Genomic DNA, 72,089 nt, shown 5'->3' with positions numbered 1-72,089 from the left:
TTTATGTACCTTCTCAGATGGTGAGAGAACTTGGTAGGATTGTGCCCTTAGGTGTTGTGATATCTCTTCTTAAGTTTCGTTGCAATCCAGATTCGTTTGGATGCCGAAAAGGCGTGATGAGCTAGAGCAGTGAGATTGGACGCATACAGTTTGTCTGACTAGGAAGTGGTTGATTTGCTTTTGCGGTAGAATGAATAGCCCTCTGAGTTCACTTTGGTGAGATCGACACTCTTATTAAGTCTCCATGCGCCATCCCGAGTCGCTTCCTTGTATATTGACATTATGTTAGTACAAAAGAGCTATGTTGCAGATGTCCGTCGTGATGACCCGCTAACAAGGATCTACAAAAATCCAAGCCTTTTTTTTCTCATGAACTTGTATTAGATCCTGAGAGCCACCATCCCTTTTCATTTCTTGAAATCTTAACATTTTGGTTGCATAAATTGAGTGCTGGCCGTCAATGATCCAAAACTTGTATTTAATAAGTCTTTCTTCTTCTACCTCACTACGTGTGTTGCAACTCTAGACTTTTGGATAGAATTCTTCACGGGTCTCAGAGAAGCACATGATGAAGGCCGACTTGCACTTGCTCCAAAGAAGAGCATAAATTTTTGTACTTGATCAAGCTTTACTTGATGACAATTATATCGATCAGGAGCAAGAAAACAATAGTGATGGAAATCTTGTTCTCTGCCTTATACTTGAAAGGAAAATATGCAAAATATTTTTCCATGCCTCTTGTTGCATGCTTCTTGATTTTTGGGCCTCGTTCTCTAAGTCTTCAGGCTCCTCAAACCTTAATAAGAGTTGACTGCTTGTGTCCTCTGAGCTCAAAATGGCCTTATTTTCATCTATGACACCAATTGCAACACCCCTTGCCTTTTTGGTTGTGGTCTTCTTGGTCGATTTCTTGTCCTTCACTTGCTTGCCTTTTGAAGTAATAATAATTGCATCTTGTAGCCTATATGCAGTGATTTTGGATGAATCTTTATTAACATCCCAACCTTGTGAAAACATTGTCTCTTCCTTGTCTTTGACCATTTTTTCAACAACATAGGAATTTGCCAATAGTTTGTACTCGGAATCGCCAACAGGTATCCCAATGTTAAAGCAATCAATGTGTGGATGTCGTTCAACTATTGGAAACACTTGCATGGAATACTTGTCCTAGATCATCAAATCTATTTTTGTCTTCATCACTAGGAACAAACACATGCACTTTATGAAATTGTGCACCTTGCACTCCATAAACATCTAAGTACCATTTTCTCTTATCATGGGTCCATCAAAGATCCACCACTTGGTCAATCCAACCAAGCCTTGGAAAGTGGATGCAATGGTTGGTCTTTCCTTGGTCCACCACTACCTTGCAATTTCAAATAAAGTGTATGGGATAGGTAGACCCTAGATCCATGGACCACCACTTGGCCATTCTAACCAAGTCTTGAAGTTGGGCGCATCCAATACTTGCAATTCGAAACAAAGTGTGGGATAGGTAGACTCTAGATCCACCATTTGGCCATTCTAACAAAGCCCTGAAAGGTGGGTGCATCAAAGATCCTGCAATTGGCCATTCTAGGCAAGTCTTGAGAGGTGGATGCAATTGTTGGTGTGTGCTAGATCCATCACATTGCATTTTTAAATAAAGTGTGTAGGATAGGTAGACCTTAGATCCACCACTGGGACCATTCTAACCAAGTCTTGGAAGCTGGGTGCATCCAAAATTCAACACTTGACCATTCTAACCAACTTTTGGGAGGTGGATGAAATGGTTGGTATCTCATAAGTCCACCAACTTCCAATTTTAAACAAAGTGTGTGCAATAGGTAGACCTTATATCCACCACTTGGCCATTCTAACCAAGTCTTGAAGGTGTGAAGATCCACCACTTGGCCATTCTAACCAAGCCTTGCAAGGTGGATGCAATGGTTGGTTTCTTCTACGTCCACTACCTATCAAATTTAACAAAGTTTGTGAAAAAGATAGACCCTAGATCCACCACTTGGCCATTCTAACCATGTCTTAAATTGGGTGCATTCAACACTTGGCCATCCTAACACTTGTAAGTTTAAATAAAGTTTGTGGGATGAGTAGACCCTAGATCCACCACTTGGACATTTTGACTAAGCTTTGGAAGGTGGATGCATCAGAGATCCACCACTCAAGACATTCTAACCAAAGCTTGAAATGTGGATGTAATCATTGGTGTCTCCTAGATCCACCACCTTGAAATTTCAAATAAAGTGTAAGAAATAGGTAGATCTTATATCCACCAATGGCCATTCTAACCAAGATTTGAAAGGTGGACGCAATGGTTGGTGTCTCCTTAATCCTCTAGCTTCCAATTTTAAACAAAGTGTGTAGGATAGGTAGACCTTAGATCCACCAGCTAGCCATTATAATCAAGTCTTAAAGGTGATTGCATCTAAGATCCAACACTTTGCCATTCTAACCAAGTCTCGCAAGGTGGATGCAATGGTTTGTTTCTCCTACATCCAACACCTTTCAATTTTAAACAAAGTGCGTAGGATAGGTAGACGATATGTCCACCACTTGGCCATTATAACCAAGTCTTGAAAGGTGGATGTACTACTTGATGTATCCTAGATCCATCACCTTGAAATTTAAACAAAGTGTGTGGAATAGGTAAACCCAAGATCCACCACTTGGCCATTCTAACCAAGTCTTGAAAGTGGGTGCATCCAACATCCACCACTTACCCATTGTAGCCACGTCTTGTGAGGTGGGTGCATCCATGATCCTTCACTTGTCCATTCTAACCAAGTATTGGTAGGTGGGTGCATCCAAGATCCACCAGTTGACCATTCTAACCACTCCTAGAGATACAATCACTGCTGCAACTAAGCAATAGATCTTTTTCAAGTTGGAATCTTATTCACATTTGAATTTTGAAATATTTATTTTCTCTTTATGAACAAAAGAGAAAGATGTCTAACATCCCAAAGAAGGTAGTCATACTAAATTTCCTTGGGTTTTCAAACAAGAGATCCCCTACTTTGAGGCACTCTTAGGCTATTCATGTCGTCTCATGAATTAGTTGCTTGATAGCTAGGCCATGGCTACTTGCTACCATAGAAAGCATTATCTATATTGGTTGCACCTTGTGCATAGAGCCAATGATATAAAGTGCCCGCCATTGTAGACATATACAATTGCCACAAGCCAATCTACCAGCCTCAATTCTTCTTGAATAGAATATTTGATGGTATAGCAAAAGCAAAACAATGGTTTAGTGAAAAGAATCCCACCATATTGGCATGCCATGCATGAATGTCAGAAAAATAGAGTGATAAGCCCTTGGCTTCAATGACAGTCTCAACAGTTTTGACCCGTGTCATACGTATCGTGCTTGATTTGTAAAGGCATGGATACATCACAGTTTGTTGTTGTCAAATGTACCGGTGAGGTTAAATCTTGCTATTGCCAATTTGCAAAACCTGTGTGCCATTATCCTTGATCCTAAGGCAATGGATAGTACTTTGGCACAAAATAGAAGCCTTGCTTCTCACTAAAATTGTCAAAACATTTGCTTTGCACAATAGGAGAATCATGTCCAATGTATAGGTTAAACACAAAAAACAAGAAGTTGAAGTTGGCTATGCCCCCCTCCATGGCTAGTGATCTTGAAATTCAGAAGTAGATGCTCGTTTGAGAGTGAACTTCAATCTGTGTTTTTTATCCTTGTGCTTGAAGCTGGCTCATAGCCATCTATGTTGATGAATCTATCTCAAAGCCATGTAGACTAAGAGATTTAGAGTTTTCGGTTATACCCTATATGGCCCTTGTGGCATGGTCTATACCGACCTCCAAGAAAAACATGTTGCTAAGTTTACCCAAGTTTGTATGCTAATAACATATTCCACACTTTGGAAACTTCTATGCAAGGTACTCAGAAGTGAAGCCTTGCTTCGATAAGTTCATCAAAAAAATGAGAGAGAATGGATCCCGAGTGCTCATAGCTAACATGTGCTCTTGCTGACAAAAGAGAATTGACCTTATTGAGCTTGCATAGAGAATTGGCCTTGCTAAATCATGCAGCTTATTGAGAATCATGAGATTACCCAATATTAAAAGAGATACCTCCTAAAGTGTAGCTATCAAGTGTCATTTAATTTCCAAACTCTACTTTACCAAAGCAACATTTTCTTCTCAATTTGGCATTGTAGAAAATTCTACAAAAGTAAAGAACTTCAAAATTTGAAGCTTAAATTGTAACTCATTGTCTGAATTATTGCCCTTGGCATTAAAAGACATAGCGCCCTATAGGATGGTTGCCAATATTGGATTTAGCTCATAGCTATGAATTTTCCCTACCCTATGCAAGCTATATATGCTTTGGAGTGACCACGCACCCGATACATATATATAGATAGGGAGTCGTGCTCTTGGAAACCTTGCTTTTTCCCTCCTCTTGATAGCACAAAGCGGACATATCAAAGAGATACTAGCCAACTTAATATACAAGTCGGTTCTTGAGAATCCTTCTACGCAACCTTGCTCCCTAGGTAAACTGATGTATCATGGTGCATCTTATGGCATTGTCATACTAGACAAAGTTAAAAGAAAATAAACCCCACCAATTGTTGACCTTGTCTAGTAGAATACCGTACTGGAAGCACAAAAAATAACTACAATAATTGCACAGACAAAGCATACCCGAGTTTCCCAATACCACTTGCATGCACCCATTGCCTTGTACTCTTGAAAACCGGTTGGTCCACTTTTCGACAATGGGGTGCTCATGATTGCATTGGGTTTGACAAATTTTCCTAGGAGCCATGTCCTAGAAAATCCAAAACTTTGAACTCTGGAAAAAGATGTCTATCGACTTCTTGGAATCGTAATTAATGATTGGCCCTATCGAATGCCTTTGCTGTACAAGTAATAGGCCGTGCTTGACTTGGCTTTACTGTTAAGCAACCTTGCCTACATGAATCAACTATGGATTGTGATCAAGTGATAAAAAATAAAACAAAGTTACCTTATTCTTGTTCGCTTGGATCCCATCAAGGCCAGCAATAGACCTTGCCTTTGCATCATCGGAGCATTATCATGCTTCCACCTTGGAGAATGCTTGCCTTGTCTAGTGTGATTTCTATAGAACATAATTCCTTAAAATTTTTAAACTCCAAAGTCTTGTCGTTGTGAAATTGATGACAAAATCCACCCTCCTTGACAGCTGTACTGATAGAAATAAGCCCTCACTGCTCCTTTAACTTGCAATAGAATATGGAGACAAGGCTCGAGTATCAACCAAAACCCAACCAAGCACTGGCCTTTGGCTTCTAAATTGTTTGTTTGTTGTTACTCAAAATTTGAAAAAATTTTGCATGTTGAAGCTGGCATGTCAAGGTTGTGAAGATTCAAGGGCCGCATGCTGAGTTGACCATATCCTGTCCAACTTGACGGTCTTTGTTGTGGGACAAGCCACTTAGAGTGGGATTGGGGAGGGGGGGGGGGTGTGTGTGTGTGTGTGTGTGTGTGTGTGCGCAAAATAGGATGTCCTCATGTAAAAAGGTTAAATTTAAAAAAAACACCGAAGTTTCCATGGCGTGGCAATGATAGCGCCGAGTGGAAGAGGTGGGGGCTCAATGGTCATTTTCATGCAGATCTAATTTTTCCCCTCCTCCCACTAAGCGATCTGGCCCACGATAGAGAGATTTTCCCCTCCTCCAACCAAGGGATCTTACCCATGGCAGAGAGTTTCACCCCTCCTCCAACGAGGGGATCTTGCCCATGGCTTTTCTTTGCCAAACTTCAAAAGCTCCATTTTGGTCCAAGCCCACCATGAAGAAGAGAGAGAGAGAGAGAGAGAGGGGGGGAGGGCAAGCGTCCATGATCCTCCCCGTCCTTGATAGCTTTGCGTTCCTCTGAGCTCTAATACCAATATTAGGAGATTGGGAGCTGATGCATGTAACTCTCCACCCAATCATGCTATATATAGTCCCTTGAACTACATGAGCATCTAGGCCTACTAAATATAGCCCCTTGAATTGCATGAGCATCTTGGCCCTTGGCCTACTACCCATACCTACCTTAGCCCTCGCATTTGTGTTGTATTGATTGATTGTGCTCTTTTGAGAGAAGTTTTATATGTGTTTTTTATGCTAGTTTTGATTGAGACTTTGCTCAATTTTCAGAGGAAAATATGTGTGATTTTTTTGCATTTTCTTGCCATATTTTGATGCATGGAGATGTTGAAGGAGGAGATAAGTATAGAGCATACATGTACGTAGGGCCAATGCTTACAAAGAGCATTGGGCATGATGGATCAACTACCACTTGTGCCAACATAATTATAGATCATTCAAAAGACAAAACACCATGCAAAATTGATGAAGAGTTTAGAAGCAACACTACCAAATTAGGTGACAAGAGGGTCAAGTTCACAAGCATCTACAAGGAAAGATGGAGATTTCTCAGCCAGAGAGGCTAAAGAAGAAGGTTAAAAATAAGAAGCTTCATTGAAATATACGGAATGTGAACCACACATACCAAATTCTAAACTAGTTAAGAGTGAAAATTAGAAAAAAAAAATCAAAATATCTTAATTACTCTAGCTTAGGCCACGTATTGTAGAAAGGCAGGAACTACCTCTAGCAAGATTAGTGAGCGAATGAAGCTTCCAGAAGCGGTAACCAACGAGTTACCATTGTAAATGATAGTGCACAATCAATCAATCTGACAGCCTATAAATAGGACCCTTTACTCATTTTGTAGAACTTTTCTCCCTAGAACCCTTAGTTGTTTACATCCTGTGCTATTTGGGCTCCTTGTCTTACTTTGTAATCATTCATTGTGCTCCTTGTATTACTTTGTAATCATTCATTGTGCTCTCTCTTCTTCTGTAATTCCAAAGCCAGCTACTGGGATACTTGATGCTCACCAGTTTTAATTTGAATATCCGAAATGAATTTCCAGTTCCAGTTTTAGTTACATTGTCTTATCTTTTAGTTACAGTAACTTGTCTTTCCAGTTCCAGTTCTGTCTTTCAGCACTCTCTAACTGTTCTAAATTTGACATCTCTAGTTCTAAGTACCAACTTGGAATAGCTGTTTGAACATATCCAGCTCATCCCATTCTGGCGATTATGGTGTTTTGAGCTAAGTTTCTCTAAGATAGGCGGACTACCTCTTAGCTAGTATTAGAGATATTGTATGTACACAATGCCACCCATAATGAGTACAAGAGATCGACGACCTGCAACTCGCTTTATGGAAAACCCAGAGAGTGTTAGTCCAATTCCAGAAGAGACTGAAGTAGGATATGAAACCGATTTGCATCCTGCGAATGAGACTGAAGTCGTTCCACAAGGGGGCACTGCTGACAAATCAAAGGATTTGTAGCATTCCAGTCATACCAGATGTTGGAGGGCTGAAAGGGCTACTAGAAGGAATAGGTCTTAGGGATCCAAAATACAAAAGCAATTTGATGAGAGTGAGAAGAGCCAAAAAAACTCATCACTCATCACATAAGGAAACCAAGAAGACAGTAGAGAGTCAAATCACAGAGATAGAGATAGAGAATTCTGAGGCTGACAGTGATCACTATGACAAGAAAAAGTCATGGGATAAAAAGCCAGTACATAGAACGAGAATTAATTAACAAAACCAAGGAACATTCCATTGATCTGAAAATTTTCTTTCCAATATTCAAACGAGGAAAGAAGGATGACCCTGATGTGCACATACAAGCCTTTGAGTAGTATGCTAAGCTGAAAGATACTGATGAAGATGAATGGGAGGAGTATATTCCTCAATAATTGAAGGACGCAACTAAGAAATGGTACTACTATTACGTCGCCTGCTGGCTCAGATCATATCACAAGCTCATTAAAGCCTTCAATTTGAAATACTCAGGGATGAAGATATTCTTTGAGCTTGATAAGATCAAGCATCACCCATATACTAATATATAGGCATTCCCATAAAAGACAACACACATACCCTTGCCCAATCTTTGGCATGCACCCCTCCCTCTCACACACTTATACCCGACAAACAACTAGACTCAAGAGAAAGAGGAAAGATTGACATAAGTCGAGGGTATAAATCTTTCAAATATGGATGTACAGTGACAAAGGCCATGGGAAAAACATGACCCTCCTTTGGCATAGGATCCGGCGAATCCTTGGCGGATAAGCACAAGCAAGATACTGTGGTTGGCTATCTCGCACTTCGAACCTTGGATTAGAATTTTGATATGCTGCCTTCGACCAAATGTGCTCTTTATGTTGACTCGTGGTTGCCCACAATAATCATTTTGATCACGGCCACCCTCGTCTGCATATGGCCACCCGTTATGTTTGCTACACAAATCGGCCTCGCTGCTTGCTCACTGCCTCAAGCCAACCATTGCAGCATTTTTCTTGCTCGTGGATCCATCCTTGACCCTGCTCATGGCTAGCTTCTTGCACCCCTACACTGCATAGAGTGCTCCTTGCAGTTCTCTTTCCTCCTTTTTAATGAGGCATGGTTGGCCCTCAACACCTGCTTTCCTCTCACATGTCTTGCACAAAGCCACCCCTCTGGCGGCCTTCAGCTCCTGATGGCCGTGCTTTGTAGCCCCGACCTGCAAGTAAATGTCACCCAACCCTGCAACTGGTGGCCCTGGCTTATGCAAACTGCCGTGCCTCTGGTCCTCCAAACTGTGTCCCTCGTCACCTCCTCATGGCCAGCCCTCAACTCTGTAGACCATGGGTTCCTCCCACCTTCACATGGATAGCTCTCCTCTATCTTGGTCAGGGCCGGCCCTTCCCTTGCAGTGCTTCATGCCTTCGCTCAGAACCAGCCCCGCAGTCCGTTTCAACCCTTCAAGCTCTGGTAGGGGTTGCCCTTACAACTGGCCCTGCTTGAGACCACAACCCCGCCAACTCATATTGCTCTCCCTTCAACTCCCCAAGGCCTCCTATTGTGATGATCACAACCTGAGAGCAGCTCTCAAGCTCCTGCCGCAAGGAAGCTCGCCTCCCAATTACCTGCAGCATTGGGTCACTCTCCTCCTGCTCGACTTCTCCTTTGACTCACCTGGTTGTTTCTCCTTACAGAAGGTTGGCGGCCCTTAGCACTACTCATCCCTTTGGTTGTGGCTCCTTCTAGCCGCTCTAGGCTTTGTATCCCAGCCCTCTCTCAGGCTCGTGCTTTCTCCTACTCCTACTCCTCTGGCCTGCACATGATCCTTGATCCCCTTCAGCTCTTGGCCACCCCTAATTTGATCTGCCAGCCTCTCATAGCTGGCATTGGCTAGATTTTGGGGTGGTTGCCATCGTGGCATGCACGCCCTAGCTAGCCGGGGTCTCTAGTGAGTCTCCAGTCACACCTAGCGGGCTATTGCCCATTGACCAAAAGATTGGTCAACACGGTGCTCACACGTATTGAAGCTACTGCATGAGATCTAGGATTCTGGAGCTCTACCGCCTCACCTACACGCACGCTCGTGTCCATGAGGGGGGAGCAGAAAATCATAACCTTGAGCAAAGTGAAACACCCCCAGACTCCATCGTCACCGGCTGTGCCGGTCACCTCCACCTACACGGGGGCAAGCACCCCAAAACATAACCATTGCCCTCACAGCTGACGATGCCCTTGTCATGTAGCCCTTCGCTCCACCGGATGGTGCCCTTTCCCCATGCATACTGTAGAGCCACCTTCAATGATGGCCTATGCACTCCACTTCACTACACGTAGTAGCACCACCCGTTTCCAATGCAAATTTCAGCCATATTTGTTTTTTTTTCAAGTTAAGCTTTAACTTTAAAACATGTCGAGTCTGGCCTCCTTTCACGTGCCACAACTGTCGATCCAAAAAAAGCTTCATAAAAATCCTCTTTAGTGTGGATAATCCCATGGTGGCACAAACGGGTCACAATCAATCTCACCCACCACTCCGAGAAGAGTACGGCCGCTACAAGTGTCGGCAACTGTCAAACTTCAACCATCTACCACAATATTTGATTGGAGCTCTGTACACTAGCTGACGTTGATATCCAACCAAACTTTGACACTTCTAGGTATCCCGATCAGGTGAGCTCGAAAACCACCTTTGGTTTGCTAAAATCCACATTTGATATACACTTCTTGGCAATGCTGGCCACACCTTGCATCAAGCAGTTGCACAAGTACTGTAATGCCCACCTACTAAGCTTCATGTACCTGCCTCAGACTTTCTCCTGGCTCTACAGTGTTTGACTGCACCATCATTTCCCACCCCCTAGTTCAACATTCATGCTCAACCACATTATTAATAGGTAAAACAGGATTGCATGAGGAAAATGATATATAGTGACTATGTAAGTGGTATAGAGATAGAGAGAGGAAGAAGTTAGCGGTTGTCCACTCCTCCGAGATCAAATGGAAAACCTTGAGCTTTCCCAAGCATAGTGTGGAGTCCACCTGGATCAGATAGATGGTATTTTCCATAGCCATCCACCTGTAAAATATGAATACTCAATGCCTCCTTTGCACATGCAAGCCACTCAAGCAGCTTTGCATAGCATGTTCTTCATCAACTTGTATCCATAAACCTTTGTCATACATAGAAAAACACATGTACACCAACTTTTGAAGCATCTACATCGTGTGAAATCATCCAACCATTGGCTAGACAACTCTCCATATTATAATTCATACCCACAATACCTTGCAATCGGTGTAAAGCTGCTTGTACATCTACCTTCAATAGCATACCCATCAACAATGTCATGACACATACCTTGGTATTTTGGCATCCAATGCCGCTTCTTGCACATCTAAGCCTGCCCGTTTTCCACGAATATCATTGGTTGTAGGCTCAATGCTCCCCGTACTTGACTCACCATGCATGTCTTTGACTACCCTAGCCCTTGATGTTGTATCTTCACCCGCTTCATGTGAGAACCAGCTGTGTTGCTCGTCTTACCCAGAGATTAACAACATTTGATGCATCTCTTTTCGCTTGAGATATTCTTGGCTTCTCTATGCAGGACCTCGAGGTATAATCTGTATGATTGAGGAGTCCCAGCTCCAACCTTCTCTTGAATTTCTTGCTCTTCATTTTTGAGAGCACCACCGCATCGGCATAGCACTTTAGATCTTCATACTCTACCTTCTCTCAAATCTTTGGATGCAGACATGTCATGAACTTATCCATGTTGAAAGCATCTCCATTCTTTAATTGAGTAGCATCCACTAGTTGTCGCCAAATATCTTCAAACACACCAAATTATTCATTTACATCTTGCTTCAATACCTTGAGCTTTGTATCCAAATCTATGGGTGAAATTTGCTTCTTGAAGTCTTGGATAAAGAGAGCCCGAACCATCTGCCATGACTGTCGATCGGCCACTTCCAACCCTTCAAACCAAGCTTTGGCTTTCCCTCGCATCACCATCAACACAACCCTCAGCTTAGCTTCATTGGATACTATCTGCATTGACATCATGCATAGCTCCACATCTGACATCCAATCTTCAGCATCTTGCTCACCTGAGAACACTAACTCACAATCTGACACCATGTTATTGAACCATGCCATCACTTGAGCGATCATTGTGATTCTTAGTGGAGGCACCACAAGATGGAGAGGGGGAAATGAGAAAATACCCAGAACACAAAAATGTTACCTCTCTATAGCCCAGAGTTTTCACAACACCCCTATCCCATAGCAAACATGCTTAGACACCCCATTTGCAAACCGACTGCTGCCCCAAGCCCGCACCCAGTCAACCCTAACAACACACAATCGACTCCCAAGCATGTCAACATAGCTTCACCGTTAGACCCTTGACATCACCCATATACTCATATATAGGCATTCCCATAATAGATATCACACATACCCTTGCCCAATCTTTGGCATGCACCCCTCCCTCTCACACACTTATACCCGACAAACAACTAGATTCAAGAGAAAGAGGAAAGATTGACATAAGTCACGGGTATAAATCTTTCAAATATGGATGTACAGTGACAAAGGCCATGGGAAAAAAATGACCCTCCTTTGGCATAGAATCCGACAAATCCTTGACTGATAAGCACAAGCAAGATACTGTGGTTGGCTATCTCCCACTTTGGACCTTGGATCAGAATTTTGATATGCCGCTTTCCACCAAATGCGCTCTTTATGTTGACTCATGGTTGCCCACAATAATCAGTTTGCTCACAAACACCGTCATCTGCATATGGCCGCCACCCCTTCTGTTTGCTGCACAAAGCGGCCTCGTTGCTTGCTCACTGCCTCATGCCCACGATTGCGGCGTTTTTCTTGCTCATGGATGCATCCTTGACCCTACTCATGACTAGCTTCTTGCACCCCTACACCGCACAGAGTGCTCCTTGAATTTCTCTTTCCTCCTCCTTAATGACTGGCCCCCGACACCTGCCTTCCTCTCACATGTCCTGCAGAAAGCCACCCCTTTGCTGGTGGCCTTCACCTCCTCATGGCCATGCTCTGTAGTCCCGACCTGTAAGCAAATGTCACCCAACCCTGCAACTGGTGGCCCTGGCTTATGCAAACTGTCGTGCCCCTGGTCCTCCAAACTGTCTCCCTCGTCACCTCCTCGTGGCCAGCCCTCAGCTCTGTAGACCCTGGGGTCCTCCCCCCTTCACATGAATAGCTCTCCTCTATCTTGCTCAGGGACGCCCCTCCCTTGCAACACTCCATGCCTTCGCTCAGGACCATCCCCGCAGTCCGTTTCAGCCCTTCAAGCTCTGGCAGGAGTTGTCGCTACAACTGGCCCTACTTGAGACCAACCCCACCAACTCACGATGCTCTCCCTTCAACTCCCCAAGGCCTCCTATTGCCGATGATCACGAGCTGAGAGAAGCTCTCAACATCCTGTTGCAAAAAAGCTCGCCTCCCAATTCCCTGCAGCACTAGGTCACCCTCCTCCTGCTCGGCTCCTCCTTCGACTCACTTGGTTGCTTCTTCTTCCAGAAGGTTGGCGGCCCTTAGCATTGCTGTCCCCTTTGGTTGTGGCTCCTTCTAGAAACTCTAGGCTCTGTATCCCAGCCCTCTATCAGGATCGTGCTTTCTCCTACTCCTCCTCTGTCCTGCACATGATCCTAGCCCTCCTTTAGCTCTCAGCCATCCCTAATTTCCTCTACCAGCCTCTCATAGATGACAACACCCTTGTCATGCAGCCGTTCGCTCCACCAGATGGCGCCCTTTCCCTATGCATATTGTAGAGCCGCCTTCAACAATGGCCTATGCACTCACTTCACTACATGTAGCAGTGCCACCCGTCTCCAATGCAAACTGCAAACATATTCGTTTTTTTTTCAAGTTAAGCTTTAGCTTTAAAAAATGTCGAGTTTTGCCTCCTTTCACGTGCCACAAACTGTGTCCAAAAAAAAGCTTCATAAAAATCCTCTTTAGTGTGGATAATCTCATGGCAGCACAAACGGGTCACAATCAATCTTGCCCACCACTTCGAGAAGAGCACGGCCGTTACAAGTGTACTCGGCAACTCTCAAGCTTCAACCGTCTATCACAATATTTGATTGGAGCTCTATACACTAGCTGACAATGACATCCAAGCAACCTTTGACACTTCTAGATATCCCCATCAGTTGAGCTAGAAAACCACCTTTGGTCTGCTAAAATCCACATTTGATATATAGTTCCTGGCAATGCCGGCCACACCTTGCATCAAGCAGCTACACAAGTAGCTGCACAAGTACTATACGCTTTCTCCTTAGGTTGAAAGTGTTTGGATGCACCAATGTCCCTTAGTCGTGCCAGGGGAGACGACATCGGTGGGAGGCCAAACCTTCTTGTGCAATGTTGCAAGTCCACAAAAAAGTGAGGACACTATAGCATATTAAACACATTACTTGAATAAGAAAAACATTACTTATAGTTGTATGCTTCATATTCGTCTTTGGAAAATTTGTCATCCGCATAGTCAAAAAACCATGGACAGTCTCCCTATGTTTCCTTACCATGGAGCTTCTTTATTCAATCGTTATGATAGAGACCGCTCTCCTCTCTCTCAGACTCCACCCATGCATCACTGGGATGCTCGAGGTAAGGCCTATTTTAAGGGCGCCCAACCACCATCTACAAAAAGCAAGAGGAATAACTCCCCCTTCATAATACACAATTTTAATATTGTATAGTTCAATACATGTATAGCATCCACTAGACAGTACAAGAAAAATGTGGATGTTCCTCTACGTTGTGGGTAGCTCGTATGGTTTGCTTCCATCGCACAAAAGCCTTGCCAAAGTGCTTTTGTTGAAAATCCTGCAGTGCATCGCTACGAGACATGCCACAATCACGTGCGGCATGTGCATGTAGCTTCTTTAACGTGGAGTTCTCAGCCTCCATCTTTTTGGCCACACTCAATACACCCCTCCACATTAAGTATTAAGAATGTGGCAATACTAGATAAGAGCCCAAACTCTAGTGATAGTACACTCACCTTTCAACCTGCCACTAATATGCATTCTCAGTTATTGTGAGAAGGGCTTCTCTTGTGTCCGAATAGATGCTTCCACTAACGACACATCGTCCTTGGCCAATATATCGATCATGCGATATTTTTTGCAATGTGTCATTGGATAATATTCTTAATAAATTAAGGAGACCAAAAAGTGCTTTCAAAAGCAAATAACATTTACTCCCGAAGGACTAATCCGTGCCCGTGCAACCTTAGAGACTCTGAAGGGGGTCATTTTGCAACCCTTCTCTCCCTAGCCCACAAAAGAGATGCATTTTTAGAAAAAAATTGTTCCACTTTTGGGATTGGCTATGACTGCTATCTCTAGTCCCTTTTGCAAAAAACAATTCTCGGTCTCTTTCATTGCCAAATCATAGCTTGCCTTTTAATCATCTTCGTGCTGCATGTGGTACTCTCTACTCCCTTCAATGGTAAACTTTATGTTTTCAACCGATACATTGCATCAAACTCTTTGTCTGCAATACAAATTGCCGAATGAAACTCATTTCCAAAAAAACATCCTATGTGCTTACCTAATGCATGTGTAGTATAAATTTACAAAACCTTCCACAGTAGTTGCGCTAGCAAAGACATAGGTAGTCTAAGCCATTTTGAATGGTTCATTGCCCTCCCATGAAGTGCCCTATAAGCTTTTGTCTTATCTTCTTCATTGCATTTTTCTATAAGGACTGTGGGTCCGCAAGCTAATTTTTGCATCATAAATATGTCGTGCGTAGTGGTGTAAGGCACATGGACTTGCGTCACACTAATTTTAAATGAAACATTATATCAACAATTGATAATATCAAGTGTACCAATAGATGTGTGAAGAAACTTGTTTTCGTGTTAAAATTTGCATCTTGTTTGTTAATTAGGGTGTTTATAGTTTGTTAATTAGGGTGCTTATAGTTTTTTGTTTGTTAATTAGGGTGCTTATAGTTTTCAAAGAACTAATGAAAGGTGAAAGTAATATGAGAGTTTTGAAGGTGTGGGAATAAAGTTTAAGTGAAATGAAATAGAGGAGAGTGGGAGTAGAAGGTTTGAAGAGGCATAAAGGAATGCAAGAAAATAAATTGCTTTTCTAAAAGATAGATATCACCAACACTTAAGGAAGAGTAGAACTATGAGAAAAAATAAAGAGTCCAAAAGTAAGCTTTTATAGGCATTTGGAAGGAGGGGGGGTGGGTGGGTTGAAAGGGGTGGCGTTTTGGTAGGCATAGGGGGTTGCTCACAAGGGGGGAGGTGGCCGGCGGGGCGAGCGTAAGGGAGGGGATAGAGGGGACGCGGGGGCAGTTGAGCGCGAGGGGGACGCGGGGGAGGGGCGTAGGGCGAAAGGGGGCAGGGGGACGCGGGGGCAGCTGGGACACAAAGCGGGAGGGGGTGGGGGGGCACGAGGGAAGGGGCGACACGGACGGTAGGGTGGGTGTAGGAGGGAATGTAGGGTGCAAGGGGACAACGGCAACTGGGCACAAGGGGGGAAGGCAACGGGGCGGATGCAAGAGTGAGAGGTAGTGAGCGCGAGGGGAGCAAGGGTAGTGGGTGCGAGGGACAATGGGGACGTGGGCAGTTGGATGCGAGGGACACTAGGACAATGGAGGTAGGGGATGCGGGGGGGGGGGGGGGGGGGGGTTCAATTGGGTGCGAAGGGGGCAGGGGGTGGGGACACAGGCCACCCACAGTCCACGTGGACAGTAGCAAGAGCCAGCCCCTAAACCCCCGTCGTCCCTATCACCCGCTGCCACCACGTCACTACGCGCTATCGCCTCCTTGTTCCCTTGCAATTTTTTCCTTGCGCACTCCGTCCCCAGCCACCTCGTTGTCTCCTCGCCGTCGCCTTCAGCATCGCCCTTGTTGCCCTTTCCTCCTCCCTTGCATTTTGCCCCCTACGACCCCTATTGCAGTAGCCTCCCTGCCGTCACCATTGCTTCGTTGCCTCCCCCTGTTGCCCCGTCCCCATTAGGCCCCCCTCCCCTCGCCGCCCGGCTGCCGAGAGAGAGAGAGAGAGAGAGAGAGAGAGAGAGAGAGAGAGAGAGAGAGAGAGAGAGAGAGAGAGAGAGAGAGAGAGAGAGAGAGAGAGAGAGAGAGAGAGAGAGAGAGGGGATGGGGGCGATTCATGTAGGAGAGAGGGAGAGGGCGAGAGTGAGAGGGAGGGAGGTTGAGAGAGAGAGAGAGAGAGAGAGAGAGAGAGAGAGAGAGAGAGAGAGAGAGAGAGAGAGAGAGAGAGAGAGAGAGAGAGAGAGAGAGGGGGGGGGAAGGGAGGAGATAGAGAAGAGAGAGAAGCGAGATGCACTCCCTCCTTAGGGATTCTGTCTGTACAACAGAGCACACGCTACCCAGTAGAACAGAGGTCAACCTCTACCATCTCTTATTGCCATTGGGGGGGTTGTTCAACAGCTTTACACAGGTGACGACCATCACCTTTGCAGCCGTCTCTTGCAAGCCTGAACAGGTCCACCTTTGATTCTCTTGAACATGGCTCTCCCCACCTCATTTTGTTTGAACCCTAGAGAGGCCTCCATGGCCCCTGAGGTTGAAGAGTGTGAAATTCTATCTGCAACTGAATTGTCTAATTATTTAAATGAGGTGCTCACCAATGATCCACAAGATAAAGGTCTGCACAAAGTCACCATTTCTGCTCAAACAGTCACAACACAGGTTTCTGTATTTAAATCTCGGGTCATTGTGGTGTATTTTATGGGTAATCTCCCTGCATTAAATGAAATAGTCGGATTCCTTGATCAGGACTTCAAATGTGCCATAGTGGACAAAGTTTTCTATAACAGTTCAGATCTGTATGAGGTCCTTTTTTTCTTTGTTGATGACCATAGAGCATTCAAATCGTCCTCCACCATTATCTTATTTAGACAGGTGGTGCATGTATTCCCCTGGCAGCCAGTAAAGCAAATTACAGAGGAGCTGCTCTCTAAGTGCCCCGTCTGGGTAAACTTTGTTGACTTACCAGCCTTCTTGTGGCCTTGCATCAGAGAATTGGCTGCCTCCCTTGGAAAAGTCCTATTTGCCCCCACTATTAATTGTCCAAATAGAAATAGAGCTTGTGTTATGTGGAATACTGACAAACCAATGCCAGATACTATGGAAATTGAACTGGAATCAATTGGTAGAATCATGCTTTATCTCAAATGGGGAATACTAGCTGGCTCTTGTTATCACTATGGTCACCTAGGGCATTTTTCAAAAAACTGCCCGACCTTGGGCCAAGGAAATGTGGAGCTCATTCCCTTCTACCCATGCAGTAAGCATCTAGTACCAAAAGAACAAATCTTTGGGAAAGACCCTGGCACTCAACTAGTAAAAAGCCCATCTTCATCTGCAAAAACAACCTCTCCTGAATAAGCCGCCCCCCCGACAGATACAAAGCAGCTCTACAAGTAAATATGCCCAAGAATCCCCTCCTCTAAACACTCTAGGCAAGGTGATAAAGGTAAAAGGGTGGTTGACTCAAAAGGGTATCAATTATCCAAAATAACATTTAGGGCCAGACTTGGATTACAGGGTATACCTCCCCTAATGTCTTTGATGTTCTACAAGATGTCCCATCATCAGATACACTTGCGGCTATAGATTTCATGATTTTGAAACACTCAGTAGCCAAAAGTAATATTGTTGAGCCCTCAACTGGGGCGCATGTTAACATAGAAGTACACATGACCGATACACCCAGTGATCACGACACACAATAGGTTCTAAATACCCCTCAGTCATAATGCAGATTTCATCTTTCAATGTAAAGGGATTAAGCCACCCTTCAAGGCTTCTTGCATTTCAAAACTGGCTCCTGAGCTCTAACTTGGATGTGTGTTTAGTTCAAGAACATAAGCTGCATGCCAAAACTGGGTCTGTTATGCATTATAAAGGTTACACTCTATTTTTTGGTGGTAAAACAGGTCAGTACTCTGGCACTCTCACCTATCTCAGAACATCTCTAAATCCACAATGGATTTTAGATCATCCTTCAGGGAGATGCTCTATTCTTCACATTGACTCCCAATGGGGCTTATTGCAAATTGCTAATGTGTATGCATCTAATGATGCTGCTGTGCGAAATGATTTATGGAGCTGGCTGTCTCAACTCAACTGGAAGCAAGGGGTGATGGGAGGTGACTTCAACATGGTTCAGTCTGTTGATCATACTACCTCCTTGTCCACTGTCATGTTTGTGCTAGAGAGCAATGCATGGGACCGGTTGCAGGGGGAATCTAAGTTATATGATACATGGTCTGCTACCACAAGACCCTGTCTAGTCTTCACTTTTCACTCATTATCTCATCAAGGATCATGGTCAAGGTTAGATAGGCTCTACTTTATTGGAACTGATTGGCTACCCAACTCTGAAAACATGCAGGTTGATGTGTCTTCTGCTTTGTCTGACCATTTTCCAGTAACTCTGCAGTTGAAAGATGCTATTCTAGATAGTCAGCTCTCATTTGGTCATTCTAAACCCTTGCTGATTAATAAATCTATTTTGAATCATAAGTGCTTTAGACAACAGGTTGAGCAGGTCATTCAAAGTGCATCTGATCTATATACAAATCCTCTATCTATTTGGTTGCATGTAGTCTTTGGGATGCAACACTGTATTAGGTCAGCTGGTAAACAAATTAAGCAGCAAAGTAACTCAAAACTGAAAAATGCAATTCAGTTGGCTGGGAAACTGGTCAACAAAGCAGGTTGCACTATACTGTCACAAGAATTTCCAGGACTTGGCTAATGCAAGAGCAACCATATTAGAATGGGAACTGGCACACACTACTAAGCAGAGGTTCCTATGCAGACAATGGGTGCTGGCTGATAGTAATGATGTATCAAAAAGATTTTATAAGAAACTGAAGTGCAAGAGTAAGAGGCAAAATTTGTTGGTTCTCCATCAAGATGATGGGCCTCCTCTCACCAAAGGATCTGCCATTCTGGACATGGCCACTACATATTATAATGCTTTGTTGAATGTACAACCTGAGGCTTCACTTGAGAGGAACAATGCTATGCAAACTCTCTTGGGGGCAGTTGATCCATGCATTGATGCAGTAACAGCTGGCAGGTTGGAATAGCCACTTGAGGAGGCTGAGATACTACATGCTTTGAAAAACCTACCAAATGACAAATGTCCTGGCATATGTGGGTTGTCCAAAGAATTTGTGCTATCATTTTGGATGGAGCTCAAACCTATTATTTGTCCTTTGTTGAATGCAGTTTGGCTGTCTCAATGCATGGACCCTGCCCTCAAGTAGGGGATTATCAAACTGATTCCTAAGACCACCTTTCCTAAGACCTTGGCAGATTGGAGGCCCATCACCATGATGGGGATTCTGTACAAGATTTTGGCAAAAACTATTGCAATAAGGATCAAATCTGAGCTTAGAAAGCATATCCACCCGACTTAGACAGGGTTTATTAGTGGCAGGTCTACCTACAATAATATTCTTACAGTGCAATTAGGGAAAGAGCATGCAATAAACTCTCACCAAGATATGGTGATGTTTCAGAAAGACTTTGCAAAAGCCTTTGACATAGTGCAGTGGGACTTTGTTTCCAACATATTGCAGAAAATGGGATTTGGGGCTAGAATAAGTGGGTTCATCAACCTGCTGGGGAACAATGCATTTTCTCAAATTATTGTGAATGGTAGACTGTTAGCTCCAATGCACATAGCTAGATCTGTCAGGCAAGGGTGCCCCATTAGTCCTTTGTTTTCTGTTGTGGCTACTCATCCACTGTATTCGTATTTGGACTCTTTGGCTGCCCCTGGTCATTTGCAAACATTGCAATTAGGGTCAAAACAAGTTGTTGGCAAGGGTTTTGCTGATGACACTTTTTGGTTTTTGAAAGCCCATAATGTGAATATTTTGAGATGCGTTAAAGTGTTGGATCTGTATGCTATGGCAGTTGGACTGAACTTGAACCTTTCCAAATCTGCATTAATAGATCTCAAGCAGATATTTTGATGCACTCATTTGGTCTAGGAAGAGGTACCCTAAAGGGCATGTCTTTAGACACTTAGGATATCCAATTGGTGTAGGAGCATCTCAACAGCAACTCCAACAATGGGTGGTTGACAGGGTTCATACCAAAATTTCAGCATGGTTTTGTGATGGGTGGCCATTGCATATGAGGTTGAGGATTGTACAGTCAATATTCATTCCATATTTATTGTTCTATCTGCCTTTACTGGATTGGTCTAAAAAGTGCTACAGAAATGTACCATGCCTATGGCTAAGTTTTTGTGGAATCTCAAATCTGCATCTGTTGCTCTTGTATCATGGGATAAAGTATGCTTTCTATATGCATTGTGGGGGGCGGGGCTTCATATTTTGAATTTGATTTCTCATGCACATGCTAGGAGGGCTTGTCTGTTGAAGCATATGCTAGCCTTAGATATTGACTAGTCACTTTGCATGTGGAGACTTGTAGATACAACTGTTGTATATTTCCATGGGGTGTGGCAAATGTCTTCTTGGGATAAACTCTTTACTGCTGCTCCTCTAAAAACAGGGTTTGATGTTTCAACTATGCTCTTAAGGTCATGGAAAAACACATGCTCAATGCTAATTTGGAATAGTAGAAACAGACACACAGGGAATTCATTAGGAACTGAAAACTTGTTTTGTAGTTTTCTTTTCAAAGTTCCACCTACTAAACTAATGGGGAAACCTGCCCTCTCCCTTTTTAAAAAGGAAATTGTAGATAGATATATATATATATATATATATATATATATATATAGAGAGAGAGAGAGAGAGAGAGAGAGAGAGAGAGAGAGAGGCAATAGGGAGGGGGGAATTTGGGTCTGTGTGATTCACATGGTGGGGAGATGGAGGGAGAGAGGGGGGGTACGGGGCTTCACTCACATGGGGGGGGGGGGGGGGGGGGGGGGGGGGGGGGAGAGAGAGAGAGAGAGAGAGAGAAAGAGACATAGAGTGAACATGGGAGGGCAATGCAATTTTAACAAAAATAATTTAGTATGGATTTTAAAAATTATCAAGTATTATTAATAACTACTAAGATCAGTACAAATTGTTCTTAAATCCTCTAAACACAACTAAACACTTTCACTCTCATCTTGTTAATCTCCGGCAAGAGATTTCTACTCGACTATCATATCATGCACTATAGTCTTCCCTTCTTTCAAAAGGGTCTTTTCTTTTAACAATGGGAAGATTATCTTTGGGGTTAAATATCTACAAGATCATGTTTTTTCATTTCTGTTTTGCATGCAATTGTCATGGTTGGGAGTGAAGAGTTGATAGTGCCAATAGAGAGAACAAGCAATCACTTGGGAGAGGAGTTTTATGTTGTGGACGAATCTCTTTCCTACAAAGTTCGTGGTGCTAGTTGAAGATGACACGGTCTCAAATTCTAGTGGCATGGCTGCTAATTGGTGGATGTTCCCTACAAAGACCTTACTAGTCCAAGAAAGGAACAACTCTTTGAGAGCAACGAAGCCCAACACTTTGACAAAGCTTCTTTCAAAGATAGTGAAAATCAAACAAGTGTCAAAAATACCAATGGTGTACAATGTTAACATGGTGTTTGAGTTTCCACCGACCTTAGGAAAGGTTCATCCAATGGATGCTATGGAACATAAGTATGATCCACACCATTGGACCAAACCGCAAACCTCAAATATTGCATTTCCTGGAGTGTGTTGCAAAAGTCAGTGTGCATGTGCTCTAGAATGTCTCAATGAAAGTTGTCCCAAATTGGTTAATGTTGGGAAGTCAAACACAACGCATTTCAATGGAAGCATGCTAAAATTACCTTGCACGGGCAAGTTTTTCAATGGACATAGTGGCAAGCTTTCTTGCCACTATTGCGGTCAATCACCCATTTGTTTGTGTACGTGTGATTGCTTTGTTTATTATGTCATGCTAAGGGGTGAGAGCATGAGCAGATTAATGGTACATCAAGGAACTCACCAACATGACATGCGGGATGGGTCGTCAAAAGGGCTCACCGATAAAACCAAAGAAATGGTTGCAAGCATTCTCAGTGTGGATAGACATGCAGATGCAAGAAAGGTACAAATGCGTATGGCAAAGGAAATTGTGACAACAACTTTGGTGAAAGAGGGGGACTCTAGCCATGTACTCGGTAAAGAGCAAGAATTTCTAAATGTTGCTGAGGCAATGGGTCCCTTGGTGGAGGACAATTGGTGAGGATGCTTTCATGTTTCTCTTGTTTGGACATAATATTTCAAAGTAATTAAACTTAGAAGTACAGGTTTCGAATGTCTGTGGCTGCAACTAGGAATGGGCCAACAAAGGAAATCTTTGGTGTGGACTTCTTGATGCGGCTAAAAAGAGATTGCACATATGATTTTTTCCACAAAAGTAGGTTTTTCTCCTAGGCAAGGAGAAAAAGGAAGTGTTGTTTTGTGTTCAGGATATCTACAGCTGGTCCTCCATCTGGATTGGATTTGGTTAATCGAATGCGACGAAGTGGACCTGGAGATCTTCGGCGCGCTTGGGTACAGTTTGATCACACTCACCGAGTGGTGGATTGGGTGACCATGGCATGCCATGTTTATGATCCAGGGTTTGTTGTCTTAGGAGCATATTTCAAAAGCTGGGCATATCAATAGAAACAACCAACAACGTGTTTATTAATGTGCTTGTCCTACGTTGCAGCATGCATGATCTCTTCACTACAACATGTGAGATGAAAGAGGAAGACATGGAAGCACAAATTCTTTCTTGACAGTACATAAATGAAGTTATGGAGGGTCATGGATGTGAGAGAGCAGATTCATGGCGGACAAAGCTCACGCCAACTGGATGTAGTTCGCATAATGTTCAATGGTGGCAAAGACAATGTTCTACAACATCGAGAGCGATCTTTCCTTTTTCATTGGAAACAAAGCATGGTAGCACACACCACAAAGTACATTGTCTCTTCATCTAACAAACTCACAAAGACATGTGGGAAAAGTGGCGTCTAGCCCCCTCTAAAGAGGCAGTTGCAGTGGAGTCTCGTCTACTTCGACAATGGTGGTGAAATGAAAATTATATGGATAAAAACATACCTGCAATGGACTCTTGGTTGAGTTGGAGGGAGGTGCGTATTACACATTGGGGGAGAATCATGTCAGCAATAGAGAGAAGTGCTGATGAAGCTGTCTTGCAGGTGAAGGGTTCAAAAGAAAAATCTCATTCTATGATGCATGTACTTCAGATATGGAAAATGCAATACTACAAAGCACGAAGTCAGTTTATTACTCTCAGGGTAAACATATTGGAAAGGGCCCTTCACTAGAGAGGTTCAAGGAAAGAGTTTCCTCTATTCCATCACAAGTGATTAGAGTAGTAAATGAGGCTACATCTGGAACACTCATGTAAAAGGCTCGTACCCCGCTTGAAGGAGACAAAGAAACCGTTCGGCAAAAGAGAGGGCCATCGATTGAGGATGAGTAGACACATAGGCCACATTACAATGCAAAAACACGAGATTGTACAACACACATCAACTGTTGTGATTGATGTTGAGGATGAGTAGACACATAGGCCACATTACAATGCAAAAACACGAGATTGTACAACACACAAAAGGCCAATAAAGATCATTTTCACGGAATATTTAGGGGTAGTAGATGGGAGTGAGAATTCCAAAGAGAAGTTGGAACGAAAGGTCAATGAAGCTATGTGGGCAATCAAAAGAACCCCGGTTTGTCGGTAGTCGCGTGACATGCAGCGACACCCCCAACGGTGGAAAAGGTGTGGACAAAATATTGTAGCATGTAGTGAAGGAACTCCTGCACCATCCTTTGAGGGGTATAGAAAACATCCAAATGGGCTACTTAGACAATGGTTTTGGTTTTGTACCAGACATGTTATTCATTGCTATGTGGTGGATCATAATATAGAACCAAGTCCAGCTCCTCCTCCAACAACTTGGCCGTTTGATCTAGGAACGAATCTCCTTGAAGGAGGATTTCAATTGGAGACAATTAGAAGAGACCAAGAGAGTGCAACAACCATGTGAACTCCGCCTAGGAGTGGAGGTGATTCCTCTTCTGCTTTAACAAAAGCAAGTAGCACTGGTTCAATACTAAGAAATGACATAAGAGTCAAATTTTAGACTTCCATTTTAGAGGAGGCATCTAAGAAAATTGGGCTTGCACTTTGTTTAAAGGCTAAGGTGATTGAAGAGAAATGCATCGTAGACAACGCACATGAAGTCTTCAAGATTGAGCATCACGCAGTAGATGGACATGTGGGGGTGTATGAAGTGCACATCAAGGATGACCCTATTGCACATGCCCTGATTTCACGGATAGGGAGGCCAAGAAAAAATCTTATTGGATTGCAAGCACTTGTACATTTTCTTGAGAGGTCTTGGATTGAGCCAAAATGAAAACATATGCATACATCAACAAGTGCTAAGCAAAGTACATGTCTACAATGCTCTTAGCCGTGAAGGCACATATTCAAACTTAGAGTGAAGCCCAAGACTATACAATTTTGTGATATAGATTGGGTAGGAATTGGACCTTTGGCAAAAATGTTTTGGATTATCTTGGGTTATACAACTTTTAATACCTCTTTTTGTTAGCAATAATCTTGATGTAAATTTATTTAGGTGTATACTTCTCCGAGAGAGAGAGAGAGAGAGAGAGAGAGAGAGAGAGAGAGAGAGAGAGAAAGAGAGAGAGAGACGGGTTGGGGGGTAGAGAGAGAGGGATATATATATATATATATATATATATATATATATATATATATATATATATATATATATAGAGAGAGAGAGAGAGAGAGAGAGAGAGAGAGAGAATAAAGTTGAGAAGAGAGGAAAGAATCTTTGTGGAATCTACTCATCGGATTCCAAACAAGCACTCGCCAAAAAAATCCCCTCTCCTCAATTAAGGAGAGTATGGAAGAGTGTTTTGATGTAGTCGGCTCTTTTCCTCTTCACTTTTCTTGGAGACCACCAATTATACCACTTGGAATGAGAGAATGGAAAGAGGCAAAAGGAATTGAAGCTATGGAAAGCTTGAGAATTAGGAGAGAGGAGACAGGGAGGGTAATGTGAAGAAGAAGATCAAGTTTTGACAAACTTGATTAGGGTTTTTGGCCAAGGCTTCTCTTGGAGGGGTTGTGTGTGTGTGTAGAAGGTGTATGTGAAATTGCTTTGGCTGTGGCTTTCCCAAGCTTACTCTTAAGCTTGCACTTCTAAAAAATGAGAAAGGAAATGTAAAATAAGAAGAGAAGCCCTTTTTTAATGTACATTTTTAATATTGCTTTCACTTATCTTGATAGCTTATCTTCTTTATTTTGATAATTTATCTTTCTTTGATAACTTATCTTACTTATCAAAACTTTTTCAGCAAGCTACTTACTCATCGCATCCTTATCCTTATCTTCTCTTTCTTTTTCCTTGTCTGATCTTTTTCCCTTTCCTTATCTTTTTCTTTATGTTAGCTTTATCAAAACAAAAAGCTAATTTTATCATGCACTGGTTATCCCCCTATTCCCATGGCGTAAGCAAGAAGTGGCTCGTGAGTATACCTTGGTGCTTGAATTGAACCCAAATTTTATTGGAATATTTTTTTAAACTATTATTTTCTTTTTCTTTTCCATCTTGTTAAGTCGGAGGCTTAGATGTGTTGGCCTTTCATAAGGGCTAGGAGAAGTCCCTTACAAACTCTCAAACAAAAAGAAAGAGTTGTCCTTAGCTCGAAACAATAAAGGAAGGTAGTAAATCTTCAACCGCAAGTTACACCTTTAACTTCTAGGTAACACTAATTTGTCCTTTGCTGGCTAGCTCATCTATATAAGGAGCAATCACTCCTTCTTTCTTATAGTATTATTACCTCCATCTTTCTATTTTCTTCTTATCTCCTTGTCAAGAACTTCTTATTATGAAATCTTTTAACCCTTTCCGTTGTCTCTTTGGTCATTACCTTACTTTATGAATCAGTAGTAGCAAGAGGTGGTTTTATCTGTGGCCATTCCTCATCTGCAACAAATAAGTGAATTTGTGAGGAAAAAATTTGTGAAACAATATGAGCACTTGCTCTTCCCTCACTTGGAAACTTCAGTAGCTCAAACCAAATGGTGGACATTTCGAGACATAACAAGGGTGACATTTTGGGGTTGGGATCACTTTCACAACAATGTCCACTTGGCTATGGTAATTGAAGCAATGGGTTTGGGTCCTCGATAGTATTGCGTGATGAGGTCGATGTATTGTGGGTTCTTTGAACGAGTCTTTTTTCTTGCACAATTTCTTCCTCATCAAAAGATATATCACTTTGGTTTACCTCTTAGAGGGCCCTTTAAATTATCACCTCCTACTCGAGAGATCACTGCAACAATTTCACAGCGAATTATTTCTATGGATGATAGACCTAATATGTGTCGTGCTTGTGATAGTTGCTTTTGAGATTACGTGATGGATGGGCTTATTGACTTGTAAAAAAATCCATTTTTGTTGTTTCCCTTAACAAATCCATCGTATATTAAGATCTTGTTTCTTGTCTTAAGTCCTTATTTCTCTGATTTTTCTTGATAAATACAATTAAATTTGTTTTTAGTTTCCTATGTCTGGTATTTTGTAGAATCCCTTGAGATAAATACAAATGTAGTTAGCTTAGGTATGAAGGATAACTCTAATCTTGTTATTATGTAGCAAAATTAGTTGTATTACAAAAGGTAACATTCCTTGAGTGACACAAAAAGGTAACAAAATGGAGCTTGTTTTCATTGATTACATAGGCTAGGGAAGATTAATATGATCACAAAAGGAGAAATCTCATTACAAAAAGATGAGAAAACTGAGAAATAAGATATTGGTGTTCTTCCTAGGAAGTACCTTCACTGGGATAGCCCTCCCATTGAACCAAAACCTCCTAAACTATTCTCTATGTAGTAGCTCATTTTCTTCATGTCTAAAAGTTTCTCTAGCTCCATCCTCATACTCTTGTTTTGGCTTGTTCATCTATCTCATCCTTTACTGAGACAAAGTTTACTGTTGCCGATCTAGGTGGATTGATGGTTGGCCTTTGAGAACAAAAATGAGTGGTAGGGGGATTTCTTGCTTGGGTTGGATTTCTTCCTCTTGCTCCAAGGTTTTTGAATTGTCCCCCTTGATTGGGGGGATTCTAAATGTTTACAAGGAGGCTTGAATTAATAGGGTCATTTCCTTTAGGGCACATGTTCTTCTTATGACCAAATTCCACGCATTCATAGCATTGAATTTTCCTTCCACCCTGAGTGATTGGAAGAGCATTCACATGAACAAAGCATGATGGTGATTGGGGCTGGAAAATTGGCTTTGGTATAAATGATACTTTAGCTGCTTGACAGGGTTAACTAGTGTAGGAAGGAAATTCTTGCTTCCCTTTGGTTGTAGTGCCTCTCTGAAAAAGGCTCTTATGATTTGAATTGGCTCGGATTAGAGCGTCTATGAGTGAGGCAGGTCGAAGGGACTTGACTTTGGGAGCTAAATCTTCTCCAAGCCCAAGGATGAAGCAACTTAGCTTTTGATTCTCTGTCAAGAGAGGATCATATCGTGAGATTTGGACAAACTCCTCATAGTAAGCTTCAAGAGACCTATTCCCCAGCATGCAAAAAAGAAAACTCTTTCATCTTAGTGATGAAATAGTCGAGGGGAGGATATCTCTCCCTGAGATGATGCTTTAACTCTTCTAGCTTTGGGTCACCTCTGCTACTTGGCAAGATTGGCAGTTGAGCTTCCACCATGTTTTTGCTGGTCCTTCTAACTTAGCTCTCCCCATTATTCCCTGAGCAACTGCATTGTAGCCGGCAAGAGCAAAGTAGTCATCCATCTAAATTATCCATTATTCTAGTTGGGTAGGCACATCATCAACCCGTGCCTAAAAACAAACGTGGTTGCACAAATTTGAGCAGGGCCTTCAGATCCTTGTCACACCCAAAATCTTCTATGAGTGTTTTAGCAAGAGACATCCGATTTGGTATAGGGACAACTTGAGGTGCCGGTGGTGCTTGTGTATCAGGAAGCAATGAATCTAAAGTGTTAGCTATAGGCGAGTCGTGAGAAAATCTATCTCTTGGGGGTTTACGTGGCATATTTTATGGCTGCAGCAAACAAAACTACTTTCTCTTAGCGATAGGTTCATAAATATTACAAATACACAGGGGTCTCTTAAAAAGTCATACATTTCTAAAGATGGATTCTCTTTATCACGTCCAAAACTACGATTGGAGAAATAATTAATAGTCAATAGAAACACTTCTTTAGCATTTTGTAAATGCTAAGTTCTCCCATTTCATGCTTTTGAGAAGATTGCCCTTAAAAACCCTAGGGGTAACAATCATGAAAAATACAATATTATGGACTTGAATAAAATTTATCAAGAATTTTTTTTTTCATTTCTTTTTGGGAGCATATATAGACATCTTTTTGGATTCTAAGCTTGGTGATTCCTTCTTGGGTTTATTCAAGTTGATGAAGTACTTGAATAGACGTTTCTTAATTCTCTTGATTGATTGATCAACCCCCTTAACTACTCTTAGAGGAACTTTGTACATTTTGCCTTGTACTTGTATGTTGTTCTCTTTAATTGTAGGCAAATGGTTCCATTCCCTTGATTGCAATAACTTGATTATTGCTCAACCACACCATCCTTAGAATTTCTCTATAGATATATATAATGTTTCCATCTTGCGCATACAAAATTGAATGAGAATTAGAATGATCTTTTAAGGTGTAATGAAGGTCTATGCCTTCCTTGTCTGTGAAAATAGTGGGCCTATTGGCAATGACTCTCTCAACTCCTTACCCGTGGGCTGAGCCTCGAGTTGCAATGTCTTAATGGCAAAATCAGATTTGAACTTATCTTGAATAGTCTTCTTTGTTTCTTAAAAATATTAATTTGCAATACGGTATTGTTAACTCTAATTAAATTTCAAAAATTTGCTACAAAAGCTCATTGACTTGACTACTTTCAAGGGATCTTTTCTTACACTGTCTTGCACTAAGACTTGTTCAACATATGAGTCTTAAAAAGAAGCAGTATCTTTTGTAGGAAAGATGAGGTTCACAAAATATTCTAGCATGGCCTCCTTTACTGGTTTAGAGTTGCTACTATCATTTACTCTTGTAAAATTTCGAGAACCTCTTCTTTTGAAGAGCTACATGCCACTTTCTATTTTCTTTTACCATTGCACAATTATGAGTACTTCTTCTCCTTGTTCTATGCCATTTTTTTGTGAATACCTCACTCTCTTCGTGATGCAAAAGTTCTAGTAAAACCTCTAGAAAGCCAAGGATAAAAACTACACTCTAATACCACTTATGAAGGCTATGCCAAGGACCGTTGACTGCACCATCTCCAAATGGATACACCACAATTCTTGACATCCCTCTCACTTGAGACCGACACTAAGAAAGGACTCCTCCCCCTCTTTGATGCCAACTCAAGGGGGTGATAACATTCACTTTTCTCTTACGAAACCCTTAATTCCAAAATATCTTTCCTTATCACTTTGAAATTTCCAATCAAAGTCATCAAACTAAATGTGAACTCAACCTTCTAAGGTCAATTGGTGGGTGTTCTCTAGTTCACCCTTTGTTCAAGGTCATTGACGCTTTTGTTTCGGTTATGGTCGAGCACAACCATCAGAGCTTTCCCCTAAGATGAGTGTATTTAATAGCTACACAAAGCCCTCGTTCCCAAGTTTGATCCCCATTCCGTAGATTGGGATCCCTTTCCCCGTTTTTGACTCAACTTAATTGACAACATAAAATTGGGTTCAACTCTCTGGCCAACAAATTAACCCTCCAAAATCCACCGACCCACCAAATCGTTTGATAAATGCACCTTCCCAAGGTAGTACTATGATACTAGAAAATAGTAATCTAAACATGTCGAACCAATAATGAATTTCAAGCATTTGAAAGCAGCATGCAAACTGTTGATACCCTTACAACTGTGCATTTATCAGGTCGTTCTCACCTTTTTTCTTTTTACAATATTTTACTTCCTTTTTTCTTTAGTATTAGTAAAATTATGTAGTTATCTTTCAAGAAATCATATTTATTTCTCTAGGCATATCCCGATCCTCGGCATGGACTTGGGTATCCTGTCTCCTCCGCCATGTGGAGGAGGCACCTTGACACAATTTTCAATTCTTATTTTTTTTATCTTGTGTGGGAAAGGATTACAAAAACAATCTACTCTGAATTCTTTTTAAATCAATAATCTAAGAAGAAGAGCAAGGTTCAGTTAATGGGTCCATTGCGGAATAGCCCATTTAGGTTCCTAGTCTTTCCAAGGTTCCTTTTTACCAAACAAATAGAAGAGTTTCTTAATTAATTCACATCCTCCTCGCTTATCTTGATCCCTTCATGCATCCATTTTCCTTCCTCCTTTTCCTATTGGCATCAGACATACCAGGACTAGGTCGATATCTAGATGCATTCATGGGTCCCTATCACCCGGTCGAAACTCACTCCCATTCAATCCCATTTCTACGGCAATGAATGAACCCCAACTCAAAACATAGACCAATGATTAGCAGTCCTAGCCAAAAAGGACCATCCCTTGCTACATCCCACATGTAAACAACTGTGCCTGCCTTTTCCCAAACATGTAAGACAAAGTTCACACTTCTATGTTAAGCGAGGGCTATCCACGTCAATTCTTCTGGGTAAATTTTTGATCCTAGTTGAAATTTAGACTGAGATCCTTGAGTTATAATCCCCTAGTTCCTTTTTTCTTTTAATGTCTACTCAAAGAAGACCTTAAGAAAACAACGAGTCTTTTGAATTAAGGTTTTGTCTCGACGTAAGTTTCAAGTGAACCCCGTCATAAACAAGTCCCATAAGTTTTCTTTGCATCACTTTCCATCCATGGAGTATCTCCATGGGAGCAATGGGAGTTTTATATTCAAGCAACACATGCATCACTTCCGTGAAGTTATCAACTTACTCCCCCCTATGAAATTGCAAAACAAACTTGAAAGTAAACAAAATTCAAATGAACAATGCGTATGCTTTCTACAATGCGTTTTTCTTTGATGTGATCTATGCATGGTAAACAAAAAACTTTAGAATGCACCCACTTGCAATCTTGAGATGGATAATCATGAAACTTTCTTTGAGTGCTTATGTAAGAGTGAAACCCTTCCATGCATGGTGGTGTAAACGTAAAAATGCAAAGATCCTAAGAGTGGACATGCTAGTGTAGTGAGAAGTGCACATGCAATAAAGTACGAATGATCAACATGTTCTACTCGAAATAGGTTTTAGTCTTACCTCTTGCTTTTGTGGAGAGGATTTATTACACAGCTAGGAGAGGCTTAAATATTTGGGATAACTCCAATTGGCAAGAGAGAAGGGAGGGAACTTATTTGGAATGAGAATCTTCTTTCTCAAAGAAAATTCCTTTGGTTATAATAAACTTACCCTTCAAAACTCAACCTCCTTTTGAAAACTAGATATTAACTTAATACATCACTAAAAAATTTTACACATATAATTTATGCAAAATCAAGATGCATTTGTTTTGGAGAAATAATCATTCCTCTTTGGGAAAATAAGGTTAGTTCCAAAAACAATTCCATTACTTAGTTGTCTTGATTTATGACAATAATTTAAGTAAGAGTATAAAATAACTTAAAAATCAATTAAAAAGGTTTATGTAGGAAATTAAGGATATTATTTACCATTGATCATGCATATTATCTAGATAAATATGATCTCCAGTCACCTATGGTTAAAGAGAGTGATTTCTACTCTCTCTATGCCATATTATTCTGGTAATGTGAGAAACTTGAAATAATGAAACTTGAAATATTTAAATAATTATGACCTCCAGTCACCTATGGTTAAAGAGAGTGCTTTCTACTCTCTCTATGCTATATTAGTCTGGTAGTCCTGAAATAATGGAACTTGAAACAACATCGTGGTTAGTTATTAGCAACATGGCTAGTTATGACTAGTAATGAATCATAATTAGAGGGAAACAACAAAATTAAGAAGTTATTTCTTCTTCCCAAGCAAAAAGGCTTGCTTATGAAAAAGTGAGAGCTTAAGCATGAACTTAAGTAATCATGAAAGTCAATCATTTTTAAGAAAGTGCAGTAGCATAAAGAGAACAAGAAAACATTACCTTGTGTGTATGGTAGAGCCTTCTCCTCTATTAAGGAGAGTATGGAAGAGTGTTTTGATGTTGTCGGCTCTTTTCCTCTTCACTTTGCTTGGAGACCACCAATTAGACCACTTGGAATGAGAGAATGGAAAGAGACTAAAGGAATTCAAGCTATGGAAAGCTTGAGAATTAGGAGAGAGGAGAGAGGGAGGGTAATGTGAAGAAGAAGATCAAGTTTCGAAAAACTTGATTAAGGTTTTTGGATATGGCTTCTCTGTGGGAGTATACACACACACACACAAAGACACAGAGGGTAGACCTCTTGGACTCCCTCTCCCTTACTCACGCTTGCACTCTCTTGCGACCTCTGGTTCCCCCCTCTTACAACTCCCGTGGGTGACGATTCTCAACTACAATCGGCTGCAGCAAAAAGAGAAAAACGTTTTTTTGCCCCCTTTTAAAATAATGTAAAGCCATAATATTTTTTGACCTCCCACAAAGCCCTCTCGGCTTCGCAAAAACCCTCTCAGTCTTGGTCATTTCTCTCTAATGGTGCAGAGAGATTCTCTCACCCTCTCTCTACTTGGCTCCTTCTTAGCCACGGTGAGCATCCCTCATCTTAGCATCACCTCCCGCATGTCCTTAGAGGTGCTCTCGCTCGTCACCAATTGACACCCCTCTCATTCTTGACCCCACTCATCATGGAACACACACATACATACACACAGAGATTTGAGCCCTCTTAGGCTCCCTCATCCCCACTTGTGTTTGCAATGCGAAGAAAACAAGGTCAAACTTGAAAGCCTCTCGGATTTAAAGATCCAAATTTTGAAACTCGTGCGAGTTACTAAAACTTTTTAGAATACACCATCGACTCCCTTTAAGGCAGTCACATAGTCTAGCCGAGACATTGTCATTTTAGCAATTAAAAAGATACTAAACCCTCATTCTTTTAACATGGCAAAAAGTCTCTTGTTCTCTCGTAATTCTCAAAACTATCACTCCACTACCACTAGAGTCAAACTTGAGCTTCCTTGCTAAGATGTATACTATCTAATTCTCTGAGTTAAAGACACAATCTAGGTCATAGAATACCAAGCATACTTTTAAGCTTCCCGCAAAACAATGACCAAGCATTCAAATTTCAATCATAAATAAAATTCATATTTAAACCCTCATTCTTTTAACATGGCAAAAAGTCTCTTGTTCTCTCGTAATTCTCAAAACTATCACTCCACTACCACTAGAGTCAAACTTGAGCTTCCTTGCTAAGATGTATACTATCTAATTCTCTGAGTTAAAGACACAATCTAGGTCATAGAATACCAAGCATACTTTTAAGCTTCCCGCAAAACAATGACCAAGCATTCAAATTTCAATCATAAATAAAATTCATATTTCAACTAGTAACCAACCATCCATATGAAGCAGACATAAAATCATGTTAATCATGCATACTTATGCAATGATTTGCATGCAAATGCTTCTAACATGCCCATGCAGGTTCCCAAATTAACCCGAGCTTGGTACAAAATGTGAAAATATCTTGGGGTCTACATTCCTCCCCCATTGAAACTTGAAGTCGTCTGACGAATAAAAATGTCTTCGACACTGAAAATGAACTTCTTTAAACTGCTGCAACTCCCCAACTTTCCAAAAAAACTTTGAAAAATAACTGGCTCCCCTCCTTAACTGTAGACACCCTTGTGAGCATAATATCCTAAAACACAACACACAAAAACTAACTGTAGCATGTCTATTCTCATTTAACAATTACAATATCATACTTTTTCAACATTTTAGTGAAGTAATAACATAGTCAGTGATAAATTAATAAGCAGTAAACATAGTAGAATAAACCAACTAGCACTAGTAAATCTATATTCTCACACTAACAGGTTTTATAGAGATTTACCAATCAAAAACCATAACTTCCCCAATAGGTAACTAAGCAGTAAATAATAAAAGAGATTAATTAATAGAATAACTACAAACTATCCTAATAGAGACAATAATTTATCATCGTTAATAACAAGAACAACTCCCTTCCATGTTGACAGATCTCTACAGAGGTAAAACCTGTTAACCCTTTTATTATAAGAGTATACCAACATGACAACTACGTGGAAGTCATAACTTGAATTTTCATTCCTTTTTTTTTTCATTTTTAATTCCCATTCTTTATTGATCTTTTGTTTTTGCAAGTCACGTCGAACTTGAAATTTCTATTTTTTTATTTTTTTTAAAAAATTGTTCAAGCATTCCACACTCACTGCTACGCCGAGCAGGAATATCCTTTCACATACACTTACCAACCCATATAAAACATGTCATAAAATCTAATATCTAACCAACCCAAATGATTTTCTCATATTAAATTGATCACTTAATGTGGGAGAATAAATGGGAACAAGTGTTAAGATATATATATGTGCTTATAGATCTATCTCAACACGGGGCCAATGGTAAAGGGGCCCAAAAAGGGAGATGGTCTATCAAAGAGCAAGGCTAACCAATGGAGCATAAGACCTTAGGGTTAGCTTCATTGAAGACCTCCAATAAATGTGTGTAAAAGTCCTTTGACCTTAGGTAAGCTAGGGCTAAGCTTGAGGTGGGAACCCGGCCCAAGCTCGAGGTGCTTGTCCTGCTTGAGGTGCTTGTCGTGCTTGAGGTGTTTGTCATGCTTGAGGTGCTTGATTAAGATGCTTGAGGTGCTTGACTGGCTCCATGCTTGAGGTGCCTTGAGAAGCTTGCTTGAGATGCTTGTGGGAACACCCCCTAGTTCAAGTGCTTTGTCATGCTTGGTGAGTAAGGTGCTTGATCACCTAAAGTCAAAAGCATTCCTACAAGAGGGGGGGCGAGCCCTTTTCCTAGGGGCTAGAGAGAGAACACCCACTCACACACACAAGGGAAGCCCCAACTTGAAGAGGCAGCAAGGACACATGTCAGGCCCCTACCCATGTTACCTTCATGTGTTGCTTGAAGCCTATTGGCTAAGCTTCAAAGGGGTTTAATGATAAATTACATGAATTATCTAATTGTTTTAGCATTTATCTAGCCTCTCTCTCAAAAAGGAAAGGGGGACACTTGTCTCAAGGCTACCCCTACTGCTTGTAATGCCTCCTGCTCATGATTGGCTAGGCCTGGGAGGGTCCAATGAGCTTCAAGCATGAGCTACAAGGGGGGGTCGACCCAAGCTAGCTAGGGGCTTGCTTGAGGGGTATACTCACCCACACACACTCACAAGCACTCTCATTGTGTACTATGCAAAGTGCAAGAGCTCCCTCTCCTTCTCCAAGCAAGTAGAGGTTGAGAGTCTACACCAACACTCTTGGCTATGGAGTGCAAATCCAACCAAGAGCCATGCTTCAATGCTTAAGCTTGCCATCTCCTTCTTCTTCATTACTATGCTATTATGTATGCTAGCAACAAGAGTATGATAAGTGAGGAACTAATTCTTTCTCCTACGAAATGTTTCTTCTTCCTCTTCCCTACCCTCATTCCCTGCTAGCTCTCTCCACCTTCGAAGGTGTTTGAGGTCTTGGGACTGAGGCTTGGGATAGTTAAAGATTTCTTCAAGTTCATGTTATGCTATGATTGTGATGCATGAAGCTTTCCATCTTCATTGCATCACCTAGGTCACAAGGAACACAGAGAATGTATTGTAACAAGTCTCTCTTAATGGGAGAAATCATAATACAAATGCCTATTGGAGGGGGGACCGGCTCCACATAAATCCGGTCGTCAACAGTTGTCATGTTCTCTAAACTCTCTCTCTTGCAAAAGTATTGTCTATGCCAAGTTAACTAATTGCTATGATTATGTTGCTATCTTCAATTATGTCAACCCGCTATGCTCACAAAATCATTTCTTGAAATTACTCTCATTAAATTCCGCTACTCTCACATATTAAGGAAAATTCCATTACATTGGTATCAGAGCATTTGGTTTCTCTTTTCTAGCTTAAGAAGAGAGGTCCTTAAGTAGCCTATAAATGGTTGATGTTGTTAATTATAATAGAGTAAGTGGAACTGGGATCTAATATCAGTTTTGTTAAGCCCACTATGTGGGGGATGGTGCACACCTCGGGAGATTTGGACTTAATAATGGAGTCTTTTTAGACTTGCCTACGGCTTTACCATTATTGAGCCACAAGAAGTCCGAAAGGAGCTAGCCCTTGGCAACTCTGCTATGTTAGACCTACTCCTCTACTCTCTATAATTAACCACTTTGAGCCGTGGGTGTAGATACTCAAGAGCCAATTTTCAAAGGCTAAGAGGAGTGGCAACTAAGGTTTTGAATTGCCAAAGCATACACTAAGTACATACATAAAATTTTGTTAACATGGCTGACAATAATCAAGAGAGTAGAATGAACATTGATAGCTTTGATTTTTCACATGAAGGTGCTAATGATGATGCTCCCATGTTTGTGAATTATCTTGTGACTAGGTTGCAACAAGCTATGGGCAACCCTACCTTGCAAGCCGAAGTTACTCAACAACTTCGTGCCTATGGAATTTCCCTTCCTCTCCAAGAGGAGAGAGAGCTTAGGAGGCCTCTTGAAGAGACCCCCAAAAGAAGACTCTCTCCCATTCGAGAGGAGGAATCCAAAGAGAAAGAAAGCAATGAAAGTCTAAGTTCTTCTGAAGAAGTGGCTCCACGAAGAAGGCGGTCTAGACGATCGCCTACTCCTCCCAAGAGGAAAAGAGCAACCCATAGTCCTTCTCCTCATCACTCTGAAAGGCAAGAGAGGAAACAAAGGAAGAAAAGGGCTAGGAAGAGGTCACCCTCTTCTCCTTCTTCTTCACCTTCCTCCTCTTCCGATGAAAGTTATGGCTATTCCCCTAGAGAATACAAGAGGGGAGGACATCGCAAATCATTTCCTGCATGGCGAAGGTCACAAAAGCTAAAGAAGTTCAAGGAGGGAGGAAAGAGTATCTCTTTTCTGACCTACGATGGCACCTTTGGTGCTACCGAAAAAGTCTTGGCCTTCATCCAGCAATTTGACGCGGCCTTTGGGGACGAGGGCTTCACAGAGTCCTCCAAGCTACGTCATGTAGCTATGCACTTCCAAAAATCAGCTCGTCAATGGTGGGCTAGCCTTCGTGGCAATGGAGAAGCCCCAAAGACATGGAAAACTCTACGAGTTTCCATCATGAAGCAATTTCTGCCAAGCGATACTAACCGAATGGCGCGGCTTGAAGCTTCTCTCTCATGAGTCTATCAACAAGTATGTAGACAAGTTTTGGGATTTACATCTCAAAGCTACTGTCTTTCAAAAGATAGACTTTGCCGAGGAAAGACAACAATTCTGTGCGGGATTACCTGAAGAGATGGCCGAATACATCAACTCTCAACGGCCCGGTACTATTACCGAAGTAATCCACCACACCATGGTTGCTTCACGCATCAATTTCCATCAAGGGGCTAGACGTAATGTCAAGCCCATGGAAAACAAAGATAAAAATGATGCAAAGGGGAAATCCAATGCTCAAAATAATTCCCAAGGCACTTCCAACAACAACAATCGGTCCAAGGAGAAGGGAGTTTACAAAGGTAAAAACAAACTCTCTCCTGAAGAGCTTGAAGCTTTTCGCAAGGACCATAAGTGTTTCAAGTGTGGAGAGCAAGGACATGGCTATCGTTCTTGCCCCAAGAAGAATACTCGCAATGAGACTCCTAGAGCTTCCACCATCAAAGCTCCAAAAGAGGATGCTCATTGCAAAGGATCATTACTCTCCTATGCTTGGGGAAAGGTAAGAGAGCATGATGCCTTTATCTTGTTTGACCCTGGCTCTACTCTTAACTTCATATCAATAGAGTTGGCCACCAAGTTGGGCATTCAAGCTTTTGAGATGGGAGATATAGTAGTCGCTGATGCAGCTTTCAAGGGACAACAAGCCTCTGTTACTCCCTTGATTGGGAAGTTGAGGCTTCATGTCCAAAGCTATGTCGACAAAGAAGACTTCTTCATCTCTCCTCTCCAACATCAGGATGTTATCCTAGGAGCACCATGGTTTGATCGCATGGCTGCCCACATGAAGTTCCCTGAAAGGAGAATTTACTTCACTTACAGGGGAAAGAACATGTATATAGATGCTAGTGAGCGTGGTCGCACTATTCCACTTGTAAATCCTCTTTCTTTTGATAAGTCAATGAAGAGCTCAGTTTCTGCGTACATGATTTTTGTCAAAGAGTCTCCAAAAGATACTAATGTTTCATCAAATGTAAATGATAGGAATCAAGAAGAGTTAGACTTGTCTAATTTTCTAAAAGGATTCCAAGATGTGTTCATCGATGATATCCCTATGGACTTACCTCCAAAACGAGGGGATGATGACCATCGTATTGAGCTCCTTCCTGGAAGCTCACCACCTAACAAGCCTCCTTATCGAGTCTCACAAGCTCAACAAGAGGAGATCATGAGGCAAGTACAAGAGCTGGTAGACAAAGGGATGGTGAGGCCTAGTTCCTCTCCCTTTTGTTCTCCAGTCCTTTTAGTGCAAAAGAAAGATGGTACATACCGTATGTGTGTGGACTATCGAGCACTAAACCATATCACTATCAAAAACAGATTTCCCGTGCCTCGGGTAGAAGATCTGTTTAATAAGCTACAAGGCTCTACCTACTTCAGTAGGATTGACCTTAAGAGTGGCTATCATCAAATAAGGATAGTGGATGAAGATCTCTTAAAGACTGCGTTTCACACAACGTTTGGTCTTTATGAATATCTAGTCATGCCTTTTGGCTTGACTAATGCACCAGCTACGTTCAATCGTTTGATGGAGAAAATTTTTAGACCATATTGTAAATTCACTGGAGTGTTCTTTGATGATATCATCATCTACTCCAAATCTTTGGAGGAACATAAGAAACATCTCCAAGTGATTTTTCAAGCCTTGAGGGAAAACAAACTTTTTCTCAACCAAAAGAAAAGTGAATTCTTCCTTCAAGAGATTCAATATCTAGGTCATATTATCTCTCACGATGGTATTCGTATGGATCCATCAAAGTTAGAGGTAATAAAATCATGGCCTAACCCAAGGAATCTACATGAGCTAAGAAGCTTTAAGTGTATGTGTGCATACTATAGACGCTTCATAGCAAAATTCTCTCAAGTAGCAGGACCACTACACGACTTAACTAAGAAGAATGTTAAGTTTGTATGGACTGCTAAGGAGCAAAATGTTTTTGAAAAACTCAAAGAGAAGCTTACTTCCCAACCAGTCCTCGTGCTTCCAGATCTCTCAAAGCCATTTGAGGTCCAATGTGATGCTTGTGGTGATTGCCTTGGAGCGGTTTTGCTTCAAGAAGGGCATGCCATAGCATATGAGAGCCGAAGGCTCAATGGTGATGAACGAGTCTTGGGCATTTATGAGAAAGAGCTTTTAGCTGTTCTACATGCCCTAGACACATGGAAGCACTACCTATTGGGGACTCCATTTATCCTACGAACCGACCACCAAAGTCTCAAGTATTTCATGACGCAAACCAAGCTTTCTGACAAACAAATGAGGTGGGAAAATTTTCTTTCGCAATTTAATTTCCATATTGCTCACATAGCTGGTAAGCACAATCAAGTTGCCGATGCACTTTCACGACGACCAAAAGTTAATGCGGTGTCTATAGCTACTCACAATGATCTATCCTCTATGATAGATGAGTATGCTACTGACCCTGACTTTAGAGACATAATGTCAGCCCTTGCTTTGGGGAAGAAAGAGGAACCATTCACCTTGCAGGATGGTTATCTTCTCCACGGCAATAGGCTATGTGTTACTCATTCCCTTCGTGAGAAGGTTATTTATGAATCCCATGCTCCTCCATATGCAGGGCATAGAGGTATTCAACCTACTCTTCGAGGAGTAGAGACGTATTTCTATTGGCCTACCATGAAAGTGGACATACAAGAGTATGTATCAAAATCTGTAGTATGCCAAAAGACCAAGTATGATAGAGGGAAGCAACCTGGATTACTCCAGCCATTTCCTATTCCAAATACACCATGGGAGACTATATCCATGGATTTCATCTTTGGATTATCCAAGTCTATCCATGGGAATACAGGAATATGGACAATAGTCGACAGGTTTAGCAAGCAAGCACATTTCATTCCTGTCAAAAAGACTATTAAGGCACACCAAATGGCAACTCTCTTCATATCTCAGATTTTCAAGCACCATGGATTACCCACATCCATCGTGTCAGATAGAGATCCTAGAATGACCAGTAGTTTCTGGAAAGGTCTCTTTGAAAATCTAGGAACAAGATTGAATTTCTCTTCGGCCTATCACCCACAAACGGATGGCCAAAGTGAGATAGCCAATCTTACGATACTTGATCTACTCAAGACTTATGTTACCAAAGTAGATCAACGCTCACAATGGGAAAAGTACTTACCTCTTGTAGAGTATGCCTACAATAATACTGTACATACTTCTACGGGAAAAGCACCTTTTGAGATCATTGAGGGAAGACCTAAAAGTCCCTTGCTACTCAAAGTACATGGGAAGATCTTCGCCGCCGATGAGTATAGCCGTGACCTACAAGAATATTTTCAGAAGATTAGGGAGGCTATATCCATCTCTCAACAAAGGCAAAAAGCTGCTGCTGATAAGCACAGAAGAGCCTTAATTTTCAAAGAAAATGATTGGGTCTTACTCAAGTTTCCTAAGGCTCGATTAAGGCAAACGACGGGCAAAAATCCTACGGGCCATCAAAAGTATTATGCTAAACTAGCAAAAAGATACTATGGTCCTTTCCAAATCTTGAAGCCCATTAATGAGACGGCTTATCAACTCAAGTTGACCAACCATTGGCTTATACACAATGCCTTTCATGTAAGCCTGCTTAAGCCCTACAAAGGAGAGCCACCAACTGAACCAATTATTGAAGACCCTCCCGAAGTCGAAGACTAAGAAGAGGTGCTACAACCCGAAGCTGTCCTTCGGCATGAAGACAAGGTACTACGACATGGTAAGATAATCCGACGGTATCTTATTAAGTTAAAAAATTATCCTTTTGAAGATGCTAGATGGATGCAAGGAGTACAAGTTAAGGATAGTATGAACCTTGTCAATGCTTACAATGCTACATTAGAGTAAGCAAATGTACAAATTTCTTTTAAATGACTCATGTTTTTGTCTTATATGACTAGTCCTCTTTTTAATTGTGCACAAATTTAACTAGTATGCATGCCTAGAATCATGTTTGTGATGACGACGTCTCTCAAACACCAAGTAGAATTTGTCACTCTACTTTGGGAGGATGAAATGGACTAAAGAGCAAACATGCTTGCGGCAGCTATGTCTCCCAAGCACCAAATGGATTAGTCATCCATCTTGGAAAGATGTCATAGGGTAAAAAGGGATCCTTTACCCGCTAAGTACGATTGACTAATGACTAAGACTTTATCTCTTCTATCTCATAGTCGAGGACGACTATGATTTCAAGAGAGAGGTAATGTCATAAAATCTAATATCTAACCAACCCAAATGATTTTCTCATATTAAATTGATCACTTAATGTGGTAGAATAAACGGGAACAAGTGTTAAGATATATATATGTGCTTATAGATCTATCTCAACACGGGGCCAATGGTAAAGGGGCCCAAAAAGGGAGATGGTCTATCAAAGAGCAAGGCTAACCAATGGAGCATAAGACCTTAGGGTTAGCTTCATTGAAGACCTCCAATAAATGTGTGTAAAAGTCCTTTGACCTTAGGTAAGCTAGGGCTAAGCTTGAGGTGGGAACCCGGCCCAAGCTCGAGGTGCTTGTCCTGCTTGAGGTGCTTGTCATGCTTGAGGTGCTTGATTAAGATGATTGAGGTGCTTGACTGGCTCCATGCTTGAGGTGCTTGACTTGCTGCATGATTAAGGTACTTGAGGTGCCTTGAGAAGCTTGCTTGAGATGCTTGTGGGAACACCCCCTAGTTCAAGTGCTTTGTCATGCTTGGTGAGTAAGGTGCTTGATCACCTAAAGTCAAAAGCATTCCTACAAGAGGGGGGGCGAGGCCTTTTCCTAGGGGCTAGAGAGAGAACACCCACTCACACACACAAGGGAAGCCCCAACTTGAAGAGGCAGCAAGGACACATGTCAGGCCCCTACCCATGTTACCTTCATGTGTTGCTTGAAGCCTATTGGCTAAGCTTCAAAGGGGTTTAATGATAAATTACATGAATTATCTAATTGTTTTAGCATTTATCTAGCCTCTCTCTCAAAAAGGAAAGGGGGACACTTGTCTCAAGGCTACCCCTACTGCTTGTAATGCCTCCTGCTCATGATTGGCTAGGCCTGGGAGGGTCCAATGAGCTTCAAGCATGAGCTACAAGGGGGGGTCGACCCAAGCTAGCTAGGGGCTTGCTTGAGGGGTATACTCACCCACACACACTCACAAGCACTCTCATTGTGTACTATGCAAAGTGCAAGAGCTCCTTCTCCTTCTCCAAGCAAGTAGATGTTGAGAGCCTACACCAACACTCTTGGCTATGGAGTGCAAATCCAACCAAGAGCCATGCTTCAATGCTTAAGCTTGCCATCTCCTTCTTCTTCATTACTATGCTATTATGTATGCTAGCAACAAGAGTATGATAAGTGAGGAACTAATTCTTTCTCCTACGAAATGTTTCTTCTTCCTCTTCCCTACCCTCATTCCCTACTAGCTCTCTCCACCTTCGAAGGTGTTTGAGGTCTTGGGACTGAGGCTTGGGATAGTTAAAGATTTCTTCAAGTTCATGTTATGCTATGATTGTGATGCATGAAGCTTTCCATCTTCATTGCATCACCTAGGTCACAAGGAACACAGAGAATGTATTGTAACAAGTCTCTCTTAATGGGAGAAATCATAATACAAATGCCTATTGGAGGGGGGACCGGCTCCACATAAATCCGGTCGTCAACTGTTGTCATGTTCTCTAAACTCTTTCTCTTGCAAAAGTATTGTCTATGCCAAGTTAACTAATTGCTATGATTATGTTGCTATCTTCAATTATGTCAACCCGCTATGCTCACAAAATCATTTCTTGAAAGTACTCTCATTAAATTCCGCTACTCTCACATATTAAGGCAAATTCCATTACAAAACATGGCTACAGCTCATGGCTCTGTCACTAGAGACAAAGTTGACTCCACCCACCTACCAAGATTACATGGTGATGGGTACACAACATATAACATATAAGTTTCCCTCTCCAAGCTCATCACAAGTGTGATATTTAACATACCAGCCATAATCTAGAGTTTAAAGGACTCTCCAACCACAAAGATCTATGGCACTTCCAAGATTTGTTTTTACCATTAAGGGTATAAATGTACTATCTAACACTAGATTAGCTATAGTGACTATATTAATTAATAACCTTTACTACTCCCTGTCAGCCACCAACCAGTTCGTCGGGGTCAAAATTATTGACTAGTAATTCTAGATAAAGTTTGCTTTTAAAACCATATAGATTACCAATCCAGCTAGTTTAATAAAACTATGCATGACCCTTATTAATTCTCCACTGACTTACATGCATTAAAATAAAAAGATGTTAACAATTTAAAATAAAAACTTGGAAATAAACCACTTGTTAAGTCTTTCTTGCAAGTGTTTCTTTATTTCGAATTGTATCCCCAGATACAGCTTAACATCTCTTTACTTCACAGCAACTACTCCAATCTTCTCTTTTGATCACACACTCTAACTTTGCTTACTGCAAAAGTATTAGAACTACACACACACTAATGAAATGTATTATCCTACTCCTAATTTTTATGGATTTTTGTCATTTTTTGATTTGTTTTTGCTTGTTTAGTTGTTCCTTTTTTAATTTTAAAAAAAAAACATAAATTTACTAATAAATATATAAGCATTCAGATTTCCAAGGATAGTGCAACGGATTACAGGCATCTATACGTGGTTCAGTCACCTGGGTAAAATCATGTATGGGTGGTACCACTTTTTGCACCTTTTGGTGGTGCCCTTTAAAAAAAGTGGGGACCGTTAAATATTTTGTAGAAAAAATCAAAACTTTTCGGAGTTATACTTTTAGATTCTAGATGAGAAAATATATCCATTGATATATAACATGCTAGTTTATTTTACATGTAACACATGAAGATGGGGCTTGTAAAGTGCTACAAAGGAGTGTCCAAGACACCCCTTTTTGGTACCACCAATACATGCTTTGGCCCACCTAAATTCTACGAAGCTACAGTGTCCTACACATAGACCATATCCTAGGTCACAAACACATATATGTGCTACAGACACCTACTTTCAAAGCTACAGTTTCCTACACATAGACCACACCCTCTCTAATTTCACATTCTTCACATCATGTATATGTTTTTTTTTAAATTTTATATTTTCTTTCAAACATTTATTCAGATGCAGCTGTATTATAAACTCTTGCTTTGAAACTGACTCCACAAACATAAATAAATTAACACTCTCTTCTTCTCAACCTTAAATCTCAAAACTCTATAAGACAACTCTAATTTTTTCATATCTCCAGTATATCTCTCAAACATCCCACATCTCTAACATTTCTACTCTTCTCTTCAATCATAATCTCAAATCTTTAATATCTCTAGCTGTCAAGAACCTCTTGGCTTGCTAACTTTTTCACTAACTTCTCCCACTTCTCTAACAGCTTTTCAATTTACTAACATCCTTTAACTCATACCCTTTAGCTTCCACACCCTTAAACTCACTCTCATACACTTATCTAATCCTTAAACACACATTTTCCTTGCACTAACATATGCATTTCAATTTTAAAACACAGATCCCACCAAACATGGCATCTAGTAAATCTAGATTGCTTTTACCTATTTCAATTGTCGTAGAATTATGCTACCTACCTTTTCTTATTTGGCCAACTCTCTTAAATACTTTTGCTAATATTCTATTAGTCAAATTGTGAAATTTTGTCAAATATGTTTGAATTAGACTCATTGGAAGTCATCATTCTTCCTACGATTGAATGTAAATGACTTGCATATGAGAAAGAATAAAGCAGAAACCCTCTCCTCAACTATATCTTATCTCACACCACTCAAGTCACAATTACTCACTCCTACTCTTTACTCACTTCTCACTCTCACTTGATCTCACAATCCTTTTTAACTTCTCTCCTCACATGATAACTTAACCACTTAATCAACTTCCATCAAAACATGGATTCTTATTCATCTTGCACACACATAAAGTCACTAAACATCCAAATGGAACAACAAAAATTTCTCAGTGTAGCCCAAATATCTACACTTAAATGACAATACATTAGAACTCACACTCACTTTCCACATGACATGAAATGACATCTCCCTTATTATATGTATCTCAATTATAAACGAGCAAGCTATTTCATATTACAAATAAGAAAATATTAAGTTTTACTTTTGATTTTTTAAAACCTAACATTCATTACTTACTTTCCCCTATAATACCCTCCTCATTGAGCTAAGGTGATTTAGATTACTAACTTTAATTTTTCACCAAACTTTGCAATGTGCCCTATCACACCGTAATATTTATACCTAGATTGTCTCTTTTCATAGATTTTACTATCCTTGTTCTCTATCTGGCCTTTTCTAGGCTCTATTGAAAACCTTGTGTGGACATTTTGTCTCGTAAGCTTTCTATTGTCCTCTCCTCTCTCTGTTTCATCTCCCTCTTGCATATGTGCGATATATTGTCTCGTAAGATTTCTATTGTCCTCTCCTCTCTCTGTTTCATCTCCCTCTTGCATATGTGCGATATATTGTCTAATCTCATTTCTTAAAATGACCACATTTACTTCAAATTCATATCTAATATGTCTCTTACATTTTTTACCATCACTACTAACATGTTGAGTATGATTTTCTCTTAATCTCTCAAGTTCATTCAAAGTTAAGTTTTTTTTTCTATATTTAACTCCTCATAATCATGTCTAGTCACAAAAGTAGAAGAACTTAATTCAATTTCAATCCAAAAATGGTCATATGCAAAGTGCTTCATAGACATGTTCTTCTTACAGGAAACTATATTTACTATTCTGTCTTTCACCAATATAGAAGTACATATCTCTTCCTCAATATCACACACATCATTTAATTCATAAGGTGATGGAATTTCAAAGTAGATTTGCTCACACACCTATAGATGCTCTTTATCAGGGTGTGCTTCTAGCAAGACTTTTCTTTTTCGAATATCTATCAAGGTAGCTACATTATTATCTACTAGCTCTCTTTCCTCCCTTTCTACATCTCTCAACAAACATGGGTTATCAATATAAACATCTATATGGTTATTGATACGTTTGCTAATATTGTCAATGCAACAGTCATTATTGACTATAGGAGTCATAGGCGTCGCACTCTCATGTGGTGTCTCATCATTGGAAAGGACTTGGCATATAAGATGCCTATTCACATCAAACTCTTCTTCCATTGTATCAATGCACCCACTCATGGTTTTCACTTCCTCAATATGCGATTGAGATTCCTTGTCTAAATTTTCACAAGTTTTTTCTATTTATTCTTTAGAACATATTATATCTTGTTTGAATAGATTATATTCTAATATAGCAGACTCTTTATCTTGTCTAGCCTTCATCAAAGCTGGTCCATTTTCTATCTTTAATCTAGTCAATTTTTGTCAAATTTGAGTGAAAGCCTCATCAACTAGTTGCTGTTGTTTTAGTAATTCTACTTGAATAGCCTTTGCCTCTTCAAGTGCACTAGGATCTCCTACATACCCCTCTAACGCACTTAGGTCTACTTCCACCAACTTCATCTCCCTCTCTGTTTGCTTTTATACCATGCTAACTCTAATAAGTGATTGAGTGGGATGTTAACTATTGGTGCAAGTCGTGTCTGCCTTGCCAAAGGATGGGAAAGAGAATTTTGAAGCCCGAATTGTGAAAGACAATTCTAGCTTTTGATGTGTTTGAAAAATGGGGTCTTGATGCTATTGGACCCTTACCTATGATTAGCAAAAGAAATGCTTACATTTTGATATCAGTGGATTATTTGTCACAATGGGCAGAAGCCAAGGTTGTCAAACAGATTACCAGTAAGGAAATGGGGAAATTTGTTATGAGCATATATGATGCAAATTTGGTGTACCCCTAGAGATACTTTCTGACAGAGGACTAGGATCTAGAGGAGAGCTGTTTGATTTCTTCTATGAGAAGATCAATATACAGCATAGATACAATTATCCTTATTATCCACAATGAAATGGTCTCAATGAAAGGTTCAATGGAGAATTAGTAAAGATCTTGGCAAAGATGATCCAGACACATAGAAAGACTTGGGATTTAGAGTTACCTTATGCATTATGGGCCTATAGAACTGCTATCAGAACGAGCACATGATTTTCTCCTTACCACTTGGTTTATGGAAAGGAAGTTTTATTGACAATTGAAGTGGAAATTCCTACACTCAAGTTTTTCTACATGAATTTTTAAATGGTCACTTACAAGACTTGCACGGCTATGTATATGTATATACATGAGGCTAGTGGGAAAGCTTCCTGGCATGATTTAGTGACTTTATACTCATTCAAAAAATGCTTGACATAGCTTGCCAACCCCCCCCCCCCCCCCCCCCCCCCCAGCCTACTTGATCATTCATGACAAGCAGAGGTTCCTAAGGTGGACAACTCTTGTATCTCATCCCCAGAAACCTCATCCACATCCTCAAGTGTTTCCACATTGTCTTCCTCTATTGATAGCATCTCATTTGTCACAATTTTCATCAAACGCGCCAGATACTTCTTCAATCTATAGCCATTAACACAACATTTATGTTGTGCACCGCTCAAATCTATCAACTGATATGTGCCATTATCAAATTTATTTACAATAGTAAAAGGACCTTCCCATTTGATTTGAAACTTCTTCTGAAAGGTATTGTCCAACTTACTAGTGTATCACAACACTAAATCACTCTTTTTAATTTTCTTATCCTCTATGCATTCATTCGGTTTTAGCTGAGCCTTCATTGACATTTCCTCATAGTAACTCAAAGCTAAAACTCTATCCAATTGCAAACATTGTAAATCCAATAACCTTTTTTGCCAAAGGTGTGATTTTTTCAAGCTTGAATGATGATGTTTTAGGTTGTTCAAGACTCCAAAACATGGTTTTTTACAAGTATTTTCAGTCGTTCTTTATAGCTTGTGAATCAGACTTGTACATCATGAGTTATGAGCATCCGAAGCGGGTGGCCTCAACTTAGAAGGTGATTGTGGGTGCATGCAACGAGGGCAGCTGGGCCAACTTGAGAGTTTAAGATTAGAAATGATAAATTTTTATATCGTTGGAGATAAATGAGGTGATGGGATTCGAGCCATGTGTTACGATGCGTCATTTGATGATCGGAGCAGCAAGTTATGCCTCGGGGAAAGTTGTCCAAGAGGTTTGGGGGAGATGCTGGAAATTGGTTGGGCTTGAGGGAGTTCGGAGGAAGCTACCATGTGGCATGGGGATTATACCACACGAGAAGAGGAAAGGGAAAAGTGGAGGGTACATAGGGCACTTTGGGAGCCCACTATAGGTGTATCAAAGGTGAGAGGAGCTCTTAAGTCTTGGCTATGGGGGCTTGTGGGGTCATGGGGAAGGAGACGGTGTATTTTTTAGTCCACATTTAGCTGCTCAGGCACCTGGGTTCATTTTTGGTCACTAGCCACTTGCCCCCACCACATTCCTTGGTCAAAGGATCACCAACATCTCTTTTTTGCCCAAAAAAGGCCTAAAAGAAGCCAATTAAAATATGCCTTAAGAGAGAGCCTTGTCAGCTAAGAAGAGAGAGAAAAATCTTGGGGATAAAAGATAAGGAAGCCCCCATTTTAATAGTTGCAACATGTGCACAACTTCCAAAGAGCTCATTTTTGAGCAAGAAAGAGTGCACCTCCGACTTCGAGCGGCCATAGCTCTTTCATCCTTCATCTTTTTTTATCTATGGATATTTTACGGACATCTCCACAAGATGAGCTTCATCATGATATCCCCTAATTCTCCTAATTTCAAGCGTGTTCCACGCTTGAAGGGTTTTTCATAAATCTCTACAGGTGTTTACCACAAGTGTTTTTGGTCGTGCAACAATTCTTCCTTTCGACGGTGTGTTCGTGCAAGGTTGTAGAGGCATTCATTTTCCTTCATGTTTGCATGCTAACAGTGTGATCCAAAAAACCTGTACCTATAACATCACCTTGGAAATCCATAGGAACCTCCATCTGCTCTTCTCTTTGGTCAACAACTATCACATCATGAGCATAAAAAATGTGTCCACCCCTCGGTTTTTGCTTCATCATCATCCTCCTGTGGACTTGGTAGGCCAACTTGGCTATTTATAGAATTAAATTTATCCTCCTTTGCAAAGCTCTGAACAAATTGTACCACCACAACAATTTCCACTCCTACCTTCATCAGCATGGCCGCCAATAGAGCACTCCATGCTCCCTTTGATAGCACATCCTCTCTCATTTTCTTTGGCACTTCAACCAGTCCTTCTTCCACATTGGCTATCACCATATCATTAGATACATAATCAGGAAGCTTTACTTTTACCAACATCAACTCATCAGATTCGGTCTCCTTGCCATAGGAGGTGGGATCATCCAGTCCATTTTTGTCACTTGTCTCCCAAAAATTGGAATTGGCCTCTCTATCTTCATTAGCATTATACATTGACTCACCTATCAACATCTTTAACCGTTTGCTGCTCCAAAAAAGCTTGACCATCATCTAGGCTTTGCACACTTTCTTCATCTCCTTCTAAACCCTCGATTTTTGCAATTTGATTGCACCTTGCTACCCTTTTGTACAGACTCTCTACAAGAATAGGCTCTACCTCTTTGGCACACTTTCTTACTTCAACAAGGGTCTTATCCTCTTTGAAAAGTTCATACATCACTGGAATATGCACATCATAAACTGGAAACCTCCAAGGAACATAATCAATTGTTGGCCTTACCTCAACGGCCTTTACATTTTGCACAACCGGCACGGCCTTTGGTTGAACCATAGGATGCTATGCTAGCTTTGCAACGGGCACATAATTTGTAGACTTCAAAAAACCCAGCTCCAGCTTCCATTTCACCTTTTTGCTCTTCATATTGGCCAGATACACCATGTCTTCATAGGTATCAACAGCGTCTTCCACCTTATCTCTGATCCTCAAATGCAAGCACTCAAGAAACTTTGACAGCTACAAAAACTGCTTGCCTTTCACCCCAATGGCAATCTCTAACTGCCTCCAATAGGCTTCAAATTGCTCAAAGAAAATGGAGAGACTTTAATTACATCATGGCACATTGCCTTCAATCTTGCACCAGCCTCTGTTGGGGTGATCACTTCTTGAAACTGCTCTAGAAACTGCCTCTGCAATTCTTGCCATGAACTTCGATCATCATCCTTCAAATCGTCGAACTAAAACTTCACTCGTCCATGCATCAGCAACGGCACCGTCTGCAGCTTCTTCACATCTGTCAACATATGCCTCAATAACATCAATAATTCAAGATCTGCTAACCTCAAATCCGACCACCAAATATTTTGACCATGCACCAACCGCTTGTCGGCTTCCAAACACTGCTTTAAACTTGAAATCAAAACATCAATGATCCTCAGTGGGGGCACCAGAAGATGGAAAGGGGAACACACCCAAATCCCAAGTAATCTGCCTCTCTATATCCCAAGATAATAATTGCACCCCAATCCACTAGAGTTCACCTTCAACACTCACATGATCGACAACAATCCACACTGGTCTGGCCCGTTTACGACCATGCGCAACACACACCTCTCTTTCTCTCCCACACATAGAGGCCCGAGGAGGAACACACATCACGAACACAACACCACAAAGTTGGAATAGAGCAAAGAGAAGGAGGGAAAGGGGAAGAAACGACACAAGACGATGGTATGTTTCACCTCAATTGTGACAAAAAAACCACCTGCAAACATCCATGAAACCTCAATTAGATCCTGCTCAGCCTGGAAACCTCGAGCAACAAGAAAATTGACAACTTTGACTTCACCCCTGTGCGCCTCTCCTTGTTGAGAGCACAACAAAAAACCTCCTTGATGGCACCTCTGTTGGCTCCAAAACGGCCCAAGCCCTTCTCCTTCTCCGCCTCCAAGAGCTCCTCCACGAGCTTGTCCAAAAAATTTCCTACGTCCTCGTCTTGTCCTGCACGGTAGCTCCTCATTAAGCCCCCTCTTAGCGGCTTGTGTCCTACCCCAAGAGACGCCTCACCTCCTTCTCCTCCTTCGGCTCCAAAAGAGAAAAAAAAAACCCCAACCTGCGAAAAATCGGGTCCTTCAGGCATGGGCACAATCCCCTTTCTAAACTTATCTCAACTCCATGTTATTCCTGGCCTGCATGCATGTGAAAGCCGCTTGTTGTTCTTGGCTTTGATATCCTTGAGACCCAAGTTACCCACTATGAGAGATTTCCCTCTGAATCAGGGCACCGACGGCGCCATCAGTGCTCCCTTGATCTCCTTCTCAAAAATGCTGGACCCTTAGGGGCACGTGACGACACACCTACAAAGCGCCACATCAGAAATTGGGCCCGGCCAATGGACGACACAACAGCCACAATAGTCAGCAAAATCAGCACCACCACAACGCCTTCAACGACCAGAACCACCACTTGTGCCTCCTTGCGCAAAGCCCATGATTGCACGCCATGGCCACACCATCAGAGAGCCCTCTCTCTCTCTCATGCTCATGCCTTAAGCTATGTCACACCCTACTATATGAAGCCTTTGAATCCATGCTTGGTCTCACATGAGGGATTTCTTGTGCCCACATGGCATTCCCTCATCAGCCGAGCTTCAAAAGCTTTCACTTGTGACCCTCAACAAATTCCAAAAAGTAATTTTTTGCCCCCCTTTAATGCCTTGGCTTTTCCTACTCACTTGCCCAGTCTCCAAGCCACAAAGTACCATTTGTAGCCCTGGTTCTTGACCTCGTCTTGTGAAGACACTACCACCTTCCCACCTTTACGGACCCGCTAATAACTGAGATGATAAAAATGGAAAAAGACTTCAGATTGCTCCCAATCGACCACCACTGTCAACTTCCAACTGCTATAACTTTCCCGTCTTGACTGTGTTTGATGCACTGTAGCTTCATATGGCTTTCACTTGCCTCATAGAACACATAAAAACCCTGGTAAAACTCCATAAACCTCAGATGGCACACCGACCAAGGTGACCAACCCATCACAAACCTAGCCCCCGACAAAACTTCAACTGCTAATATATTCTTATACAAGACTCAGATTGCCAATTTGAAAAGACGAGCATGCTCCATAAATCAAGCACTACACACCCATAGCTCGAAACTAACTCACACTACCTAGCATCATTTGGCGTGTGCGTCTTAGATCTGCAACCACCTCAAACTTCAAAGCATCGTATCTTGCACATCGTGGCTCCGTTTGACAAGCCATCAAGACCTACTCCTTCAGCACTTCAAGCTCTACATCCCTAAGCCAAAAACCATCACCTTGATCCTCCTTCACCTATCAACCTATCTAGACTAAACTAGAACCCTTTTGGCCTAAAAAACCACATAAGGCATACATCTCCACTGTTATTTGCCTACTCAGGCTCTTCTCGTCTGCTCTAGCCTTCTGCCATGCATCTATAAGCATACACATCACTGATCTGCTAGGGTCAACACACTTTGGATGCACCAAAGGTTTGGCAGCAGGTCTCTGTTATTAAGTCAAGGATGGTTGTTTTTTTTTAACTTTCATCTTCCCAAATCTTTGTCATAGCTCAAGCTATAGACCAAGGTTTGGCTCCCAAGTTATAGATAGAAAAATTTAAGTTGGGTAGGGGATTTTTGAGGTCGTGTTTCTAAATCCTCCAGATCAGGTCACCTTTCTCTGTCAGCCGACTGTCATCCTCTTTGGCCAGGTCGTGCATGTCTTTGACTTGTAAGCCTATAAAGATGATCAAAGAAGCATTGTTGTCTCAATGTCTGTTCTAGGTTGAATACACTGATTAGTACCCTCTTTTCAGTGGCCCTGTATCAAAGAAATAATTGCTACATTAGGGAAAGTTTTGTACTCCTCCACTATTAATTCACCCAAGCGTGACTGCTTTAGAATTCCAAGAACCCATTTCCTAAGACCATTGACATTAATATTCCATATGTTGGCCGAATGGTGTTGTATCTCAAATGTGGGTCTCTTGCAGGGGCATGCAATCACTGTAACAAATTGATCTCCCCTCTCCAGGACCTGCCCAACCTTTCCCCAATCATCAAGGGATTAAATCCCCTCTTATCTCGAAAGTAAGACCATGGTCCCTAGCAAACAGATTTTTGATAAATTCCCTTGTACCCTTCAACGTGTTAATGGGAATACCCCTTTGGTGAACCAAAAAAATACCTCTCTTGCCTATGCTCCTGCTCCCTGTACAACACCTCCGCCCAATAAAGGGGTGTCTAGCCCCCTTTTAACCCTAGCCACGGAGGGAACCAGGCACGAAATGGCTCTAGCCATGGACATCAGGGGGACTCCTCTTCCTCTATGAAACCTCATGGAACCGTCAGGAGCTTGGATAAGGGCAAACAACTGACAACTAGAAAGGCAATTAAGCCGCAACAACAATCTTTATGGTATGTGAGCCCTAATGTCTCATACATGCTATTATGACCAAAATGGCATTTGAAGCAAAAGTAAATAGATGTATTTTTCTGCTAGAAGAGCATGCTACTTCTAGGATTATTGTTAATGGAAGGCTAACAACTCTTGTTTCTATACAAACATCTGTACGGAAAGGTTGCCCCTTAAGTCCTCTTTTCTTTGCCGCCATCACAAATCCATTATTTTCTTTTCTAGAGAAACAAGCTGTTAGAAGCTGGACACACCCTACAGAAAATGACTGCTCGGTGGATTCTTATTTTTTGTAATTATTCATTCATTGAGAAAACCGGACATTTCACCTTTGTAAATATTGGGGCTTATAGAAGTTTCCAGATTGTATCCCAGTTTTGACATTTAGATTGAGTAGATGGTTAAATTGGAACATTAGGGTTTGAGAATTGTAAGTTATTTATACCACTTTTTGACCTTAATGAAGAAAAACCTTTTGTAATTTAAAAAAAGTTTTGAAGTCTGTGAGTGGGCGTACTGTGTACGAGAGAGAGTGAGAGCTTCATCTTGACGCTACGCATGCACCGGTGGTCGGAATCGAGTGTGAAGAAGTGCAGCGTGTTGCCCCCGACGAGAGCTATGCGCCAATACCTACATTGTGCGTGTACGGTCCGGTTTTGCGAGCTCCATCTACGAGCTTTATCTGATGATTCAGTGAGCATACGTTGTCCGTTTTTGTATTGTAGCATATCCACGCATTTGCATTGAGTAGAGCTACACATTAGGCACTTTAGTTTTTGGAAACGACGACCTGTAAATTTCGACCAAACATCCTACGTGATTTTGCACCGGGTGTTTTGGGTTGGGGTTTTGGTTCATAGACCTTAGGGAGAGCGACCTATTGGTGTTAGTAGGGTCTCCTTCAAGTTCTCTGGCGTTTCAAAATTGTTTGATGGGTATTTTGGCTCTAGAAAGTGTTGTAGAAAGTTTCCTCTTATGCACTCCTGAAGACTGTAGCTTAGACATTGGGTAGAGACCTCTGTAGGAATTAGTTAGGAGTCGGTCGAGTGTAGATTGACACCCTATGCTTGCTTCCACGCGCTGTCAGGAGTTTTTTGGAGCAAGGGATTGCGCATATGTACATATACATGCATGCTGAATCAAATAAAGGATTGCCCATTTTCCTTAGCCAGGTGGTTACGTGGGGCCCACATGTGTACAGGTAGGACACCATGTACATAGTGCATCGATTTTCATCGTTACTAGTACCATTGTGTTTTTCTACAATAAGGAGGAGTTGGTAGCGCGTAAAACTTCTCGAGGAAGCTATCCGCGGGCCGACGACATGAGGTCAGCAGGTGCGTCAGATGGCATCTAGTGGCGTCAGGAGGGCGAACGAGGTCAATATTTGCACGCAGATGAGGACGGACACAACGTGGGTGTTTGCCTGTGAGAATTATGCAGAAAGGTCATCATGAGGACCTTTTTTTGGGGCCACTTCACGTGGTGGCGAGATGCATTATTGGAAAAAAGCTGAGTGCCAGGTGTGCGAATGATGCAAAAAGGTGACAACTATGCACTGCGAGGTCAGTTTTTGGCCTGTTCGGGGTCCGTTTGAGGTCATCTAAAAGGCCAAGGGTGCCCAACTAATAAAGCAAAGTGTGGGAACTGAAAAAACTGAGAGAAGACCAAAAAAAACGTGGAGAAGAGAGGAGGAACAGCCGCAGGTGTTTTTTTGCTCATTTTGGAGCCTGTTTTGGCCGTAAACTGCTCATCCGAGGTCGGATTTGAGCACTTTGACATTGTAGACTGGGGTTTTGGGCCGTTCCGGACGCGATGGCGCTGTCCATTTTGCCAAATTCCTCACTCTTTTTCTGCTGTTTTTCTGTGTAATCTTCTCCGGTGAGTGAAGCTTCTTCTCCAATTTGTGATTGTATCTGGTATCTTTTACCCATATTGTGTGAGCTGTTTGCCCCATTGGTGTTGGCCCAAGCTCATTTGTATCTAAACATCAGAATTTCTTCTCTTTTGAGCTGAGTTTTTGTATGTGTGTGTGTGTGTGTGTGTGTGTCTGTGTGGAGTGGGCAAGTGGATAGTCTCTCTCCTCTCACTCCAGAGGTGTGTTCCCTGTCTCGGCCAGGTGTGTTGTGTAAGCCGAGTGGTGCCCCATAGTGTGTGTGTGTATCTTCCCAAGAGTGTGTGACGGGTCGTTATAGAGGCGCTGTGTGTGTTTTCATCCCGCTCACATTCTTTTGGCGCCCCCACGGAGGATCTTCTTCGAGTACCTTCTGCTTCGAGCTTCGAGCTTCGAGATTCGGGGTTACAGGTTGCAGATTACAGGTTACAGGTTACAGGTTACAGGGACAGGGATATGTACAGGTACAGGTGATTCACACGGGTACAGGTAGCTGGAGTACAGTGATATACTAGCAGTGATGTCACTTGCAGTTGTTGTGGGAATGCATCACTTGGCGCCTATTTGAGCGCATTGTCTGTTGGATTGTACGTTACTTGTGGAAACTGCCATTGTACGCATTTGTGGAGCCATATATGGTTTTATTTGGCAGTCCCAGCCATTTCTGAGACTTGGTCTGGAAGATAGTCATTTCTGAGACTTGACTATACGCGATTTGCATTAGCTTTCGTGTGAGGGTCGATAGCGTGAGGTTTTTATTGAGCTGGGGGATTCTCAAATGTGGAGATCCTTTCGGTGATACAGGTAGCTGGAGCACCCTTTTCGTGACCTCGCCATAGGCTATGTACTAGTGAGTCCTACTTGATGCTCGGGTTCTATTGTTGACAGTTTATGCGTACATAGACAGTCTATATTTTGGGTTCCTACTGCTCTACTTCTGGGGAAACTCTGTCGAAATTTTCCCAAGTTATGATGGCTGGTTTTTTGGTATTTTGAGTCATTTATGCTGTTATGCTGCTGAAATTTTGGCAAAATCAGAGGTTGAGTCAGGTGTGCCTTCTTGGGAGCTTCATGGTTGGCTTTAATGGATGATCAAAATGGCCCTTAGTTCACTCCTTTTCATTTAACGCAAAGAATTCAGATTAATGTTCATGTGTCCAGGAAGATCTTTTTCCAGCAGCGCATAGTCTTTATGTTTGGGCCAAGAAGATTGAGAGAGATCCTGGAATGTCCTTTGCCTGTTGTCATTCCGATGATCAACTATGAAAACTCATTTGATGTGCATGTGTTTGTCCTTATCTAAAGTTGAGCTCCATTGAAGTTTCTAGGGATTGGGAAGTGAAAAGTTTTGGGTTCTTGCACGTGTGTTCGAAGGGGTTCTCAAAGCATCATAATTTGGGTAGCCATGGCTTTCTCTTATCCCGAGTTTCATGGAAGAAGTGATGAAGATGTGGAAGAATTTTTGGAAAAGATGGAGGTTGCCTGCATTAGCAACCAGATTCATGACCCTACGCAAATGTTACGCCTTCTCCAAATTTGTTTGAAGAGTGATGCACGAGCTTGGTCCAAAGCATTTGAAGAGGAGTTGTGTATGGCTGATCCACCTATAAGATTGAGTTGGGACAATCTAAGGCATGGATTGGAAGTGGACTTTGTGAAGATAGAAGACCCTGACAAAGTGTGGCAAGAAGTACAGGCTTTGGTGCAAAAGGAAGGTGAGCCAGTAGATGCGTACATACGTAAGTTTTCATTGGCATGGGAGCGAATGTGCAAGGCTTTAGCACCACAGGTACCCCCGCCTGACATGATGAAGAAGGACAGGTTCTTGGCTGGTCTTTGGGAGAATATACGTTGGAGAGTAGAGCTAAAGAAGCCTAGGACATATGAAGATGCACTAGAGGTAGCAAGGAACAAAGAGTGGAAGCTGAGGAAAATGAGCCAGTTAGGGGTGGAGTCTTTGCCAATGAGGTCTGAATTTCAGCCTATAGAGTCTTTACAAGGGCGCATGTCAGGGGTTCATCATGAACCAGTGGTTCCTGTTACTACTCAGGTTATGCCAGCAGTGGTCACTACAGCAGTGCAAGATGATGGCCTAAGGCAAGACATGAGGCAAGTGGTTGATCTGATGAAGAATCTCAGCCTAAACATGCTAGGTCAAGTGGGAAGTAATCGAGGTCGAGGGCGGTTTGCAAATCAGCCAGGAGGTGAAGAAAGACCTAGGAATGGTGCTGGACAAAGTAATAGTAGGTTTTGGAGGCAGACGCCCACATGTTATAATTGTGGAGAGTTGGGTCACATCAGCCCGCAATGTGATAAGCCACCAAGGATGGGGGAAGACATGTATCCATTGCCAAGACAGGTGCTAACTAGATCAAATGATTATGGCATCGAAATTAAGGGAGACGAAGGAACCAGTGGACTGACCCAAGAGGAAAAGGGAAAGACAAAAGTGCTAAGTGTAGTCACCTTGGAGAAGGCATCAAAGCTAGAGGATACATTAGTGATGCCTATTGGGAAGAGGACCACAGAGGAAAAGGAAGGAAGAAGTGCCCCAGGTCCTAGTAAGAAGAAAGGAAAGAGCCATGAAGGCGAGGATGTCAAGGCCAAGAGGAAAAGGAGAGCTCGTCGAAAGTTTCATGTTTCAGATTTTCCACTAGGGGATGGGCAATTAAGCTATGACTTGAAGGAGGATCTGACGAGCAGGAAGGCAGATGTTACTTTTGGGCAGCTTATAGAGATGGTGCCTAAGCTAAAGCGACAGTGGAAGAGGATGGTTAACCCAATGGAGAAAGAGCCAGAGAGAGGTTCAGTGAAGGTGTTGGCAATGGACGAGCTACCAGACATTTGTCCAATAGTAGATGTGTGGCATAAAAGAAAAAATTTGGGACAAGGTTATGTGGATGGCGGAGCCCAAATATGCGTCATAACACACTCATGCGTTGAGAAGATGGGTCTCACAGTGGCTGGGGTGTCAGGTTTTCGGATCAGATTGGCAAACCATCAAAAAGTAAAATGCTTGGGTGTTGTAAAGAGCTTAGAAGTGGAGGCATATGATGCAAAGGCAGTGGTTGATTTTCATGTGATGCCAGCAGGGTTGGGAGCATATCCTATTATACTGGGCAGACCATGGTTACGTGCAGTGGGAGCTGTTCAAGATTGGCGACGTGGTACAATTAGCCTCTATGGAAAGACAGGTACCAAGAAGCTTTATAATATGGACACAAGGAAACGATTAGAGGAGCTTTATGAAGATGAGGATGTGTCTAGTGATGAAGACTCTTTCACGGTGACAGATGAGGATAGTGATAACACTACCAGCAGTGATGAGGATGCTGATGTTTCATTTCTTTTTATGGACAAAGAAATCCAGGAGGATGGTTTAGTTGCATTTGCGAATGAGGATGAAAGTGAAGGGCCTTATGAAGTGATTGAAGGGCTGATGCAAACCAAAGTTGAGTTGTCAAAGAAGCAGGAATTAATGACGCAAATGATTAGTGGAGACCTCTCAGCTATGGAGAAGGGAATATATTTGCACATGCCGGTCTATGCCAAAGTATTTGATGCTTTTCTTGATGCAAGATTGATATATGGAATCTCTACACGTTTTCCTTGGGAATCAGGTGGAACCTTGATTAAGCTTTTCATGCAACGAATGCAAAGTGTTTCTGTGTGGGATCCAGGTGGAATGAATATCTCTTTTTGTTGCTGCTGAGCATGAATGCTCTAGCAGGCTAGGGGATGGGCAAATTATGTCAGGAGTTTTTTGGAGCAAGGGATTGCGCATATGTACATATACATGCATGCTGAATCAAATAAAGGATTGCCCATTTTCCTTAGCCAGGTGGTTACGTGGGGCCCACATGTGTACAGGTAGGACACCATGTACATAGTGCATCGATTTTCATCGTTACTAGTACCATTGTGTTTTTCTACAATAAGGAGGAGTTGGTAGCGCGTAAAACTTCTCGAGGAAGCTATCCGCGGGCCGACGACATGAGGTCAGCAGGTGCGTCAGATGGCATCTAGTGGCGTCAGGAGGGCGAACGAGGTCAATATTTGCACGCAGATGAGGACGGACACAACGTGGGTGTTTGCCTGTGAGAATTATGCAGAAAGGTCATCATGAGGACCTTTTTTTGGGGCCACTTCACGTGGTGGCGAGATGCATTATTGGAAAAAAGCTGAGTGCCAGGTGTGCGAATGATGCAAAAAGGTGACAACTATGCACTGCGAGGTCAGTTTTTGGCCTGTTCGGGGTCCGTTTGAGGTCATCTAAAAGGCCAAGGGTGCCCAACTAATAAAGCAAAGTGTGGGAACTGAAAAAACTGAGAGAAGACCAAAAAAAACGTGGAGAAGAGAGGAGGAACAGCCGCAGGTGTTTTTTTGCTCATTTTGGAGCCTGTTTTGGCCGTAAACTGCTCATCCGAGGTCGGATTTGAGCACTTTGACATTGTAGACTGGGGTTTTGGGCCGTTCCGGACGCGATGGCGCTGTCCATTTTGCCAAATTCCTCACTCTTTTTCTGCTGTTTTTCTGTGTAATCTTCTCCGGTGAGTGAAGCTTCTTCTCCAATTTGTGATTGTATCTGGTATCTTTTACCCATATTGTGTGAGCTGTTTGCCCCATTGGTGTTGGCCCAAGCTCATTTGTATCTAAACATCAGAATTTCTTCTCTTTTGAGCTGAGTTTTTGTATGTGTGTGTGTGTGTGTGTGTGTCTGTGTGGAGTGGGCAAGTGGATAGTCTCTCTCCTCTCACTCCAGAGGTGTGTTCCCTGTCTCGGCCAGGTGTGTTGTGTAAGCCGAGTGGTGCCCCATAGTGTGTGTGTGTATCTTCCCAAGAGTGTGTGACGGGTCGTTATAGAGGCGCTGTGTGTGTTTTCATCCCGCTCACAGCGCCTACGGGGTGAGCTTCGTCCTTAGCTGACAAATCTTGTTAAGTGAGTTCTCGTTGTGCTGACGTCCGTCGCGGCATATCCGTCCAACATTGGCAGTGATGCCGGGGATGAAAACCCTAGGTAAATGACCGAGACTAGTCCTTGAGGATAGGGATTCTTTGGCTTGCCAAGAGTCTCGTTTTACATTTAGATATGATCAGAGGGTGGAGGACTCTCTAGGTCTTAGAGGGAGTCTAGGGAGCGTGTGTCTAGCCTAGATCCTTTGACTTAGGTAGGCTTAGGTAGACTTAGATAGTTTTTAGTTTTTAGTTGAGTTGTGGTGTAAGAGAGTAGGAGTTGGAGTGGTAGAAGAGGTGAGAGGAGAGCTTGAGAGTCCGGAGAGGCTAGGAAGTAACCAAAATGCCATTATCACCATTTCACATGATGAGTAGGAGTAGGGTAAGTAGGACATCATGATTCACGATCTAGAGCACTTCATGCATGTATACTTGCTTGTTAAATTCATCACAAGGTTGAAAAAGACGCAAAAGTGTGTTTGAAAGCTGAAGTGAAGTCCAAAAGTTACTGTGAGTGTTTCTGATAGAGCTGCAAAGCATCAGGAGCATTTTTGTTAGGAAAAAAATAAATTTTAAGCTAGGAGACATCCTACGCGTAGGATGTCTACAGGCTAATCTGGTGGGAATTTTGGAATTTTGAGTTGACCAATGTGCTCAGAAGGTAGGTTTTACCCTAGTTTCACCTGGAAAGTGGAAATTTGACCATATCTTGACAGGATAAGGCCAGATAGACTGAAATTGCCAGACATCCTATCCAAATTGTGCCAAGGCATTATTTTAAGACCAAAACCATAGGATGACTGCATGAGCATGATCTGCATGATATATTGAGTGACTGAGAAAGTTTTCATCTCATTTGGGTGACAAAATTAGGTTCTAAGTAGACTTTAGCACTTTTGATTGAAAAAGGCTAGAACAGCTAAAATTGGGGTCTTTTGAAATCCAAACCAAAATCTAAGCATACCACTGGGTTGTTGACATCAAGGGGGAGCTGTGGATTAAGTCTGGGGTCAAACAGGCCAAAAAGACATCCTACACGTAGGATGTCATTAGTGTGATTTTGCACTCCAAACTCAGTTTTGAGCATACCAAAGTGATCAACACCTTAAGGAGAGTCTGTGCTTTGCATTTGAAGCCATTTTGAGCAAAAAGACATGCTACGCATAGAATGTCTAAAGCAAGAAATTGAAGCCAAAAACTGACTGTGGACATAGCAGGGTGTTGTATAGCCTGAGGCAAGCTTCCTAGTCAATTTTGGTCTAAATTGGAGTTGATTTGACTGGTCAAACCAATAGCAGGCTGTTGGAACAGATTTCGGATCCATTGACCAGCTTATAGGTGTCCAAATCAAAAAGTAAAAACAGCTATGGACTCAACACATCAAGGGGAATCCATAGTGCAAAATCCCAGGCAAAACAGAGTAGGAGACATCCTACGTGTAGGATGTCTACTGGGGCTTATGAAAGAGAAAATTTGAGTGAGGTTATACATTGATGTTCCATTTGACTTAAGGGTTCTAGAACTTCTTCAGAAGTGAATTTCCATAGTGCAAAAATCCAGGCAAAACAGAGCAGGAGACATCCTACGTGTAGGATGTCTACTGTGGCTTATGAAAGAGAAAATTTGATGAGGTTATACATTGATGTTCCATTTGACTTAAGGGTTCCAGAACTTCTTTCAGAAGTGAATTTGGACCTTGTTTGACCTTTTGATTGAGCAAAGACAAAATTAAGACTTTTTCAGGTAAATTGACCGACATCCAAGGGAAGTATAATTCCAGATTAGCAGACCTAATCCGGAACATCAGAAGTGTATAAGATACAGTAGTGGTTATACCAATCATTACTAAAATCACTTCTAGCAGTTAGATGCTTTAATTCGATTGTCGAAATCAAACTCTTGTGTACAGGTATATTCAGCGGCAAAGCAAGAAGTTGTGCAGAGACTGATCCTTTGCCAGGTGAGTGGTTGGATTTGTGTAAGTTGCATTGATAAGTTTGATGAATTTAAGATCAGGAAGATACATTTTTAGAGACCAAAAGGTGGCAGGTGACCAAGGTAGCTTAGTGTCCACCGAGGAGAGTGTAACTCGGGCAAGGATAGATCCACTAGCACCAATTATTGAGGAGGGTAGTGATACTGACACTTCATCAGACAAATCCTTCTTCATGATGGGTAGTCAATAGCCAGGAGGTTTCACCTATGACGGACCAATGCCAGGAGGAAGCACCTCCCTAAATCCTTTGAACGATTCCAAGTTCACTACGATCTTCTTAGAAGGAACAAATTCAAGGGGAGCCCTAGTTTATTCCCACAATCAACGATGGAAGTGTATTTGTATTGAAGAAAGGCTGGCTCAGAGACTGGAGATAATTCGAGTCTATGATGATGGAGATAGATTCCGAGACGAAAAGGGGAACCACTATTTGATAGTTAGTAACCCTGAGGATTACAACAGATATGGAGATAACGTGGCGAAAGGAAAAATGGTTTCAGAAACTCAAGAACCACCTCCAAACATTGATCGACCTGGAGTGCTTTTGATGTATGATAAGAAAACAACCAGGGTCTCAACCTATAATGAGAATGTGGGAATTTACAAGCATGAGAGCGAGGGAATAGTCTCTTACTTTCGTTGCAAAGAACCCTACCCAAATGAGTTAAGCAAAGACAAAGTTCTTTACTTATTCTCTTATAAAATTTCTATGGGGAAGGATATCGTTTTTGTTGATAGGTACAGGCGAGAATACAAACGTATTCTCCCAGAGGAGGTAGAAAAGGCAACAGTTCCAAGAGCATCAACATATGCCCCCAATGAAGTGCCAAGATCCACCTACACCCCTAGCAAGTCGACAAATCCATTTTCAGAAGAGTACGACGCAACCTCACATTCTACCCGACAGAAGACACTCAACAACCAGAGCCAACCAGCAACCCAACCATCATTGCAAGCATGGATTTGAAAGAGTGAGACATTAGAACAAGACCAAAATCGATATGGTTATTAAGCCGCACGAGGGCTAAGGGATTTACAAGAACCACCACTCTATTCAAGGTATCAAGGTGAGAGTAAGCCAAAAACACAAGGGTCAACAGAGCTTGGAAGACCACCCATAGAACGAGTTCGAAGAGATGAACCATGTCTTGTAAGAAATGTTAGAATTTATGGCTTAGGATCACCATTGGGAGAGGAACCAGCCTACTACCGAAGGCCAGAGGAGGTATATCGATTAGGACGAGGAGATCCAATCATGAGATTTGTAGACCATCGTAGAGTTAGACCTTCTCAAGTGCAAAAATGGGTAAACAAGAAATACACGGGAAACAGAGATCCTAGAGATCATGTAGCAGCCTTTGTGCGTGTAATTAGAGCTGAAGAGGTGTTAGACTTCCCTACCCAATTTGCAGGGTTTGGACTAACCCTAGAGGATGATGCTGCTACTTGGTTTGACTCTGTGGAGCGTAGAGACTTTGAGTCTATGGAGGAGGTGTTTGACGAGTTTATCGAGGAATTATCACAAGGGGGGATAGCTCATAATACAGTCTCACAAATCCATAAATTCAAACAAAAAGATGGGGAATCTGTGCGAAAGGCAGCCCTACGACTAAAAAGATATGTTAAGTTCTGCCCTGTGGAAGAATTGCCAACTCAATCCAGACTTATGCTTATATTTATCCAAGGACTAAGGAATGCAGATCTCCAGAAGGACTTACATATGAAGAGGAGCACGACATTAAATGAGTTAACTAAGGAGGCTCTTTAACTTGTGGACAATTTTGCGGTCTACAAAGAGGGTGAGTTCAAGGATCTTGATGACGATTCATCCTCACAACAAAGTGGAAGCAAGTCTTCTAAGACAACACCGAAAGGAGAAGTAGCTGTAAGCCAGGAGCAGTTTGTAGAGGAAGTGCTAAAAAAGATTAACTTGTATACCAAACCCCAGGCTAAACAGCTCAAGTGGTGTGCTATTGAACAAAAATGGACAAACCATGGGACGGAGAAATGTTATTATAACAAGGGATATGTGAGAGAGAGACCTTACTCTCCCCAAGCTCAGGTAGCATCTCCTCAAATTCCATAGATGCCTAGGTATCAAGCAGGCAACCTACCAGGACCTGTAGGTGTAGAGAGACCACAACCAGTGTTGGGGCAACAACCACCCCTACCAGGATTACGACCAGTTGGCATAAGATACACACCAACAGTAACCCAATCAGAAGAGAAGGATTTGGTGCCTATGCACGCATATTACGAAGATCCCAATGGATATGCTGCAAATATTGTCTATTATCCACTAGAAGAACCCTCAACGCCAGAACCATGGAGCATGATAGGAAGTGCAGGACCACCTATAGCTGCATAGACAGCAGGAGAAGGAAGATATAGCTTGGATTAATGAACATTGTTGTTCATAGCCAACGGAGGCATGGGAGGGCAGAGACATGCATATCAACAAAGAGGAGCTCAAGGAGCACCTCAACAACCTAAAGGATCCTGCTACAAGTGTGGTGGAGACCATTGGCTAAGAGACTATCCTCATGATGAAATCATTAGAGTCAATGCATATTGCACCGAGTGTGGAGTTACTCATTTGATTCTTGATTGCCGTAAGAACCCGAGCAAAGGAGCAAAAACTACCTTGAACATACTGGAAGCAGTGCCTTCTAGTGGAGGGTCAGAAAACGAGACAATCATACCTATTCAGGCAGTAACACGAGCCCAAGTTCAAAGAATGACGAATGAACCAATAATTGAAGAGCCAAAAACTGATGCCCCAAGTTCAGAAACGAAAAATCAGAGGAGCACTTGGAAATCTAGAAAGGCGCGTATGAAAGCCAGGAGAGAACAAGAGCAAACGGCTCTATCCGAGGAGTTAAAACACACAAAGGATAGACTAGAGCGGTTAGAGGATCTAGCTAGCCTAAGTTCACACACTGCGGCAACCATAGCACCCAAGGAAATATCAGAACCCAAAAGTGCAGGATCAGGAGGATTAGTGTTGGCAGAAAAGTTAAATGAGCAGTTACATGCACTTCTAAAAGCTTATGAAGCCAGACAACAAAAAGAACCAAACCCAAGAGCAAAGATAGATGACTTATCCATATGCTGAAATAGAAAAACAGAGGTTGGAAATGTGTAGAAAGATGATTGAAACAGCGAAATCATTGATGGAAAACCCGATTGGTAAACCTGCAAGTTGGCACGAAGTACCAGCTCCAACCCCTATCAAACCAACTTTAGAGAAACAAGTAGAAACAAAGGAAAGACTCACTAATGCCCCTGAGTCTAGGAGAGAGCCTATCATAGTACCAAACACAACAGATGAGACAAGTGAGGGGCTCCAACCGAAAACATTGGTAGAAAGGGGTGAGGATTGTAACAGTCTAGATGACCTGTGGAAGCAAATCCGTGATGCCAACGAAGCTAACAGGGTGAGTTACGACATGAACAACATGAGAAAAGAGAAAAATGAGATCTTACCTCCTATTGAAGAATTTGAGGCAAGATCGCAAATGAACTTTGATATGCATTCACAAGGGGGAGACCAGGGATATATTAGTTCGGGGCACAGCCAACCAGACTCGCTGAAAACTCTACCCTCTTACCTAGGAGAGTATGAAGCCAAGTCTGAGGTGAGAGCAATCCTATCTCAAAGACTGTCTTCTAACAGAGTGATGGATTCACAAGGGTTGATTGAGTTATTCTCCACTCCTGTGGCATGCACAATCACATTAGCCGAACTCTTGAGGTTACAACCAAACATGTGGACCACAGTAGGCAAATGCTTAGAAATATTTGGAGTGAAATACCCCACCTCGAAGCTTCAGGAAGGGATCAGAGAATTGGACACGCCTCAACTAAACACTAGGCCAGTACCTTTAAACAAGGTCATAGAATATTGCGAGGGAGAAGATGGAAACACCACGCTACCAGTAGAATTCCAGGAGTAGTTTCCAAAGCTATTCTTGAAAGTGGAGCAGGAGTCGCGATTGCCACTAAGGAAATCTGGAAAAAATGGGGAAAACCGGCTTTGAGAGCTACCAGAATGAAATTGCAATTGGTAGACGGGTTCATGGAAAAGCCTCTAGGACTCTTAGAAAAAGTAATTATCACTTCGTGCGGAATCGAGTATGAGTATACATTTGCAATAGTCGATTTCGACAAAAAGAACAATTAGGAAATCATCTTGGAAAGACCATTCATGAGACAATTAATGATGGTCCAGAATTGGGATTACGACCACATATACCTCAGACATGGCGAGACGACAACCAAAATACACCTGAAAGACCATAGTTACAAAGATGTAAACCAGACACCAGTGGAAGAGTTTGATTCACCTACATTAGCAGGGTCCGAACTCCCAGCATGGTTAGGGCAACAAAAAGTGCTATGGATGTGCGGAGCTTCACATTGTGGGAGCTTAAAAAGAGAGTAATGCGTCTTAGAAAGAGAGATTGAGGACAAGGATTATATTCCGGAACCTTTTCCTGAAGATGCCTTGGAACCACTGGAATGGGAACACATACTAGCAACATTGGATGTCTGTACCATTACAGATAGCCCAACAACAAAATTTTGCGATAAGGATGGCTATGATGTGCTACCCTATTACATGGTAGGCCTTATACGAGGAGGAGATGAGATTGTAGAACCACCAGAACAAGAAGAGTCTTATGACTCCTCTGAGCATCTGAAGGTAAATAACGATGCAGATAATGAGTGTTCAGACAGCTCAAGTGAGAGTGGGGAGAAAACAGAGAATATCAAGTTTTATGATTTTGCCAATTAGCACCCTAGACGCTGGAAAGGGGGAAATGGGAAAACCACCAGCACATAAACTCGATGCCTCTATAAAGCTCAGTGATCTCACAACACCCCTATCCCCTAGCAAATACACATCCAGATACAAAATCTGCAAACAACTAATGTCCAAGCCCGCATCCAACCAACCCTAGCTGCACATAACCGGCTATAATTGACTGCCAAGCATACGACTATGATTCTCGACTATGACTCCTCAAAGCACCAAACACCATAGAAAGTCAATTAAAACCTTACAAGATCTCCAATAGGCATAAGTTTTCTCACATATAATTGATACCCTCTTGGCATACAAACTTTCCCTCTTGATACACCCATATCTATGGTATATGTCGAAAGCACATATAACTAGCATACAACCACTCAACACAAAGAAAAGCAGCTTTCAGAACCCACGATGTATAACCTCATGTAGACAATCTCAAAGACTGGCAATCACACTCTACACATAAAATGATAGTAATAAGTGGCTTTAGCATTTAATAATCATGCAGTGTCGCTCTTCAACTTCTTAGCTGTTGCACCTCGAAGGCACCCCTTGATCACCTATGGCGAGTTCCACCATACCATTTGTAGCCCTTGCTCAGATTCAACTTCCGGTTCCTTCTTGATCACGACCCCTCCTCTCATGCAGTTGATGCCATCTTTCCAATCCCCGCCTCCCTTCAAGGCTCACGCCTTGCTCCTCCTATTGCCACCCATGGCGACTCTCCTCAAGCCCTCTTCTTCAGTGCAGCCCTATGGCGGCCCCTTACCTTGGTGGAAATCGACCCCAAGGGTCTCGACTCTGCAGCGGCCTTCCTCAGCTTTTATCACGACCCCTCCTTCTCCTCAGCCCCGCGGCCCTCTCGGTGTCTTCTTTTTACTACATCGGCCTTCTAGTCAACCTCGCTATTGGTCTCTCCCTCTATCAACTGGCCTCCCCCCGTGACTGGCATCCCTTGGTGTTTGTAGCCGGGCCCTCGAGCGGCCCCCCTCTTCATGCGCATCGCCCAGGTGGCGGCTTTCTCCCCATGCATGGCCCCAGATGGTGCCTCCTTCACTGTCTGCACTGCGCGTTGACTGCCATAGACACCTGTTTTTTTGTTCTTTTGAATAACTTAAAACCAAGATTTTTTAAGCCTTGCTTGGCAACCGGTCCCACCACCCTTCAATCGTAAGAGAAACCTCAACTTGGACATTCCGCTCACCTTTAATTGCCTGCTCCAAACTCCAGGTCTTCCAAAAACTGCCTTCTATGAACGTCATATGGCGCAACATAGTCGACTATTGCATAGTCTACTTCACATAATTCTTCCTTGGATGATGAAATCTCGGGCGGGGGAGGTGAGGACTGCTAGGATCATTGACTAGCTGGAGCCACCCCGTCTCAATATGTCAGGATATTATTGAATGTGATGAAATCCACCAATCTCTAGCTCTCCTAGATATCCCGATCAGTTGAGCTTGAAAATCACCTTTGATCTTGTTAAAAACCACATTGGACATACACTTCCCGACAATGCCAGCCGTACCTTGTATCAAGAAACCGCACAAGTATTATACCAGCCACATGCTATCTTTCATGCTCCTGCTTTAGGCTTCTCCCTGTGTCGCCCAAAACTGGCTGCACCAACGCCAGAAACGCTATAGGAGAAAACGAGTAAAAAACAAAGCGAGAGAGAACTTGATGCCCAGGATCAAAAGATAAAACTCACTATCTAATGCTTGTCAAGGCAGAGGATTGTGTAAAAGACCAAATATCAGGAAGATTCTCGAAAGTTCGAAGGGAAAGAATGCGAGAGGAAATAAAACACGTACAGAAAGCTAAAACAGGAACAAAATCACAAAAATCAAAATAGGAAAAAACAAAAGACCCAGAGTGCACCAAACTGGAGCGTAAAAAGAAATAGCAAGAACTAAAACAGTCATTACGAGAGGTATGGACTACTGAGGGAGAAATTGATGGTAAGGAGGAGTCAGAAAAAGGAAACATGAATGTACCATCACACTATCGAAAATTCACCATCCGGGACAGAAAAATCATAATGACATCACCAGTCAGGGAAAGAATAACCAGGATTCTTACGATGGGCCGGAAAATGCAAAACGAATAGACCTCGCTGAACTAGGTGAGAAGCCTCAACCGGTCTATATAGCAACTGACTTAGAGCCTGAAGAAGAAGAACGGCTAACACAACTTCTCAAGAAGTATAAAGATGTGTTTGCATGGTCCTACAAAGACCTCAAAGGAGTTGATCCATCGATATGCCAACATACAATTCCTTTGAAATCAGATGCCAAACCTAGCAAACCGCGTCCTAATACATATAATGACACATTTGCTAAACGAATCAAAGAGGAGATTGACAAGCTGATGGATGCTGAATTCATCTATGAAATCGAGCATACAGATTGGGTGTCACCCATTGTGGTTGTCCCCAAAAAGAACGAAAAGCTGCGAGTGTGTGTGAACCTCAAAAAGGTAAATGCAGCCACCATAAAGGATAATTATCCCTTGCCGATCATAGAACATGTACTTGAGAGGGTGGCCGGGAAACGGGCTTATTCCTTTCTAGATGGGTTTTCAGGGTATAACCAACTGGCAATTGCAATAGAGGATCAACACAAAACAACGTTTGCCACAGAATGGGGAATATATGCGTATAGAGTTATGACTTTTGGCTTAACTAATGCCCCAGCTACCTTTCAAAGGTTAATGACGCATGCATTCAAAGAATACCTGAGAATATTCTTAAAAATATACATGGATGATCTTTATGTACACTCTCTTCTATGTGAGGAACATATAGACCATTTACAAAAGGTATTTGAGAAGTGCACAACATATCGAATCTGTCTTAACCCAAAAAGGTGCATTTTTATGGTTAGGCAAGACCGCATCTTAGGACACATTGTCTCAAGAAATGGAATAACCACTGACCTAGACAAAATCAAAGTCACAGTAGACTTTCCCAGGCCTACTAATGCGAAACAAGTGCAATCCTTCATGGGACACTGCGGATGTTATCGAAGATTCATATATATGTATGCAGTCATTGCGCAACCTCTGTATCGTTTGTTAGTTAGTTTCGTCTGGACTGAGAAGTGTGAAACTTCATTCCAAAAGCTGAAGAAAAACCTTGTATCAGCACCTGTACTTAAAGCACCGGATTGGAAAAGATATTCCATGTTCACATTGATGCATCTGCATATGCAATCGGGAGTATTCTGGCTCAACCTGGAGACAGAACAATGGATTTCCCAGTTTGTTATGCAAGCCGACAGTTAAATAGTGCTGAAAAGAACTACACAACCACCGAAAGAGAGGGGTTAGGAATGATTTATACTGTAAAGAAATTTCGGCATTATTTGCTCGCAAAAAAATTTGTGTTCTTCAGAGATCATCAAGCTCTTTTGTATATGGTAAATAAACCATGCAATACTGGGAGAATTGCACAATGGTTTATTATATTTCTAGAGTTTGATTTCATAGTGGTAGTCAAAAAGGGTAAAACACAGCTACGAACGGATCATCTTTCAAGGCTACACAACAAGGAAGCTCCTAAAGGAGTAGATGATGACATACCAAATGCTTATCTTTTCAATATTGAAATGATACCCAAATGGTCTCAGGAAATTGTTAGCATTCTTTCCTTTGGAGGAAGGTTTGATGACAAGGAAGACAGATCCAAACAACAAACAATTTGACAAACAAAAAACTTCCAGTTGATTGCAGGACAGCTGTATCATCTAGGATCGGACCAAATTCTACGATTATGTATAAATCCGGAAAAATTCGAGTGTCATCTTGAAGAAGCACATGTCCAGGATTGTGCATTTCATTGTTCAACAATGAAAACACACCAGAGACTAAAACAATTGGGGGTTTATTGGCCAACTATGTATGCTGACACACATGCTTATGTTAACAATTGTACTATATGTAGTGCCAAACGACCAGTGGATCACGCGACACTATTTCAGGTAAACATTGCACCCGCATGGAGTCAATATATCATTGATTTCTTAACCACAAGGACGTTTCCTGAAAACATAACAAAAGCACGGAAAAGGGCTATAGAGCTGGGGGCTCACGATTTAGTTTAATTGGGGACCAACTTTATAAGCGTGGAAAGGACAATCAACTTAGAATTTGTGCAAGTGAAAGTGAATACCTGCTGATTCTAGAATACTCACATGGAGGAAGAAGTGGAGGTCATTTTTCAGGTGATAAGACGGAAAAAATTGTCTTAATTGCAGGAATATGGTGGCCTACATTGCATATGGAT

Source organism: Adiantum capillus-veneris, chromosome 1, assembly GCF_014529385.1.
Source record: "Adiantum capillus-veneris isolate H3 chromosome 1, ASM1452938v2, whole genome shotgun sequence".
NCBI lineage: Eukaryota > Viridiplantae > Streptophyta > Polypodiopsida > Polypodiales > Pteridaceae > Adiantum > Adiantum capillus-veneris.
Note: the sequence above shows the minus strand (reverse complement) of the source record.